Genomic DNA, 72,089 nt, shown 5'->3' on the forward strand with positions numbered 1-72,089 from the left:
CCTACACGAAGGAATCATGTCTCCTGATTAGCAAGGCCAGACTGTTGCTTGGGAAGTTTCCCTGTGACCTCTGCAATAGATTAATTGTTTGCCATAAGGAAGTCTCTTAACCTTGTGGTATTTCCTTTTATACTCCTCGAGTAGAGGATAATAACGCTGGATAAGAAAAATGATCTGTTAGCCACAAGTAGGAAGCATCCTTTCAATGTCTTTGTATATATAGGCTTCCTGTTACAATAATAGTACTATTTTGTCCAATTAAAATAATTCAGGAATGTTTTAAAACACTGTTTTCTGGATAATAAGACAATTTGTCAAGGTGTTACCATTTTGTCCAAATGTTTCATTTCATCTGATGAGAAATTTGTGATAGAAAGTATTTTAACTAGTCTTACCATGTTTAAAGTATTTTTTAAAAAATAATAAAATATGACTTTACCCAGGGCAAGAGATTGATAGTACCCATATGACATTTTACAAATAGAAAATAAATATGAAGTCCATAGCAATAGTTTTGATATCAGAGATATAAATAATGAAGAACATTTTTTGAGATTTCATCTATTTGGCCTTATAAGAAATACTGACCAGGAATCAGTGCCAAAAACCAGACAGGAAAGAACCAAAGGAAGGAAGCCATGCAATCTATTGGCATGGTGTTTAAAAATACTGGTTACAATGTCTTTAGAGAAAAGACATAGAGAACTATATAATTTACAAATAGAAAACTGTTGCTATGTGACTGACAAAATGAAAGATACTGCACAGAAGTGGCACTTAGAAGCCAAAGGAAAGCTGTAAGTGAGTGGCAGATTAGGAAAACATCAAACAGTAAAACAGTTACCAGAATAACCATTGCATTTGTATGCAATGACAATTTTTTTAATTCAAATTTGATGTTAAAATCCATCAAATTGTAAAGCATTAGGAACTCTTATTTATCAGAAAGGTTAGCGTATTTAAAATTAATTTTTGAGGTATAACAGCTTTATGCCACTTTTAATAAAGTATTATAAAAGACAACACACTATCCTCTTGGAATAAACTGATGATCAGATTAAATAAACTTTTATCCATTCATATTCATTTTTCTTTTGCGTACTCCAAATGTATCAAGCTCAGCATAAGTAGCTTTATATTCTATATTTTTACTGATGTTTTCCTCATTGTTTACACTTACAATGTTACTCTGAGTTGAAGCTTTGATGATACAGTTTTAATCACTACCCTTATATTTGAAGAACTATTTTCAAGCTATTCACCCTTTGTGAAGTAAAGAAACAATTGTGACAATAAAAACATGCAAAATTAGCAAATGGTAGCAGGCAATAATATAAAAATGGAATGGAAAACTGTTAGTGGAAATGAACTTACACTATTAAATAAATGCATTTTGACACAAAATGACCCATGCAGTTCTTGTAGCACAAGTGCAAAGTTTAAGAGCATAAGAATTATTAATACAACATGTATGAATTTTAAGGACATTAAGCTAAGTGAAATAAGTCAGTTGCAAAAAGACAAATACTGTATGAGTCTATTTATGTAAAGTAACTAGAGTAGTCAAATTCAGAGACAAAAGTAGAATGGTGGTTATCAGGGGCTGGAGCAAGAAGAGAGTGAGAATTTAGTGTTTAAAGGGTACCAAGTCAGTTTTTCAAGATGAAAAGGACTTCTGGAGTTGGACGGTGGTGATGGATGTACAAAAATGTGCATGTCATTAATACCACTGAACTGTATACTTAAAAATGGAAAGATAGCAAATTTTGTTGTATGTATTTTACAGTTAAGAATTTTAAAAGAATTATTAATAACAGGAGATTTCTTTGAAAGTTTTAATTGCTATAATTGAAAACAATTGCTTCATCTCCTGTTCCTCTGAGATTGCCGAGGAACACAAAACACTCTGCAGACCACCTGGCCAGACAGTGGTGGGCCATGGACCACATTGAGAGATTCGCTTATGAGAGGAAACCTTGTGTTGCCAATTCACTGCCTGCTCCTTCTCTCCAGGTGAGGAGAAGCTCAGATGTTGAAAAGGCAGAGGATTTGATCAAAAGGTCTATTTTCTCTGTGGAGTACCTTTTTTCCTCTTGGGATGAGTTCACCCTTTTAGAAGAGAGTCCATATGGAAACACCAGTTTGGATCCTCTCCAGCCTGAAAATATAGAAATGAAAGGAACTTAATAAGGCATACAGCTGCACTTGTTCAACTCTAAGCTGTAAAACCGAGAAGCAAAAAGAGGCACTACGGCTCGCTCATGCTGTAATATAGCTCACTACGTACAGGAATGGAGATTTGGGGCTAAAGCCCTAGTTAGAGTTAGTGATGCAGAGTCATCCTCTTTATGTTTCTCCCTTAGACAGATAACTCAATACATCAGGAGCCACATGACGTAATCCTGGCCATATCTAGACAAGCATCTTCTAAATAAATTTTTTTTGCTTATATATATGGGAATATTTTGATTATCCATGAGAAGATTTTTATTATCGGGCAGTAATTACTCGATAAGGAAAAAAGCACAAATGTGCTTTAGTGGTATATAAAGGCCTCTTACCATTTAGCTCGGTGTACATAGAATTTATTTTATAAAAGAAAACCTGAAGAAGAATAATTGGCCTCCAAAACTTCAAAATTCATTTGTGATTCATGATAATCTTACCTCCTTAAGAAAAAATATGATAACTACTATATTATTAGCAGAGTATAAAGCCCCTTTTATTAAATATAAATCAGAAAGAAAATATCTAATATAACTATTCTTGTAGTGCAATTGGTTAACAAATTTTTTAAAAATGCACATTCTCATAATGAATATTATCAAGAAAATGCAAATAATTGGAAAATACGTTCATAAACTAAATTCAAAATTTTAGCACTTTAAAAGTAAATGAAAGAACCTCCCCTCCTCTAACGTAGCCATCTTAAAGCTATTTCAGTCAGAAACATTGATTGAGTATCCACTAGTGCAGAGCACTGCATACATTCTTTTGAGTTCAATCAAAATAGAATATACAGTTCTTGCCTTTAAAGACCTTTCCTTCTTATAAGTCTCCATTAACACAGAAGCATTGAAAAGTATTCAGAATCCACAGATATTGCTCTAAGGTTTACACAATCAATAGGCAGGGAACTTTAAAGAATGGGGTGGCAAGGGATAATGGATTCAGGAAGTACTAGTTTTGATCTCATCAAAGTATCACATCCCATCAATTTTCCAAGCTCCATAACATACAATAGTGCAATATCTGCAGATGAACAGAGTCAAGGAGAGCTATGAATACAAACAGCCAGCAAAGAAAGAACTATCAGATGCTCTCATTGGCCTGTTTATTTATTGTTCCTGCCCTTGGGAGGCCAGGAGGAGCTACCTGGATGGCCTCTGAGGCTAGAAGAGGAAAATTCAGAGGGATCAGAGACATTACTTGAGGTGCTTTGACAAGAGACAGACAGCCTGCCTGCTTCTACACTCCCAGTCTGAGGAAAGGGGAAGCTCTGTGGGTCTGTGATGACTTCCCCACTTTAGTGATTGCCCTATCTTAGAAACACCAACACACAGACCTGAGCCCCAGCAAGCAGAGAAAGAAAAATAACAATCCACCCAAGGAAAATCAGTCTGGACAAACAGAACTCATGCTTGGCCAACAGAGCAGTTTGAGGAAAGACTTGACAATTTGACTAAAGAATTAATAAGAACCCTTCAAGAAATTCAAGTACAGTACTTAGGAGACTTTGTGGAGATCAGTAGTTTAATACATATATCAAAGGATATATTGGGGGAGAGGGCAAGCTAGCCAACTAGAGACATTGCCTGCTGGAGCATCCCAAAGGGAAGGGAGGGTTTCAGATAAAGGAAAGGGGGGAATGGGCACAGCTTGGCTGTAGTTCAGAGGAAGAAGAGCTGGAGCCTGCTGGGGACCTCATGAAGGGAAATTGGAAAGCAGAAAAGGAAAAGGAAAAAAAGATATCAGCGAGGATCTGACCCAGAGAGGCTTGGAGCACAGTGAAGGGGAGAATTCCCAGCAAAGGAGAAGAAGTGCCCTGCAATCCTATTAACGCAGAGCTGAGAGAAGAGGAAGCAGATGAGAAGAAACCAGCAAAAAAGAACCCAGGCAACAAGAAAAAAAACAAAATAGCTTGATACCCCCAAGGGATCACAGTGGAGCTACAATAGTGATCTTCATCCACAAGGAAATTGCTGAAATGACGGAAATGAAATTCAGAATATGGATGGCAAATAAGATGAATGGAATTGAAGAGAAAGTTGAAAACCAACAAAAAGAAGCCAAAAAAAAAATATTTTAGGAAACTAATGAAAAAGTCACTAAAGAGCTAGACAACATAACAAAGGATATACTAGATCTTAAAGAAATGAAAGAGTCATTTAGAGAACTTCAAAACATAGCAAAAAGCATCAGCAAAAGATTAAACCAAGAAGAAAGAATCTCACAGCTTGAAGACAAGGTTATTGAGCTAACTCAAGTCATTTAAAAAGGCAGAGAAGAGAACAGAAAAGGCAGAGCAATCACTTAGAGAGACGTATGACTATGTGAAGTGAACTAACATATGAATTATAGGCAGCCCTAAGGGAGTAGAAGAAAGAGCTAAAAGCATGGAAAATCTATTTGAGGGAATTATTAAGAAAAATTTCCTGGTATTGCCAGAGGTCCGTATATTTAGATACAAGATGGCCATCAAACTCTGAGAAGATTCATACCAAAGAGGACATCTCTAAGATACATAGTCATCAACTTGGCCAAAGTCATCCAAAGGAAAAGAAGTCTTTCTATAAAAAATATACCTGTATTCAAATGTTTATTGTAGCACAATTCACAATTGCAATGATGTGGAATCAACCCCAAGTCCCCATCAATTCATGAGTGAATTAATAAAATGTGGTATATGTATACCATGGAGTACTACTCAGCCGTAAGAAAGGATGAATTGTCTTTTGCAACAATTTTGATGGAACTGGAGACATTCTCCTACATGAATTATCTCAAGAATGGAAAACCAGATACCACATGTACTCATTATTAAATTGGAACTAATCTATGAACACATATGTGCACAGAGGGAAGTAGCAGTCAATGGAAATCAAACATGGGGGAGGTGGGAGGAGGGGAGGGATACAAACCTACCTAATGGTATACTATTTGGGTGATGGCCACACCTATAGCCATGATTCAAGAATTACAAAAGCAATCCATGTAACCAAAAACTTATACATCCCCTTAATATTTTGAAATAAATTTAAAAAATAAAATAAAATAAAATAAAATGTTTGGAGGTTCCCTCATTGCTAATTTAATTCTTTGGCCTGTTTGCTCACAACTATTGGATAGAACTAGTCACAGGGTGCCCGCTGACTGCTAGGAGCTGTAAAGGAGAACTTCCCACGTGCTCAAGAAAAAGAATTGGCTGATTCCTTGGATTCTCCTCCAAAGTTTGTTTTGAGGATTTGAGGCTTTGTTTGTGGTTTGTTTTGTTCAAATATAAGTAATTCATAGTGATGGTGGCAGAGGAAGCTAAAGAAATAAATGTAATCAATGAAGAAATTTCTACAAAGGGAATTTAGTTACCTGCTAAGGTGGTTGAAAAAGAAAGGCAATGGAAGTTTTCACAATGGCAGCTCTAGAACTGGATGCTATTTACAGTAACAAAGTATGGAATTAGGTTATAAAAACAATGTGTAAGAATTGCAAAGGAGGGGCAAAAGACAGCTAATAAAGATAAAGGAAGCAGATGAGGCTGCTATCAAAGTGAAGCAGCAAACTGTATGACATTTCAAAATGGTACAGTGGAGAAGAAAGAGCTGAAGATGATTTGATTGCTCAGACTGACATTAAGCAACCGTGCCTGCTGCTGAGTCCTCATGTTTCTGGCAAACTCCAAGGACACTATGTACTATACTTTGGCATATCCTATTTTAAGATTTAGCTTGAAGTCAGGCAGTTAGCTACAGCACTGAATTCTGAATAAGACATTAGCTTGTTTTTACTTGAAGTATTGAGATCTTCCTAAAGTTCTTTTTTCTCTAAAAATACCCCAGTTACAAAACCATGACAAGAGAGCTCACATTTGTCTTTGAATTAGCTTTAACAAATGCCATATTTTTATTTTCCAGAAGTATCTTCAGGAACTTCACTTTATACCCTGTTATGCATCCAACACGGGTGGCCAGGATTTATCCAGTGAACTAACTATGTCTATAAACAGCAAAAGCCAAGAGCAGATTTCCCAGGAAAACTAGACTCCAGTGATAGATATCACCTCATTGCCTATAAAGTTAGATACATAATATAATCCAAAACTTTAAAATACATATATACCTTGTCACCCATTATTAATTTATGTTCCTTATAATGGGTGGCTGGTTCTCCTACCATAATTATTTTAAATTGTGTTTAATATATTGTCAGATGACATAAAATTTATCCCATAAAATTTATTAAACATTTACATAAATATGCTATTACAGTCACACTCTAGAAAAAGAGATAGTTCATTACATTCACTTGAAAATTAAATTTGAGAATTCATCATAACTCATTGTCATGGACAAATATATGTAAATGGTGACATTTTAATATGACCATTTAAAAAATTTTTTAATTGATAAATAATTACCCAAAGTACATTTTCTGAAAAGTAATATTTTAAGCAAAGGACCAAAAGCTAATTTTAGTTATTGAAATAAATAATTTTTATAGACCTCTTGGGTTCTCTACTACAACCATTACCTGTTCCCCCAACAGAAAAGATGGTTAGCAATTTATAGAAAATAAAATCTTACAAAATGAGAAAAATCCAAGTCACTAATTATCCCAACAGTGTTGCATTTTGAAAAATATGTAATTTTTAAGCATATACTTTACTAATAACTAAAATTATCTTCCATATGTTTTACCAATAAAGCAAAGCTTTAAGCGTAACAATAAAGAAGTAGACACATGCTTGCTATTTCTAGCACAACATCCACATGATAAGGAATTTACAGTGATGAAAGCATTAAAGTGAAAACTAAGAATTTAATTTTTTAAGTTACCTATTTTTAAAAAAGTAGGAACAATACAATGAAAATATTGTTCCTAAGATGTAACTACTGACATTGTTAAGAAAAAAAATGGTACTTATCCATTATAATTTGGGAAGACATAAAACATAAAACATCCTCCATATAGATTCTTCTTCTCCTCACCCCAACACCTTAAATTGTAGGATTTCTAAATTCCATTCTGTCCTGGTCCTGTACTACAAATGCACTCCTCACACTCCCAGGAAGATCAAATCCACTTCTGTGATTTTAGTTACCATCTGTGTACCAAAGACTTCAAAATTTACAGTTCTTGGCTGGGTGCGGTGGCTCATGCCTTTAATCTTAGCACTCTCAGTGACCGAGGCGTGAGGACCACTTGAGCTCAGGAGTTCAAGATCAGCATGGGCAAGAGTTAGACCCCGTCTCTACTAAAAATAGAAAAATTAGCCAGGTGTCATGGTGTGTGCCTGTAGTCCCAGCTACTTGGGAGGCTGAGGCAGGAGGATCACTTGAGCCCAGGAGTTTGAGGTTGCAGTGAGTTATGATGATGTCAGTGCACTCTATCCAGGGCGACACAGTGAGACTCTGTCCAAACAACAACAACAACAAAACAAAAACCTTACAGCTCTTGATTCTGAGTTTCAAGCCTGAATGGCCCTCTGCCTTCAGTATCTCTCCATCTCTTTGCCCCACAGGTGACTCAAACTCAATTGTTTCAAAGTAGCTCATCATATATATATATATACACACACACATATATATGTGTATAATTACAAGTATTTAAAATATGCCAATAAAATAATGAAAGAATATAACATAAAAAATTATTGATTGTGCATCAGCTTAAGTCTTCTAGAAAACTGATGCTAAGAGCGAGTTAGGTGTGTAAGAGGTTGGTGGGGAAGGGGTGTGGGTATAACATCTATGGAAGAGAAAAGAGCAGAAGCAAGTCCGAGCAGGGAAAGCCTCAGATCACAGTGCACATCTGATACCTGTGAAAATAAGGAGAACACAGACTGACAAAGAAAGCCTGAGATGACTGTGTAGATCCGACAAGTCTCTGCCAATCCAAAGATTGCTTATTAGGGGAGTCCCATTTGGAGCAGGACCTAGAAGCACTGTGGTGCTCACTCAGTGGCTTGGAACAGCACAGGAAAAACAGGGCCTTGGCTTAAACATTGCAGCAGGTCATGAAGGTGCCACAGCTGGAGGCTGCCAGCCAACTGAACTTGAAAACTGAATGGCAAGTTTTTTCTGGAAGGGAAATTGTAACCTCTGGGTGGAATAATGGATTCATACAACTTCTGGTATTTTGTGTTTCTTAGCATGAGCATGTCCTGTTTTCCTTGTTTCAAAAAAGTAAACTTTTGATTTTTAAAAAACTAGCCTTGAGGTTCTCATCAGCCCAGATACAAAAATAGAACTGCAAATGTACAATTCTTGCTTATTTACTTGCATTTATATAACATTAGGATCTGCCACATTCTATTTTAAGCACTTTGAATTAACTTATTTCAAGGTTTTTTTGTTGTTGTTGATTCTAACTTCCTATGACTTGTCTTGCGCTTTGCTTTACCCTGTCACTGAAATTCTCCCTTTGTTATAGATGCACATGATTAAGATCAGAAAAATTCTGAAGTGACCTTAGAGGACACCTACCCTACAGACCCTCAAGGGGAGTTTCATGGAACCTCGAGAATTCAACATTGTCTCAGTGGTCAATGAAGGGTGAGGAGGAGGAGCCCCAGTGGGTGGGCTCCATCCTGTACATCCCACTCTCTCTTTTATCTGTTTATTAATTAGGGTTCTGTGCACAAAATTATCCTTTAAACAAGCATCTCTGGTGTTTAAAATGTTGAAATCACTGTAAATCCTTGAAATCCAATCATAACATGTGGTTGGCTACCACCAACATTGGGCAAATCACTACCTAACGAGGCCACTACATCTTTGGACCACTCTAGGGTGGAGAGTTCTGCCTATAATGGTTTGATAGTCATAGACTTAAACATTAGTCTCTCCATCCCTAGATTGTAGCAAAGGAAATACTTTAGTTGCTTTATGCCCACTAATATTGGGCAAAGGAAGAAGGAAAAATATTGAAAGGACAGGAGTATAATATAGGTTATGGAATGTCATATACCCTGATTTATATCCCTAGAGAACTCGTGTTGACATCAGTATTTATCAGACTGACACCAAATATACCCCCAGTAAATATTTGTTGTGAGAACTAATGAAAGAATGCCTCCTTTCCACTATCTTCAACTAGTTGGAAATTTTTCATACATCATTTAGCCTAACTTGTTGTTTTCCTGTCACATGCACATAAGAAGAGAGTGTTGAAAATATCTCATATAGTCATGAATATAACTATGAGTTTGCATGTTCTTAGCGAAAATATGCTGCCTCCTACTGATGATGTTTAAGTGATCAGAATGTAACTTCTTTAATAATTCTTTCTGAAATATTTACATTCTATATCTACTGGTGGATAATGTTAATATAAGATCATATTTTCTTCTGTTGTACTGAGAATTTGGAGATTGTCAATGGCCAGGTTTCTGACTTCTCTCTGGTTCCCCATGCTGCTTTAGGACACTGAAAATGTATTGCAACAGGCCATCAGACTCATCTATCTATCAATATATTTTTATGGCTTAAAACAATGTCACTGGCTTATGATTTAAGTGGCTTGGCTATTTGGGTAGGTCTCATCTGGCACAGCTTGCCTCTATTCCACATGGCATTGGCCAGGCTCACTCATGTGTTCCTGGTCAGTTGGCAGGTTGGGTAGGCGAGATTGGACCTGGAGAGTCTCACTCACATGTCTGGCACTGGGCTGAAGCTGTCAGTCAGGTTGCTATGGCCTCTCCTGCAGGCTGGCTTGGCTTCTTTGCATGATGGCTACATTCGAAGAAGACAAGCATAGACATTGCAAGGCCTCTTGAGGCCTGGGTTCAGAAGTACAGTGCCATTCATGCTGCCATCTGATGGTTAAAGCAAGTCACAAGGCCAGCTCAGATTCAAGGGGTTGGAAAATGAACTCCTCTTCTTGATGGGAATTGCAAATAATTTGTGGTCATGTTTAATCTATGACAGTGGGCATAGATCTTTCTTGTTCCTCTTTTTCTCTTTCCCTTTTTTTCATTCCTTTTAGATAATGAAATGGATGAGTTTTTCGTTGTTTGTTTGTTTGTTTTGATTTCCTTGACTTGTCTTTCCTTTTGAAGTTCATGTTAGAACAAAGCTTTCTTGATTAAAGCATGTCCTCTGCGATTAACGTGTGTGGCCCTGGACTGATAATTTCAGAGACTCATTCAGAACACCAAATGCCTTTTACAGAGTGAACATAAACCCCGGTATTCCTGAGACAGTCCCAATTTATGTCTGCAGTCCAAGATGCTGTCCAGTTTAACCTTTGTTTCATTTTCTTTCACTCTCAGATGTGGTGGGTTTTGAACAACAAATACTTGTTACAACCTATCTTGAGCTTTTATAACCTTATGGGTAGTTTTGTTCTTACTTTTTCAGGGCAAACATAATTTTCTTGGATAATATATGTTGACAAAATACGAATTAAGTAGATCAGTTATCTTAATATCTATTCTAAGTATTTATTCCAGACAATGGATCTATTACTTTCTTAACCTTCTAGCTTTTAACAAATTAAAATGAACTCTTCTGAATCTCTCCGAAAGAAAAACACAGATTATATGAGACATTCTTATGCTATTTATATGGTTTTAAGAAACAGTTGTGTAGCCATCCTTGAGTAAAAGTCCATTTTTTTCATATATTATGCATGTTCTTTAATAGATAAGCCTCAAGTTGATTGATTGATTTTGTTTTGGAGAGCCACCGTTCCCTCTTAAAGACCTTCCCACTGAGATTTTATGCCATAAAATGATATTTATATTTTCTCTAAATCTTCTCAAAACAATTGAGGAATGCTGATCCCTAATTATTTTTCCACGGGTATCAATGACCTTAAGATGATATTTTTGCATTTTTACCCTATTTCCAATTCCACATATTTCTCTGGTTGTCAAAATCTATTCCAAGTAAAAGTTCCTTTTCTTAATTTCACTACCTTCTGTAAATTACCATGAAGGAAAGTAAAATTAATATGTTATGCTCTGCTTTAAGTTAATGAGTCTTTCACTTAATGTCTGGATAGCATCAAATCAGATTCAAGGTCCAGAGTATGTAAGGTAATGCTTGCACTTAAGTAATATATATAATATTAAAATATATAAATTATTCCCTTGCATTTAAAAAATGCATAAATTATTTGATACCTCCCTCACAATGGAGTACTCAATAGTTATGGTTTCATCTGGACATTTGTTTCTTTTCTCACTTACGTCATGTTAATTCTTTTACGCTTTAGTGTACTCTCATAACTTATGAGTAGTGAATTAAAATGATTGCTTTATATATTTGTCCAATTTACTCAGGATCTTATGTGTCAAAAACTATGAAAGCTATGAGATTTTACCTTACTCGTCAACTAGCAATTTAGACCGTCACAATTTCTTGGATGCTGGTATAAGACATAATACTCTGGGCCAGAATTGAAGGATAGTTTATTATTCACAGAGGTAAAAGTAAGTAGAGTTCAGCATTTTTGCACTGGTTTTCTGTCCACCAATTCCCATAAGACATTATACAGTGAGTCAGAGAACACCTGCACACACAGAGGGTTGCTTTACAGGAGAGAATCCCTGAGTCTAGGAAACCCAAATCTGTTATAATTGGCAGTGAGAGGATTTGCCCTTTGCTCTGGAAGAGACGATATCTCCATCTTCAAAGGCTATTTCACTGTACACATATTCTTGAAAAGATATTTTCCTTTGTCCAGAACAAAGGGCTACCGGCGCCTCACTCACAACACAAGGAGAAAGCAAAAGACCAATGGAAAATTGTCTCCCACATTATGTCTAAACAGGGTTCCAAGGTGCCACTCTAATAGAACTTTCTAGTCAGCACGCATTTCCCAGAAAATGCTGGAAAGGACACTTTAATTATCTAAATAAATTAGAACCTATGTTATGGTGGCAATTCAGGGGACTTGCTAGAATAAAATAATTATGTAATGAATAATAATTATTCTTGGTGCAGATGTAACAGAAGCTTTGACTGTTTTTCAGTCTAGAGCAAACAAAGTTAGGAATCACTAGGTAATTTAGTTCTTCACCGTCCTGTCTTTCAATCGATCCCATTGCATTAATAGTTTATATTTGAGATGGGACAGGTAGAGTGGGAAAATGGTTACTCCAAAGATGAGGAAGGTATTTTGTAATGCATTTTAATTTAGTTCTGAAATCAGATGTTCAGGAGAAGCAGAGTATAAAATGGGACTTCAGATTCAAAATAGTCTTCACTGAAGCACTAAATCTTGTATGTGATGAATTTCTTTCTTTATTTTTCTTTTCTTTTTTCTTTTTTTTTTTTTTTTGAGACAGAGTCTCATTCTGTTGCCCAGGGCCAGAGTGCTGTGACATCAGCCTAGCTCACAGCAACCTCAAACTCCTGGGCTCAGGCTATCCTCCTGCCTCAGCCTCCCAAGTAGCTGGGACTACAAATGCTCACCACCACATCCAGCTAATTTTTTCTATTTTTAGTAGAGATGGGGTCCCACTCTTGCTCAGGCTGCTCTCAAACTCCTGAGCTCAAGCAATCCTCCCACCTCAGCCTCCCAGAGTGCTAGGATTACAGGAGGCATAAGCCACAGCGCCTAGCCTGAAGCACTAAATCTTTAGGAGAATTTTGTTTGATAGCCTTTTGCAGGACCAAGCAATTTTGAGATTTGATTTTTTATTGTCTCAAGAGTTGGGCAGTAGGAGACACAGCCTAGGGACCTCTGCCAAAGGTGAGGAATTCCTGGCACTCTGTCCCGCATATTATCTGGGACCTCAGTGGGTTATAACCTCATAGTGTGAATGGATGAAAAGTGCTTCTCTTCCTCTCCTTATAGAAAACATTAAAAAATAAATACATTGTCAATTAGAAAAGGGGAGTAAATTTTCCTCTGAGAATTCACAATCCAAGCCAGGTTTCAGAGGGCTTCCAGCCCAAATTTATCTTACCTTGTTGGTTAGAAACAAACCAAAACAAAACCCTAATCCTATAATTTAGTTAGAGTGACCAACTCACAGTGTTCCCAGACACCAAAGCAAATGAAAATCCTCTCTGGAGAAACCCACCTTCAAGTCAGACCACCAATTTCTCACAAATGTCCAAGAAATATGAGTGCGTTCTCAGTAAAAATTCATAAAACAGACTACTGTGAGCTAGAGCTAAAAGAAACAACAGAAATAGACTCAGTTGGACCACAAATATTGGAAATACTAGGCACAAAATATGCAATAGATGTATTTAACAGATTTGAACAAATCAAGGAAGTCACAATCCATGGATGTCTGATAAACCTTAAGAAAGCAAAATTTTATAACTTGGCACATCCTAGTGAAATTGCAGAATGTCTAAGTCAAAAAGGCCTAACTAGCCAAAGATAAGAGGCATGTTACCTTCAAAAAACCTGACAATAATGCTGAAAGTTGATTTTTATATAGCAACAGTAGAAGGAGGAAGATACAGAGTGATGTTTTTAGTGGGCTGAGAGAAATTTACTATCAACCTAAAATCATATGCTTAGCAAAATATCTTTCCAGAATGAGGACAAAATAAATATATTTTTAGACAAAAGAAAAGAATGGTCCAAGTATTTGACCAGCAGATCCTCACTAAAAGAATTCTAAAAGATATACTTTCATTAAAAGAAAGTGATCACAGATGAAGGCTTTCAGAAGCCAGCAGTTGTGAAGAGGACATGATAAATATGTGAGTACATATATATTTTTAAAAACCTAATAAGGTCTTGGGGAGAGGGGTACAAAATAGAACTAAAATACATAACAAAAATATCATATAGCCAGCTGGGGAGGACTGAGTTGAAGTGTTCAGATTCCCATGTTGTTCAATCCAGAGCAGGGTAAAAGTATTGATTAAATTTAGATTTCGAATAAACCCAAAGAGAGCAGAGAGAAGATATAATAATAAGAAAACAGAAGTTAATGAGATAGAAAATAAACCTATAATAAAGAGGAGGACCAATAAAACCAAATGTTAGCTGTTTGAAAGGAGTAATAAAATTTGCACATCTGTAGCAAGACTGAACTAGAGAAAACAAAGAAACCCAGTAAATATTAGTAACAAAAAAAGTAGCTTAAGTACACATACTGCAAAAAAATAGCAATATTATAGAAACAATGTAATCATATTTGAAAAGTAATTGACAAACACCTATAAAATTTTCCAAAACTGATTCAAGAAATAAAAAAGCCTCTGTAATTATTTAATGATTAAATAAGTTAAATTTTTAGGTAATTCCACTCACACAAAGAACACACCAGGCCCAGATAATTACACTGGTAAATTCTACCAGCCATTCAAACAATAAATAATTCCAGTCTTACACAAACTACTCCTGCATACAGAAAATAAGGGATTTCTACCCAATTCGTCAATAAAAAAGATAGAAAAATACAAACTTTGTTATTATTAAATTGATTCATACAATGTGTAAAAAAGATAGAACACATGACATTATGTTCATTCCAGAAATGAAAGATTAGAAATAATCAGTTCACTATATTAACAGATTAAAATAGAATAATTAAATGATCGTTTTGATAGATACAAATTACATGAAAATTCAATTTTAGCAGCCCAAGAATAACTTAACAATTGATATCTACAACACAAAAAAGCTCTGCAGTAAACATTATATTTAACTATGGAACATTGAAAAATATGTCCAAGAAAAAAATCAAAATGTCCAACTTTTTAATTTGGTTTGACATTATACTAAATATCCTAGCCAGAAAAGCAAAGCAAAAAAGTTAAAATTTATAACATTTGGAAAAGAAAAAAACAAAGTTATTCTTATTGAAAATCATATGGCTATAAACATAGAAAACAAAAGAATCTACAGATAAATTATTAGACTTAGAAAGAAGGTGGATTAATGTTTTTTTCTTCTTAAAAACATATTAAAAATCAGTTGCATTCCTACACAATAGTAATAAATATTTAGAAATATAATTTAATAAGGGCCATAATTTACAATAGGATTAAAAACTATAATGGGGAGATGTTGGTCAAAGGGTAAAAGTTTCAGTTAGGATGAACAAGTCCTGGAGATCTATTGTACAGCATAGTGACTGTAGTTAATAATAATGTATACTTGAAAACTGCTAAGGTAGTAGATCTTAAATATTCTTACCACAAAAAAATGTTAAGTATATGAAGTGATGGATATGTTAATTACCTTGATTTAATTATTTTCCAGTGTACTTATACATCAAAACATCACATTGCACACCATAACTATATATAATTTTTATCAATTATACCTTAATAAAGCTGAGGAAAAATCATTATAAAGTATATTGTAATAAACCTATCAAAAGATTTCTAAGAAAAGCTTTTAGAAAGACATTATGAAAGACCTGAAGACATATAACCATATTCATGAATTGGAAGACACAAAATAAAAAACATGTCCATTATTACCCAATTAATCTGCAGAGTCAACACAATTGTAATAAAAGTCCCAATAGGTAATTTTTGTGCAACTTGCTAAGTCTATTCTAAAATATATTTGGAATAGAAAAGTGCCAAGAATCTTTACCACTTTTACAAAGTGAAAAAAAATAGATGAAAAGACTTGCTTTACCAGGTATCAAGACTTATTATAAAGTTGTAATACTTTATAAAGTCACAGTAATATTGGTGAAGAGATAGATATTTTGACCAATAGAGCAGATTAGAGCACCTAAAAAAGTCTATAGGGACACAAAGCTACATGAACTAACTAATTCACACATGAGAGGAGGGGCATTAAAGATTAGTGAGGAAATAAACAGTGGGCTGCAATATTGGGTATCCATATGAAAATTTAGAAAAATAAACATTAGCTCCAATTGGGCTAATGACTTAAAGGGTCTTATCAAAATTATAAAACTGTGAAAAGAAATAGGTTAGTACCTTTATAACTATTAGGTAGGAAACTCACTCTTAAATAGGACAAAAAAGTACAAACAATGAAAGAAAAAAATAGCTAATTACTATTACTTTAAAAGTGAGAATTTTTTCATCTAATCACCAAGAAAAGACGAAAAAAGACAAGCTGCAGACTGGGAGAAGAAATTTATAGCATATAAGTAAGAAAATATTCTATTAGAATACATAAAGAACATCCACAAATCAGTAAGAAAATGGCAAATAACTCCATATAAAAAGGGGCAAAAGTCTTCAACACTTCTCAGAAAGAGACATCCAAATGACCTTTTAGCATATGAAAAGGCGCCCTAACTGGATAAGGAAAATATAAACTCTAACTGTAGAAATAAGGTTTCATGGTCACCACACTGGTAAGAGTTATGAAGTTTGACAGTTTCAAACTATCCCTTGCCAGGAGGCGTGTGTCTATTAGAGTAGGCTAACTGCATAACAAACAAACCCAACAATAATGTAATGGTTCAGGAACTACAGAAATGCTTTTCCTGTTTACATAAAAACCAAAAAAGATATCCCAATTTTCAGGTGTTAGGGACCCAGTCTCCTTCCATCACGTACCTCTGTCCTTTTCAAAATGCGGCTGAAGTGGTTTCCTGTTAGCCAGAAATAAGAAGGAAGAAGTTTAAGGAGATTACACCCGGAAGGATTGTGTAGGCCAAGTTTAGGAGGCACAATCTCTGCTGACTAAATTCCATTGCAAAACACGTAGCCTCCTCTAACCAAAAGGGAGACTGCCAGATGCGGTTTATCTGTGTGCACCAGAAGAAGAGGAAATAGGTAGTTAATCTCCGTCACATTGTGAGAATCATTAGAACTACTTTCACAAAAGGATTTCGCATGATCTAGTAAAGCTGGGTTTGTACACAGCCTATTACTCCCTCTTGCATTTATGTGCACCAGCAGACATGGATGAGAATGTTATATATTTATAAAATTATAGTATATTATATGTTATAATGGACAATAACCTAAATGTCCATCAACTTTATATGGATAAATAAATTATAGTATGGCCTTAAAATTGAACGTTATACAGAAGTAAAAAATAATAAATCACAGCTATTTTCAACACATGGATGAATCTCAGAAGACACACATACACATAAAACCCAAGCAAAAGCATGATTCTATTTTGAAACTTTTATCTTTATTTTTTAAGGTGGATAAAAGTAAATTTTATTTTTTAATTTTTTTTAATTGACAGATAACATCCATTTTATAAAGTGATCAATATTAAAAACAAAATGTGGTTCAGGGATACAAATATATATGGAAAAACCATGAAGATAAACACAGGTGTAGAACAGGATGGGATGAGGAGGAAAGCAAACCATCTCTCATAGGTAAGGAAAAATAGTATTGTTTTCCTTAAACAGGGTGCTGGGTATATGGATGTATATACACCATTATTCTTTAATCTTTGTATTTTACATATACTTTATAAGTGTTGTTTTACAGCTACTCAATATTTAAGTTATAAAAGTAGTATTTAATTAAAAAGTTATGGATCTTAAAAACTACCTTTATTAAAAGATCACACAAATAAAGTGTCTACGTTTGTCAATCTATGGAATTGGGCCCTTTCGGACTGTCTTCAGTGAGTATTTTGTACTCTCACAGGCATCTCTGTTCTGAAGGTTAATAACAACTGTTAATTTAGCCATCGTATTTTAATTTAATGCAATTACTCTTACACAAGTCAGCATCAGAGTTACCTTGCTATTAGAACTGTGTCCTTGTTTGACCATGAACTTGACGTTGATTAAAATCATCTCCTTATCACAGTAAGGCAACAGCATGTCTCTTATTTCCCTCTCATTTCATATTGCTTTACTTTAGTAGTAACCAGATTTTTCTCCAGAAAATTGTTTTTACATTTCCACTAAACATTTTTCTTGTTTCCCCTCATTATAATAATTATATTGGCAAAACTATAACTATTATCTCCAGTACAGAATTTTAACAAACAAAATCAATTTGAATTTAATATATTTTGATGTCTTTGCACTTTAACTATAAAATTTAATATGATGTCTAGTATTTAACAGCATGTTACTATATTATTTCTGCCACTAAATGGCATCATTCCTTCCATACAATCTCTCATTTGTCATGGTGAAATACTTTTCCTCCAATTAATTATTAATACAATTTTAGCATGAAGAGAGTCTGCTTTATACCACACGATTTTGTAACAACTGCAGTCTCATGAAAATAATCTTTTCAGAAAACTAAAAATATTTTAGAGCATAGTAAATTATGCAGTCTTCCTAATTGCAGACACTGTTTAGAAAACATCGTACTAAAGAAAATTATAAACTAGGTGACAATGATTTTCTGGAACAGAAAAGATATCCCTCATGTTTTAACTGCCCTTATTCTTAGTTTAGATATTTAAAATAACAGATATTTGAGAATTCAATTTAGAACTCTTCCTTTACTTCAATAAATAAAAAGGGAGAGGGAATTCTGCTAGTATTTTTTAGGTTATTTGTGTTTATGAGAACCTTAAATTGCAAATAAATAAATAAATAAAATTGCTACCTTAAGATGCCTCTAAGAGGACATTATGTTACCTGAGGGGAAGGAGGCAGAGACATGCAAGAAAGGATAGATAGATGCTTAGATAGATAGAAAGATAGATTTTATTTCGATTATAGAGTATTACCAGTCTGTAAAGGAATCTAGTGGTCCAGAGGACTTGTTTCACTGTAGGAAGTTCCACAATAAAGTCAGTGTCAATCGCTCACCCCAAAATGCCAGGTCTACACCCAACAGCATTGAGCTGAAAGATGAGGAGAGACATTCAAATGCAGAGCAACAAAAGAGACCCAGTTAGCTCTGTGTCAATATCCCATTAACATCCAGGGACAGCCCTGGGGGAGCTACAAAGTTGCTTTGATCAAGGATCCCTTGCACAGCCATGCCAGACTAATCCTGAAAATACTTATTTATGTCTTTTAGTTGCAAGGTCAAATCAGTTTTCTAAGAGCACTCCTTAACTGGACACACCCTAGCACTACCAGATGACCAAGTTAGCCTCAAAACCCCAGGGCAGCCCGGAGTCCCTCAGCTGGGTATAGAATATAACCATACTGATTTTGAGGGAGAAAAAATCAAGGCTGGCGCCTCACTGCCTGGGGCTGCCATGTGGAACACTGAGCTTGAATTCCACTTAGACCCACTATCTCATCTCCTAGGGAAAACTGTGAAGAGTGATCCCGTGCTGGGGGATTTCCTCTGCAGGACACTCACCACATTCCTGAGTGCCTCATGCTCTCCCAGGCTGCTGTAATTCCTAGCATGACCTCAGGAAAACACAGGGCGTTTCTGCCCCAAAAGTAGGATGTCTTAGGAGAAGCTTGGATCAGAATTTAGTAGCTTGTGACATTTTCTGAGCAATGTAAATGCTCTAAAGGTTTCAAGAAGCCAGAAAAGACTATGACTAATGCCCCTTCAAAGAGTTGTTTTTTTCTCCAACACTGGCCTACAAAAGAACTCCCTGTATCTGCTGTGGGCAGTAACTTTTTCGGATCAATCTTGAGAAAAGACAAAAAAAAAGGCCAACTTGCCGTCAGATGCAACTTCGTGCTTTCAAGGTAATCTAGTCCTGTATGTCACCTTTATTGAACAAATAAAGAAGACCATCATCTTGCCTTTCCTCATACACACTCCTGAACAAGGGACAGAAGATTTTAGTAGGTATTTGGAGAAAGAACATGCAGACTAGTTACACTTAAAAAGCCTTGGGTACCTGCATCCTTGTCCTATGTGATGCATGAACTTTTAACTCTTCCAAAGTTCATTTTCACCTCTCTTATGCCTCAGGGCATAGAACATATTTTCAGCAAAGGGATATTTGCATGATTCTTTGGACATGTGTCATTGTCCTCACTGCACATAGAAAATAATTTAAATGCTTCAGAAAGTTATGGCCCACGGCACTGACTCCCTGCTTATCGTATTCACCTGCCTATAAGAGAACAGCACGGGCTGGTCTCATTAATTCATAATTTTAATAAATGCAAACTACAATAAAGTGTTTTGAGTCTTGTAAGTTTGGCCCTTTAGGTTGATTATCCATTTATATGTTATTTTGTAAACTACATGCATTTTGTGGAAGTAATGCTATTATATGTACATAACCTTCATTCATCAGTGAGATGTCACATGGCCAAGTACTTAATTTGTATGGCCCAAGAGATGCTAAAGGTTTAAGTAGCGAGAAATGGAAAAATAAAATGAAATTCGGCCCTGATTTGACCAAACTGACATTGGATGGCAATATTTCAGTACAGTTGCTAGATATATGTCAATTCCCTGCCCCGTCTGGATGCATTGGTAAAGGTCATTTACATTTACTTACACATCTATGCGGTGTCTCCTGTGGTTCTGTGATACTCTTATATGAATTGTAAGCTCTATTTATAGCATTCCTTAATTGCACATTTTACTCTGCTCATTTTCTTTTTCTTTTTTTTTTTTTTTTTTTGCACATTTACCATTAAATTTATAGGGTTCTTGTTCTTGTTCACTTTTTTCCTCCTAGATTAAAAAAAAAATGGTTGAATTTGCATTACGGTTGGTTTCCTGTGAAGAAATCTGCCTGAATAGAATATTTTGTAAAAAGTTACGTGCAAGAATCTTTACGTTCATTATAGTTGACTTGATGGGATATTAGCAATATGGCAATCCAAAGATTTGGGTGAATATATTTGATTATGTTATACCCCGTATAAAATATTTAAGATATTGTCTATATTATTGATGATAACTAAGACTCATTCTAATTTCTCTGGCTTTATTTCAAGAGAAACAGAATTGTTAGATGCTATGTATGATCATTGACCCACTTGAACTTAAAGCTTGACTACAAAGATATTGAATAGTCTTAAAATGATTAACTTCTTTTTGCAGAGCTTTAATTTCTTTGTTTTTAATGTTATTGGCTAAGCACATCACAAGGAATATTTCTTATTAAAATATATATTAATGATAATAGTAATACTGTAGAAAATATTAAAAGCAGATTAAATGGGTGGCAAAAAAAAGCAATTTTAAGTAATACATTTGTCTACCACTCTGTGCTTTGGGGTGTGCATCTAAAGAAATACACATATAAATCTCATTAGTGTTAATAGCTTAGATACCTGAATTCCTTGGCATGTCTGAATATTTGTCAGATTGTAACAAAATCACGTACCTATTCACTTTGCAAAGGTGCACTTGGAAGATAAAATGGCAATAACTTATTTTATCTGTAAGGTTTGAGGTTAAGCAATATTAATGGTTGGTTAATGGCTTAATGAGTAGGCTACAAACCATTTAAGCATGCAATGAACCTTAGCTTTCCAATGACTTTCCTAATGAAAGATCTATATGACTGCATGTCTCGTGTCACAATAGAGATAGTAGGGAAGGTACCTAATCAATTGTGATGGTAAATCAATTGATCTGTAACCCTGTTTTCATACAGTGAGAAAGATATGGAGAGAGCATTTTACTAGCCTTATTTCTAGCTGAAGATCAATAAATAAAAGAGACAGCTCACTATTTGAAAATGTTCCCTTTTACTGTGCTTTGAAAGCCAAGGCAGGCAGATTGATGTCCTATTTCATAGATGTGTCGGTTTCCTTTGTCACTTCTCAAAGATTTAAAGTTCTTCAAAATTAAATATATGATAGGGAATATCTGTGAGTCTAGATTTTATTGTAGTGACTAAGATTCAGATTGAAGATAAAGCTGTGGCATGATAAAAAATTTGCTATTTGGTTTTATAATATTCATGGATGTCATTTTTAAATTGTCTATCAAAGAAAAGGTTCTATTGTTCTTATTAGTTGACTTTCCTTTTAAAAAATATAGAGAATAGGAAACGCATAATAATACTAGTGCTGTCAACATTTTAAAATATAATAGCTTGGGATATTGTTAAAAAATGAAATGACAAGACATAGACTTGGAGGAAATATTTGCAAAACACATATCTGGTAAAGAATTTGTATCCAAAGTATACAAACAACTCTGAAAACTCAACAATAAAAAGAACCCCAAACAACCCAATTTAAAAATAGGCAAAATATCTGAACAAATAATTCACCAAGAAAGATTTATGGATTAGCAAATAAGTATATGAAAATACATTTGACATCATTAGCCATTAGGAAAATTCAAATTAAAACCCCAGTGAGATACTACTATCCACTTCCTGGAAAGGGTAAAATAAAAGAAACTAACAAAACCAAGTGCTGGTAAGTATGTGAAGCAATTGAAACTCTCATACTTTGCTGGTAGAATCTCAATTGTACAGTTCCTTGGAAAATAGTTTGTCAGGTCCTTATAAAGTTAAACATCACACAACCCAGCAATCCTACTCTTATGTATTTATCCAAGAGAAATGCAATCTTATATTGAAACAAGAACCTGTATATAAGTGTTTGCAATGGCTTTGTTGATATTAATAATTGCTCCCAAAATGGTGACAATATAAATAACCTTTAATTGGTAAACGAATAAACAGACTTGAAAATATCAACATAATGGAATAAAATAATAAAGAGTTAAAAACTACTGATACAGAAAATATCTAGGATAAGTCTCAGATGCATTATGCTAAATGAAAGAGGCCAGGCTCAAAAGGCAACATAGCATATGACTTCATTTATATGATATTCTTGAAAAGACAAAACAAAGGGGACAGAACACAGGTTGGTACTTAGCAGGAGGTGGGAGTTCAGCAGAGAAGCTAACTGTTAAGGGGCATGAGGGAAGTTTTGGGAATACAGAATTGTTCTATATCTTAATTGTGGTAGTATTTATACAACTATGTGTATTTGTCAAATTTCACAGAATTTTAAACTTTAAAAAGTAAATTGTATCAAATTATACTTCAATAAACCTGAATTGCAGTAACATAGAATTAACATAATAACTTATAAAGAAGTGCATTCTTTCAAAAACTAAATATATTAACTATTTAACTCTTTAATTGTAGATGAGATAGTTAACTTCCATTTGGTCTAGAGCACGGGTTGGTAAACCATGGCCTGTGAGCCAAATCTGGCCCACCACGTAGTTTTGTAAACAAAGTTTTATTGGAATATAGTCAAACTTAAAGCTGCCTTCATTCTACAATGACAGAGATGAGTATCTGTGGCTGAGATCATATGGCCCACCATACCTCATATATTTATTTTCTGCCCCTTTGAAGAAGGTTGCTGATTTCTGCTCTAGGGCTAAATGCTGCACTCATTAAAACCCTTGATCTTCTTATACAATTTAGTATTTTCTTAAAGGTACCCACAATTTAAATATATGAAAGAACATTCATTAAGCATCTACCAAGTGCCAAGATTATAAATATGAAATAATCATTTTTAGCATCACAGAACTTAAAATTTAATTCATAAAATCAGGAATTTTTCTTAAAAAGTGAAGGTTCTATATTGAAACTAAATTTAAAGGAAGAATTATTATTTTGTTGAATATTTTATTTTTCCTTTCCATTTTCACTGTTTTTATTCGAGCCTTTTTATGGCCTCTATGCTGATCAATCATTTTATCTTCACACTAATGCCAGCAACCGAGAGCTAATTATGCCTCTCCTCAATAAAGTTCAACAATAAAGTTCAATTTTTGCCTTTAAATTGTTTCCAAACCCCTTAGCATGTACATAAAGCCCTTCATGATCTGGTTGCAACTTACTTCCATACTAATCTCCTACACTTATTTTCTATATTCCATGTTTCTGCCAGTCTAGGCTATTCCCGGGCCTTAAACATGCAACATTTTCTCCATTTATACATTTTCTTCTTCACCCTTAAAGATCTTTTTCTAGCTTTTCTGCCTCTGAAATGCTAATTCAACAATCTATTACATGATCTAATTACTTTTGGGCAGTACACAACACTAAAAGCATTAACATATTTCACTGGATTATCTTCAAGATACTTTTACCTGGAAGCCATATTAATATGCATCTCTAAAATTCTTAAACCCTGTGGTTTTTCAGTTTTTAAATTTTTTCAGGTTGTTTCATTTTTAATAGGTACTACACCTCATGCTCCCATCCCTATTCTTCCCAGTTCTCTCACCTCCAAAAGAACTGATTTTTATTAGTTCCAGAATGTTTTTATGCATATGCTAATATGATATATTCTTATCTCTCCTTGTTTTCACATACCAAAATGAGCATGCTACCTGTTTGACCTTGCTTTTTCATTTAAAAATGTATCCTTGTATTTCTCCCATTCTGTATACAGATACCCCTACTTCTTCTTTACAGCTGCATAATATTCCAATTTGTGAATGTTATATAACCTATACAATCAGTTTTCTGGCTCATTTCCAACCATTTGTTATTATATGCAATATCACAGAGATTAACCTTGTAATAGTGTCATTTGAGTTGTGCATTGTATCTGTAGACTAGCTTCCCAGAAGCAGGATATCTGGGTTAAAGATTAAGTACATCTGTAATTTGAATAGCTATTGCCTACTTCCCTCCGTAAGGGTCGTACCATCCTACACTCTTTCTAGAAATGTCTAATAGTGTCTGTTTCCTCATGGTCTCAAGAGCAGATTAACAACTTTTAAAAAAAATATTTTTTTGCCAATCTGATAGGTGAGAAAAAGTATCTATTTTCATTTTGCAAATCTTTTATTCTGAGTGAGGTTTCTATTTATATTTTTAATACCAGTTGTATTTCTTTTTCTATGAGCTGTCTGTGTATGTCTCTTGCCCATTTTTTCTATTTGGTTATTGGTCTATTTCATCACAATTCCTGGTGGCTCTTTATATATTATAAAGATTAACCCATTTATGTATTATGTGTTGCATATACGTATCCCTAATTTGACATTTGTTTTTTAACTTTGCAAATGGAGCTTTTGTTGTTTTGTTTTGTTTTTGTCTTGGGAATATATACTTATACATATATTTTAATTTTACATAGCAAAAGTTGCCAATCTTTTCTTTTATGGCTTCTTTAGTTTGGAACATAGTTAAAAAGCTTATTTCCTAGTCCAAGGTTATAAAAGAATAAACCCATATTTTCTTCTAATACTTCTATGGTTTCCCCAGTTATATTTAAATCTTTTACTTATTTATCTTGTTGTACACTGTCCTTTTTATTTAAGGATCTAATTTTATCTTTTTTCCAAATAGTTACCATTTGCTCCAATGACATGTATTACAAGAGCTCATCTTTACTCCATTGATCTGAGTTGTGACCTTTATTATAACCTAATTTCTCACATATATTTGGGTCTGTTTCTATAATTTCTTCGTTGGTCTTCATTGTTTCTTCATTGGTCTGTTTGTCTATTATACAGCCTAGTTGCATTTGAATCTCATGTTTCTCTTAATTAAAAGAAGAAATGCTAACTGATATGGAGAACATGACTTGCATTTAAAATTAACAAGTATGACAATTTTTTTCACTTGTCTCCAACTCTTCCTAAAGTTTAGACTATTTTCTAGTTTGTAGTCTGGCATACATATCATTATAGATCACATTGCAATACAGAAACATTCTTTGGAGCTTTGAGCTCTGTATCACCTTCAGGAATCTGTAGGCAGGTGTAGGGTTTCTCTAGAGCAGGCTAGTGTATAACCTCAAGCTTCTGAAGTCAGACTGTGGGTCTATAGTCCCATGCTGACAGTGCAATAGAATCAACAATATATTTCATGTCCTCTTATGTGTACTAAAAGGCTGGAAACATAATCTCTCCTCAGACCACTGATGATATGGAACAAATTGCACAAAATACTATCAATGCAACATAACACAACTAGCCATACCTCTCACATTCCCAGCAAGCCCAGGCTGGTTAATGAATATAAACCTCCAGGTGAAGGATAGCCTACTAACCGCCTGAACGTGGGCTCATGTTGACAGAAAAATGTGTTAGTCAATTTAATGATTTAATGTACATGCTTGGAGGCTGTTCCTGGCACTGTTTGTTTGACTGACATACTGCTCAAATCGGATCACTTTTACGATACTGGTATTTAGCATCACAATGTGAGTCTGATTTCAATAGAAATCATTTGATGCAAAGAACTCGTAGATAATATTTGCAGAAAGTGGAGAAGTATAGGTGTTTGAATAAAAAAATATGCTTTTTCACTATTTGTTCTATTAATGACAATCATGGTTGCTTTCTTAAAACAGACCTTAGAGAAGATGCCTGATAATAATAATGGTAGCCACCATTTGTTTATCTCTGTCATGTGCCAGGCACACCTGCACTCATGAATATTAATTGAATACTGACAAAATGGTTCTGCATTGTGTAGAAACCTTAAAATTATGGAAGTCTGAATTTCTTCATTTTTGTTTAAACTTCTTTTACTCGCCAGGAAGAATTATAGATTATCAACTTTGTGTTAAACATGTTGCCTTCTAGTTTTTTATGTTGAGCGCTTACTGAATCATCTTCAGTCTAAACAATTGGGGGTCTTAAAAGTTTTCTGACTTCAAATATTTTAAGAATTAGAAGGGTTTATCTTTGTTGAGTATAAATTCTAATGTCACAGTATTATAATTTGCCGCAAAGCTACAAATCAGTGTCATAATCTCTGACCCTTTTTATTTGAAACATCCAATTCTGCAAGCATTGAATAGCTATAAGACAGTGACTCATGCATTTGACAGTAAGAGTAAGAGATAATCCCCTTTCTCCTTTAGAAGTTTACAATCTAATGCTTTCATTATAATGTTTTTCTTGCTCCTTACTCTTTATGCTACATGATAAAGATATGAGTCTTCCTCCATCTAGGAAATTGTGTACTGTCACAATCGAAAAAGATATGCTTTTCTTAAGTGTTGACTGCTAAAAGTGCCAGAAACAATGTTGGATTGGTTCTCAAAAATAACTTTTATATGTATTTAATCAAAATTTAAGAAGCTTATTTATAGATAAATCACTGTTTTTAGGACGAGAAATATGGCTCAAGCTAAATATAATATAAGGACATTGGAATCTTAACTTGTGTTTCTACAGCCCCGTCCTGTTGTGAACAAAAGATAACATGAGTAACAGTAGATAATTGTTGTAATCTGTAAAGTATGTCCTCTGTAAAGCAGAGGTAGAAAATCCTTCAGCATTTCAGGACTGCACTTCTCAAACTCCTTATGATACCTGTTGTTCCTGAAAGTGTCCAAGAACAACACTCTTGGGAGCACTCTAGGGAGAGCTAACTTGGAAATAAGTAGCTAAGATCTGATTCCTAAATCATGAGCTCTAAAGTAGTGGCTACCTAATTTTTTAAAAGATGGCCAAAATGCTTTATACACATCCAATGTCAAAATGAAATCTTATCCCTTGCTTTTGAGATCATGTGGAGGTGTCATTGTCCCCATTTTGCAGATGCAAAAACAAGCTCAGAAAGGGTAAGAAATATACCTAGTGTCCCACAGCTGGGTAGCATGGGAAGTTAGAATTAAAAGTAAAGCATTAGGTAATGGGAAAGGGGGCAAGGGAACAATCAAGAAAAAATAGAATTAAATATTAAGTGGAAATTTGTCATCTTGATAACCAATGATGTAGCAAAACCTCCAGAAATACTTCCTAATATTTAAATATGTAGGGAAGTGGAGATTTTCCATTCTGTAATTCTTCCTAAATTTAATCTTTATTTATAGCTCTTATTAATATGATAGCAATATGGAAAATTAATGTTTGAAACTTTCTTCTTTTTTCTTTATTTTAGAAACGGAACAGTATTGAGCATTCAGGTGACTTGTACTAAAGATAAAAGAATGAAAGGATGGAAGCCATGGAAATTTCCTCATGTCTTATCAGTAAGAATTATATTGCATCACCAATTATAGCAGATTTACAAACAAGAGAATAATAAAACTAATTTTTAATGATTTATCATCTAATATAATTGACCTACTTTACAGGTGGGGAATCTAAGGCTCAGAGAATAAAGTTACTTGACTAAGGGCACATAGGTAATTAATGACAGACCTAGAGTTTTATCCAGTATATAATGATTACAATGTCTGATTTGTTTTTCTTAACATTTTCTAAAATCCTCTCATTGGGCCACTCCTCTTAGCAGCTGCTAACTTGCAGATGATATATTTCATAATTAAATTAACTAAATTAAAATTTTCGCCTTGACAGGAAGGTCCTACAAAAAAGAAAATATTCTAATTAGCACTGTCTGTGCAACCAGTGAAAGTATGAAAGTGAACAAGGTAAAAAATGGCATAATGACTATTCGAAGAAATAAACAGACCAAAGCTGCTCTTTTGCTACCTTCCAGGTCAATGTGGTTCTTTTCTCTTCTGAACCTAGAAGTTATTCAACAGTCATCATCATTTTTTGTAACATTTTTGTTCATTTGGTTCAGATCCACAAATGCTTATTGAAGACACGATGTGTTTCAAGTTAGATACACAAAGATAAACAAGACACAGTATCTACTTTAGCACTGATATTTTTCAGGCAGGGATCCCTGATTTTTCCCCCTCTAATCATGTCAAATTAGTAAAGAGAAAATCCCCAGATCTACTGGGAAGGAGTATTTGAAAAGGTTAGGTCCTAAAAGCATGGAACCAAATTCTGGCTCTGCTACTTTCTCATTGTATTTCCTTCATAAAATTTCTTAATTTTGGTGAAATTTTTACCTAGGGTGGCTATATTTTATGATTTCTCAGTCCTGGCTTATACTTGTTATCTTAGATTAATTAATAAGAGCTTCCCTTTTCTCTCTCAAAAGTTTCTCATTTTTGTGTAATAAATGAAGACACCACATCTCACTTCATCTTTAAAACTGGGATTGATCATGCCAACTTCAGAATGGTTGTAAGAATTAAATAATCATACACGTATGTGTATAAAAAAACTTGTCAAAATGTATATAAACTGTATTTAAAAATACTAATTCCAATAAATGAATATAAGATTAATGAGGAAAGGAGATTTCATTGGTATTTTAAGATATAATTTTCTCAGCATAGGCCTAAGCTCATTCCAGGATCCTAGATTTATTTTTCATAGCATGAATGTATGGTAAGTGTTTTTTTCCAGTATCTCTATGTGGCAGAAATAAATTCCCTGTCCAGATAAATATATCTCAAGTATCCAATGGCATTGATTTATTTTGTATTTATTTTGAAGTTATATGAGTTATAAAGAAATATAACAATGCCATATTATTTCTTTGCAAACCAAGGGGCTTTGTGATCATTTATTCCTTCTTCCCACCATATGGTGGGTGGCATGTAATATTCTCTCTGAATCACATGTGAAAAAGCACAGGCCTTCTCCAGCTGCAGAGCCCTAGAGGATTAGTCCAGTAGAATAACAGGTTGTGAAAATATCTCCACAAGATAATGCAACTTGAAAAGGAAGACCCAAGATGACCCTTTAAATGACCAATATTAGAGCTCAAAGCTCTTGGAGATCTAGGGGCTTTTCACTTCAATATTTAGCTAAATAGGTTAAGGTTATGGAATAGACTAAACAAACTCAGTACTGATATTGTTTGTAGAATATGGAAAAACAAGTTCCAAGTTAGTAAGCATGCCTCTCAAGTGACAGCCTTAAAAAGGCTCACTTAGATAAAAGGCAAAATGGACTCCTCATCTTCTGACCTGTGTAGCAATAACCTAGGTTTATGGCTTACGTACCACCTCGGGAAGTGGTAACAACAGCCATTATTTTCTGTAGAAGGCATGCCTGTAACCGTGTCATCCTCTGATAAATCATACCAATTGCATCTTATTATACCACCAGTGGTTCAATTAACTCACATCACCACTCAATTTATCAAATTAAAAAAGGAAGGGTTTTGTGTATTCTAATAATTGTTTCATTAACATAAAACTAGTTAAGAACCAGGAAGCTTCAGATCTGAATTCATATTGTCTTTATGTAGTTTTGTTTTGATTTTGTTCTGATGGTTGTACACTGACATGACTCTTGTGTTCTATTAGTTGTCATTATTATTCTTTCATTAACATACATATGACTATTGAACGTGGCAGGCTTTCACAGAAGACAAACACAATAGGAACAAAATGGTAACCATAATTTTGAAGGTCTGCACATGTTGTTAAGCATTATAAAGTCTTCAAAATAAGTACTGCAGTATGAGGTGTGGTCCTAATGAAAGAGCTATGTTAGCCTAATATAGTCAAAGAGATTTAAGATTAGAGATAAAAGAATTTCAGAGTAAATTTTAAATGATTCTTAAAACTTTTTATCTAACCGGAACAGCCAATTCTGTTGTTTTGTTTTGCATAAATAAATCAAGTGGAAGAAATATTTAAGAAGCATTTATCCAATAAAAATTAATTTTGGAAATTTTAAGTCAGATGGTTAGAGAAAGTCAGCCACACTTCAATCATTTCATAGTGGCCTCTTCCAGGTAAGGTTGAACTACTGCACGTTTAAATTAGTTCACTGATCACTATACACTAATAATAATTAATGTTGCCCAGCACACATCAATTTACACAATCCTTTCATGTTATTTTATCTCTACAGCAAGCACTTAAGTTAAATATTATCATTCCCACTTTGTAGTAGTAGGAACCAAAATTCAGGGGGGGTTGCCCACCCCAATCGAGTTGCCAAAGTATGTGGTCACACTAAGACCAAGGTGTAGATGGTCTAGTTAAAAGACACTGGTCTTGGAATCAGAAAACCAACTTCACTGTTTATTCATTAGAGGTCTTAATTCACTTAAAATCTTGGATTGCCATGTTTCTCATCTCTAACATGAGGATTCTACCACCCAACATAATGATGGTCTTAAATGAAATGTGTGAATAAAAGCACTTGGTACATTGCATATACACCTAATAAATATCCTTTATTTCTCCTTGTGTAATGTCTTACTGCCTACCTTATTTACCTAACTAGTATTAAACAGACTTGGACATTCAGTCATGTTTCTAGTAATGCTCACAGCTATCTTCTATGCTGGTCTCTTTCCCTTTCATTGCTAATAGCAGAAGTTTATATTTATGTTCATGGAGGTCATTGGGAATGATACTTTTGACCATCTCCACTTGGATAACCATTAACTCAAGATTCCTCATGCAGAATTCATCTCCTTCTCACCCTGTTGGTTGTTATATAGACTTCATCTCTAATCAGGCCCATCTTGATATGACTGCAGTTTTAAAACAACTTCCATATATTTCTGTTTAATTGTCATAACAACTTTGTAAATGCAGGTATTTCTGGTCTCAGTTTGAACTAATTTTATCACTATTGTCTCAGTCTTAGAGACTCAGAGCATTCATGCTATTTTCAACTCTCCTCCCTGCCTGATTATCTACATCCAGTTAGATGCAAAGTCTTGTCCTGCCAATTTCGGCTTTGAATTGTTTTTCACATCCTTCTCTTCCCTTCTATTTCCACTTTCCTACTTTGTTTCAGGCCATTTGGTTACACAGCTGGACTATTGTAAAAACTTTTCCATTTGCCATCTTGCCTGTAATTACTCCCCATATCAACCACATTATGTTTATTTCTAAATTAATCTTTTTAAGTTGTACTTTAATCATGTCATTTGTATGCGTAAGGCCTATGAGTATCTTCTCATTGCTTCCGACACTAAGCCTAAACTCTTTGGCATGGCACTAAAGGTCTGTCCTCACTTTTGTAAGTTTTTTCTCATGGTGGGTCCATATAAAGTAGGCATGCTGTTATTTCTAAGACACATCTACGGTTGTGTAACTCTGGAATTTCATTGTTGCCATATTTCCTCTTAAAACTGCTGCTTCTACCACACTTTCTAAAACCAACCATTTCTTCAAAGTCTTTTTTATTTTATTTTATTTTTTCAGAGACAGTGTCTCACTCTGTCACCCAGGCTGGAGTGCAGTGGTGCAATCATAGCTCACTGCATCCTTGAACACCTGGGCTCAAATAAAGTGATCCACATGCCTCAGCCTCCCAAAATGCTGAGATTACTAGTGTGAGCCACAGTGCTTGGCCTGTTCTTCAGTCTTATACAGATTCCATGTCTTCCTTGAAGTCTTAGCTAGTTCACGTGCTTGACTTCTTGTCCGTTAAACTGATCTATATAATTTTTCCTGTTGACTATGCATACTTCTGGAGGCATGTTTTTTATCTCTCTATCCAGGGTCTTAAAGTAGACTTTCCGGAATCCTATCTTTGGCTCCTCATAGAGTTGGCTGCCTCTTGACTTTGCTGAGCTATCTTTACCCACTAGGTTCTGTGCTGGGAAAAGAAAAAAAGTTTATTGAATTTTTTATTCTGTCCAGATTCTGAATAATGATAACAGAACCTGAACTAACATCCTGGTCCACTGATTATTTACTGTTTAGTTGAAAATCTTTCCTTGCTAGTAACAGAAAATACTTAGGTTCACAAAACACTTCTGCTTTCTGACATATCTGGAAATATTTGTTTTATTTATTTTATAATTATCGAACGCAAAAGAGGAAAACTCTTACCCTTTATTAAGATCCTACACTGGAATTATACAGTTGGTAGGGGAGTTAGTTATAATCTAATCCAAATCTTAATAGAATATGTTACTCTTCTAAACATGAGCCTTCTATGATTCAGAAACACAGCTATTGAATATGGAAATACAAACTACATAAACTAGATTATATTTCAGCAAAGTAAAAACTGATATTATATTTTTTTCATTCTTCTGTGTTTTCTTGATTTTTTTCTCCCTCTTATCTACTTCCTTCACTCCTCAATATAAACTAAAAAAATCTGAGAACTATGAGTTTTACTAATCTCAAACTCCCATACTACCTACCACATAGAATGTATCCAAAAAAACATGCTAATTAAATTACAACAACATACCTAGCTAGACAAATGGAGAACAGATGCTGAATATGCATTTTCAACTTAATTTAAAATAGGGTACAACTCCTTTACAAAAGAGGAAAAAGCAAATTTTACTTCTTTAATGTGCACTCCAATTATAAGAAATAATAATCAACATCAAGGTCTGCTACTAGTCTCTTAGTTTGTGCCAGAAATTAGTCCAACACTCAGCACTGTCTAATTGATTTAATAATGATATAATAGATGGTTTGACTGCAGTGCTGGTATTCACAAGTAAAAGAAAGAACAGTCAATGTAATTATCTAGTCAATTTGAGAAAAGACTAATAATTTTATGTCACTTAGCTCTCATCTCTATCTTGAGCCATGAAAGAACCCTGGTTAATTGTGACCAGAGTGGTGGATAATGCCCAGGAAGGCCCATCAGACGAATCCCAGTGCTTCCATACGCAATGACTTACCCCTTCAAGGGTCACTGCCAGATCAAATACTTGGTGGCAGCATTTCCAGTAGCTTTATCAAGATCATTTTAAAAATAATTTTAAGCCTGTATGATAGAAAGTATTCTGACAAGTTGCTACAGCTTTGCTGTTACTCTGAATGTGCCATTTTCTTCACATCTCTCAAGTGGGAAATCACCAGAGATCTAACCAGTGATTTAGTGCTCGTCTGTGCTGGAGAGAGGCTTCAATGGTTCGTTAATGTAGGCTGATTCCCTCTCCTGCTGCCTTTGATTCTGGTTTTAATATAGGTTTCCTATCTGTGTGACTGTCACGGGCATAACCCACGCACAGAGCTGGCAGCTGAGATACTAGAAAGTTATTTTTCAATCATGTATAGGCAGCCTCATTATTTAGACCCAAAATTATAATAATAATGAATGTAACCGATTCATATCACCCAAGTGACTGTCCTGAGTGTACTGTTTATAAGTGGTTGTCAGCCTGCAAAGCTCTCTCCTGTTACATACAGAATTAAAAGTGATTTTGTCTTGAGATCCCTCTTATAAATTTACACTAAAATTCTTTTTCCAGGAGAGCTAACAATTATTTTGTTTGACCAATAGAGAATTGCAATACCTTTTGTTTTGTTGTTACTGAATGACTCATGCTGCTAAAAAACTAGCGAGGAAACAAAATAAGAAGGCCAAAGCAAGGATACCTAGATTTTATTTATCAAAAACATGTGATGGTGTGCAGACCTCTTTAGTAGTCTCCCAAAGAAGCAGTGACTCAGTTATGGAATAATGCAAGAAATAATGAAAAGGAACAGTGTCAAAAAGGGTGCTTTCAAAATCCATTTTTATCTGCTCAATGGCAAAGTACTGCTTGGAATTTTGCATTGTTTTTTAACAGACGGGATGAAAGGTCTCTTTTTGGAGTAGCTCAGTGAGGTGGGGAAGCAGAAAAGTTGGGAAAGAATGCCAATGCCCCTAGCCTAGGTCTGCACAAGCATGGCTCCCACTAGGCTCAACACCCATGAGATTTGCATTAGATCTCTGCGCTGTAAGGTGGTTCACATCAAAGAACACAGGCAGGAAAAGATGGAGCACTAATTAGATAAAAAGAGAAGGGCAAGATATGTACCATGTTGTCCTGGTTTGGATCCTGAAACAGAGGACATTAGTAGAAAGCCTGGTAAAATCTGCAGAAAGTCTGTGATTTAATTAATAGCAGTTTGCCAAAGTTAATTTCTTAGTTTTGACTAATGTACCATGTTAAGTAACATGTTGACATGAGAGGAAGCTGAAGGTAGGGTTGGTAAGAACTCTCGTACTATCTTTGCAGCTATTTTCTAAATCTGAAATTATTCCAAAATACAAAGGTTACAAAAAGAGAGGGAATGAGAACAGTAATTCTTGATTCCTCTTCAGCTATTGGGCTGTTGTTAGAGGAGAAATGGAAGATCCAAGATGAAATTATCACTCAATAACATAACCCATAAGCATGGACAGAAATTATAATACCAATAATTTATATAACTGAAAAAGTTAAAGACAATTGACTATCATGAAGCTAGATTCACATAATCATTCATACCAGAGTTTCATTTTTTTCCTTAAGTTCTGTATTTACAGAAGTCTAATCTATCATTCCACATTTGTCTGGAAAAGATAAGCACTATGTTCTAGAGCATATCTAATTAAATTAATTAAGAGTCCATGGTGTATACTAGCCCTTATTCAGATCATACATAGATTCAGTGCTTATTTATCTATAAATTATGGAAAACATAAAATTAACTTTATATGCAACCTTTAAATAGAGGTGTAATGTTTATGATGTTGGAATTCAACAAAAAGAATGAAATTTTTTGTTCAATAAAAAAACTTTGAGGGGAATATTGAAATTTTTCTGTCATCCAGTTCTACTTTATCATTACTTGCTGTGGGATCTTTGTTGGTTTCATAACTCCTCTATGTTTCCTTTACTAAAAAATAGAGTTTCTGACAGCACCTGGGTCCTAGGTTTGATGAAAAGATGAACCGAGGTAGTGTAGGTGCATTCCTGACATAGTAAGCATTCAGTCACTTTTTATAAGGCTTTCAATGTCACTTGGAATCCCAGGGCTGTTGTCACAAAGGCTCTCCTACCTGTAAACGTAGAGAGTATATACATGGGCACTGGTCTCTACTTCAGGCTCAGAAGTACTCTCTGTGCCTTCTAAGTAGTGCCAAATTGCTGACTGATAAAATTGGCTGCATGAAACGAGTCAATACAAGTGGGTTGATGTTAGATGAGCCCAAATTAGAACTGAACAAAATTTAGGGTGCATTTTGAATACTGAGTTCTTTATCTTTTCTTCATAATATTTATTTCAATCTTGAAGTGCTTTGTAAAGCTAATGACTGCTGACAGTGCACTAAATAACTTGCCAGTGTAAACCTGAGCCAAAAACTGAACAAATAATCTGCCCACTTTCTGTTGCTTGGTTTGAGCCAATTTGCCATAACAGAGCATTTAGAGGTTGCAGGTAATATATTCCCTCAAAATAAGGAAGATGCCAGTATTCTGCTCCGGACATTAAACAACAGGTGTTTGGCTTTCTGGGTGGGTGGACATACTGTCTGGGAGGCCACCACCTCCTGAACTAGAACCTTAAGAGGCATCTCTTACCTCTGGTGACAGCATCACAAAGTCTTTTACGAGCTAGCGGCAGACACCGTGAGGTCACTCCCTAAAGTGCCACTTCCTTGTGGAATGAAAAACTGTGTGCCAGGACTAGCTCAGAGCACCTGTGGGCAGGCGAAGCATAGTATTGGGGGAATCTGTGGAGGCTCTTGCCTTTAGAGCAATCCCTCCCTATCTTGTTTTTGTACCTGGAGTTCACAGCCTCAACACCCTGTTCTGCTTAATCAATTCTGCCATCTAGTGGATACTTTCTATCCTACTGCTTTTCTTTTCCGGTTTTCCCTGTCCGATATAATTGAGGAGCAGATAATTATGCTCAAAGCCTGGGGTGCCCGGTGGTGGTGGGTGGGGAGGAGGGGGAGGGAAATTGTAACCCTCCCATAAGAAAAGTAATCACTGGATGAAAAAAAAAGGAGAGATTCCTGGGGCCTCACCTCCAGAAAACCAAGCAGGTAGGCGTCGTGCTGGGCTATGTGGCTTCAGATCAGCAGTGAGAGCAGCAGGCTCAGAGACCACCTGTTAAGCAAAAATCCAAAAATCTTCAAAGACCTTCCAATGCCAAAAATCTGAGATGAAAATCCCTCTGGGTTTCAACCATCTTTGAAGGCAGCCCCTTGTTAGCCCTGCCCCCTCCTTCCACTGAGAGCTGATTGTGCCCCTCCTCTGGGCTCCAAAAAGAACGATTAAAAAAAGAAGAAAAAAGAAAGGTTATTTGTACTCCTGCGGACATACAGGGAGGATAGACGATTGCTTCTAGCTCAAAACTCTTTCCTTCCAAATATAATTTACTTACCTTATTTACAAACTCTGGTATTAATGAATTATATTATGTTTTAATTATCAAATGAAGACAATGTAGTAATAAAAATATCATCTTATAACTGAGACTACCAGATACTTTATATTTCTGTCAGAGAGTAGGGTATAGAAGTCTTTGGAATGTAGCATTGAGTTAAGAAAATCATTATTTCCATGATTACTGAAGCATTTCCAGAATTCTCTTTAAAAACACAAACAGTGAACGGTTTATTTAAAGATAAAAATAAAATTTCATTAGAAACCAATATATTAGGGCTGCCCACAACATTTTAAATAAATCTAGAATTTAATGGGAAATGTGTATATTTGTGTTACTCCTGACCTGAGAGCAACTTGAAACTTCCCCCCAAAATCAGAACATTGACTGGTGCAAAACAGAAACCTTCACAACATTTTTCTTATTGTAAAATAAATACCAGCTATTGGTGAAACATTTTATAAACTAGAAAAAGTATAAATTAAAAATAATAATCTAGAAAATAATCATTATAATTCCCACTAGCTTGATTTAAATATTGTTGACTATATTTTCTACTGTTATTGAGGTAGCTCTTGTTTGTGTTCCTGCTGACTTTCCCTTATGGTTATTATTTCCTTATGTAATTTATAATTTTTAGTGTGAGCTCATCTTAAGCTGGTATTTATTACTGTTACTGTTTTATAAGGTGGTTTCCCCATGAGGGAGTCTTGTGTACTGTACGGTATGGAACACTGCCTATATTTACTTTCACAGAATGCCCTAGAGACTTTTCTGGTTTAGGACCAGATATTCCATTAGCTTCTCTGCTCAGGAATCATATACAACATGGATGTAAAAATATGAACTCCACACTTGAGGTGCTTATTTCTCCTGGGAGAGTTATTTATCCATCTAGAGACAAGCTTTCTTAACTTTTCCCAGAACTGTTCTTTAAGAAAGAGGCAACCCTTTCAGGCTCCTGACTTTATTATACTCCATGCCTCATGGAAGCCTGAAGCTCACTCTATCTTTCCCTCTTGGACCTATACTTGATTGTCAATATCCCCAGGACCAGAGCCCTAATTCATATGCTTGCTCTCTGTCTATAGCTAACCTTCTTGACTGTGCAACTAGGAATTTTCCCTCTAACTCATCTTTGTATTTTTACTAAAACAATATTGTTATATTTTACACAACATTTCATGAGTTTTAGTGGAAACGTGGCTCACATTAGGTCAGTCTCCCATATTGCAAGTATTCACCTGTCTTATAGGCACATAGTACTTCTTGTTTTCACACAAAATTACTTCTTAAATTAGAGGAAAAAAATAAATCCTGTCATTCAACCCCTTCGAAGCTTCTAGGGTTAGACTCTAAGTCCTGCTCCATCTGTCTTTTTGCTTAGAGATATACAGCACTGCCATCTGTTTCTAACATGTTTGATATTATGGTGTTGTGGCCCTTGCTTTTTAATGTTAACATTAAGAACCATTATGGTGTGAAAGTACCAAAATGTATATTTTGTTATTTATAACAGACTTAATAACATTTTTATACAGCTAAGCATTCACCACACAGTTGTAGATTATTATATTACTATCCATGGACTCAATATTTTAGATCTAGAAACTAGCTTAGGAACCATCTTATTGTAACCAACATTTATAAATGAGGAAACTAGGCCCTGAGAGTTCAAGAATAACGTCTTAAGGTCTCTGCGATACTTCTACCAAAATGGCACAAGGGCGCTGAATCTACTGTTCAGAATTAACATTCTAGTGGGAAGTAAGTTTCCATGTAATCTCCTCATTAAACCTTTCAATAAATTTTAAAGCAATTATCTGGGGGTGTGGACAATTGCCCATGTAACGTATAACAATTTTTGTTTTCATTTTGTAGTATGTAAGAGTCCACTCATGTTGTAGTTAATTCAAGCAATTCCATAATTTGCTTTTTAAAATTTCAACATAATTAAGGGAATCATGACTAACAGTCTTTATAAACTAATACAAGCCATTTTGCATCAAAATGTGTGTTTTAGCAACATTTTACTAGATTATTAAAGCTCTGCGTATATGAATGTATGAATCACATACATTTTTCCTCTCATTTTGTTTGTAGTTTTACTTTTGTGTCACTTATGTTTCTTTTGCTTTTTTTTATCTTTTGTTTGTTCTGATGTGCATTTTATGGGAAAATGGAATCTTATGAAGATGGCTTGACAAGTAAGAGCAGTACATTTTGCTAGAAATATTACTTTAACCCCTGTTGCCCTGCCTCGAGGAGATCATGGATCTCAGTGAGAGAGGTTTTTGTTCATAAGGATCTCAGGATAACATTTAATCTTTTCCCCCAAGTTATGTGGTCCTTTTAATCCTGGGAACTTGAAGATAATGTGTTTAAAACTTTTTATTACTAACTTTTTCTCTATGAACAGATGTAATAACTCGATATACATTTACCTAATATGTCAGAAATACAGATGTAATGTTAGCAACAAGGTTTAAATAATTGACTCTTAATTCTCAGTATCTGAAAAGAATACACAAACAATGATTTTCCCATGGGCCAATGCTAATGCTGGGTTAGAATGACAATCTAAAATTCATTTGGTATTTAGATTAGGGCTGATATTAGTTCCCCCCACAAACACATAACCCCCTGGCAGGCATTTAAATTTACACTCATTCAAGAGGTGATATTTAGGATGTGGTGTTTTCAAAAACTGGCACAAACATTAGATAACTAATATGTGAAAAGACACATTGATATTAAAATGCTACAGGAGGTCTGGCTCTCTGAGCTTTGGTTTTAGAAAGTCGCACATGCCAGATGTTTCAGAGAAAAGCATAAAATCCACATTATGTGCCTAATTGTACTGTATTACATCACAGGGATGAAGAGTTTTTTCTTTCCCCTGACCGCAGCTGGTGATAACAATATGCCCTGGAGCATGAAAGCATCAGGCACCCTGAATATAAGGCAGCTCCTCTTAGTGTGTTTCTTCTGGAAGGAGGGGAAACAATGTAGCTTCAAAAATCTCCATGTAAACAAACAAGAGCAAACACTCTCAATGTAACAAAGTCTATGGGTAGGGACTAAAGTACTCAAGGAACTAGACTAGAACACTCCTGTTGGGAATGAATTAGAGAAAGACTCATCTATCAGTAAAGTCTGTACTGGTGCAGATCCGGATACTGGATGAACTATGTTTATAAGAGGATGTGACTGGGCCTCCATAAAGTCCCTGGCATTAAGGAGGATTCCCTAGTTAAAATACGTCCCAGAATTGAGCAGGTCCCAATAGGCTTCTTTTCTCTCATTATGTCAGAAGCTGGTCATACAAAGGAAAGAACGAAGGAGTGAAAACTGTTAAAATGTAATAGTTATGTTTTGCCCTTCTAAACGTACGTTCGCCATTGGCCTCTCAGTCTCGCAGCCTTCTTCCTTCATACCTAGAAATATAGCATTTCTTCATCAGCAAAGAACACTACCTAAGCACCCGATCTATTGTACCTTATTGTACCTTATACGTAATTTTGGGATGTAAAAAGTTTGGAGTTATTCTCTTCACCTTTTTCTTTTCTTTTTTTTTTTTTTAACATTTCAATTTTTTTTCTTTAAAAGGAGTGAGTTGTGTACAGGGAGGTTAAATCCTTTATAGACAAGGAAAAAAATGCGCTAGGACCAAATTATTCATCATCATCTTCTTCGTCATCTTCCTCCTCCCCTTCACCGTCTTCATCTTCCTCGTCTTCCTCCTCTTTCTTCTTTTTCTTGCTTTTTTCAGCCTCGATGACTCCATTTTTGCTGCATCAGGCTTTCCTGTAGCTCAGTATGCAGCAATGTCCTTCTCATACTTTTCCTTCAGCTTTGCAGCCACCTTTTCATAAGGCTGCTTGTCACCTGCAGCAGTGTTACTCCACATCTCTCCCAGTTTCTTTGCAATATCGCCCACGGAGAGGCCAGGATGTTCTCCTTTGATTTTAAGGTGATACTCAGAACAGAACAAGAAAAAAGCTGAAGGAGACCTCTTGGGTGCATTGGGATCCTTGAACTTCTTTTTTGTTTCCCTTTTAGGACGGATATAGGTTTTCATTTCTCTTTCATAACGGCCCTTGTCCGCCTTTGCCATATCTTCAAACTTTTCTTTCTGTTTGGAGACATGGTCTTCCACCTCTCTGAGCCCTTCTTAGAAAACTCTGAGAAGTTGACTGAACAGCCGGGTGCTGCTTCTCAGTGCTCCTCCCGGCAAGCTTGCACAGAGAATGAGGGTGATGACATTTTGCCTTTCGGCTTCTTAGGATCTATCTCCTTTGCCCATGTTTAGTTATTTTTCCTCAGCGAGGCACAGAGTCGCCCAGGGCCCTTCCAGCTCTCACGTGTCCCAGCCCTGTCTCTACGGAGCTCACTGCACTGCAATGGCTCTGAGAGCGGGAGCCAGACGCGGCCTCCTCGCTCTCTCTGCTCTGTAACCTTTTTCTTTCTTTCAACACCCATCATACAAGGAAGTCCACTAGCCAAGTCAAACCTTCAGAGCAAACTACATTCCATATAATATCTTCAAATTTTGTGTAGGATAACACCTGTCTCCAAAAAGGAATTGGATTACTATTATTAAAACAGATTTATTAAACTTAAATCTTTCCTTTAAAAAGTATTTTTTTCATGCCAAATCATTATCACACAAAATTACTCTTAAGTAAATACCCAACTCTTAGAAATTCAAAATTGCCAATTGCTACTCATCAAATAGTAGAAGGAATATGTGTTACTTTTTAGTGTGAAGTTAGAGTGAACATCACCGAGTGATGATTTTTAGTATTTTTTTAATAAAATAATTTTGATAAAAAGAAATTTACCAGACTTTGCAGGTCTATGTATGCCATTACACAGTAAGGGAGCCAGCGTGGTAGACAGAAGTCCTATTGGTCTTCCTGAGGTACATCTTTTAACCTGTCTTTCGTGGTCTTACGACTCTTTCCCAACCTCCTATTCTTGTTCTAAGTTCTGTTTCATTCTCTTGCATCAGAATCTCCAATTTTAATTTCATTATTTTAAATTTTAAAACTTATTATCCATGCAATCTGTAGTGTATGTAAACTATATTGTAAACTAACTTTTTTGGCAATTTAAAACACGATGTTTTATAGGAGGGAAACAATAGTTTTGTGTAATGCTGCCATCTAATGGTGTCCACGATACTTGACCTCTTCCATACTTACTTAAATATCCTATTTAGTGGAAGAACAAGATATGAATTAAGACATAATTCTCAGATTTAATAGTTTTAGGGAAAAAAATTATATAATCCAAAGGATAAACACATTTGGAAACAGTCTTAGTGTTTTAAGTTGTTGGTATGTTTAAATGGTGGATTGACTCTTTTATAACTGATTTTAATATCAATCCAATTAACTCAGGCCACTTACTTGCGTGGCTTGTACTCTAATCATTTCTCTCTGAGCCAGAGCCAAAGGCTTTCAATAATTGTCAACTTACCCATTACTTTTATAATTCACAAGTGGCATGCAAATTTATTTTTTCGTTTGTATATATTTCCTGAGGTTTACACTGGATCTGGCTACAACCACTAGATATTTCCTCTTAAAGAACAAATGTGTATTTCCTTCAGTTTTTCTGTAATTTGTATGAAGACATGATCTTATGGAGGGAAAATGGACTGGCTCAATTCTAGTCCTGTAGCTGCTACAAGCATTCTGTACTACCTTGGCTGAGATGTTTACTTCTCTGAACTTCAGTTATCCTATTCTTGATTGAAAGGATAGATTGAAAAGATAGCTGATTTCTAAGTTTCTGTATAGTTTCACAGGTATGTCATTTTAATGGCATATACAATGAAGATGTTTGTGGGTTCATAATTTAATTCCATGTCATGGGCTAAAAGTTTTTACAGTCATACTCTGTTTTCAAAACCATTTGATACAGCTAGAGGTGGAAAATAGTGACTATTGATCAGGTAAATGAATTCTACCTCACTATTGAGAATGCTACTATCCCTATGTTGCTAATATAGTCTATCATATTAACTGAAAAAATAAGCAATTGTAAATGATTTTTTAATCAAGAAGAGATTGTACACAGAATAAAATAAGCTTAATATGATTTAAATAGTATTTAATATTATGTATCTGATGTATGTGTGGGCATGCTGTATTCATATCATATGCATGGAGGAAGAAGAAAGCATCCTAATTATTCTTACATATTATATTTTAGGTCTAGCAGAGCTTTGTTGTAAGTCACCATTGATGTGAAATAGCAGGGAGAAGAAGAAAATAGTATACAATCAAGACAAAGCAAATCAAAGACAAGAATACAATAATAACAAGCCAAAATCACACAGACACTCATTAAACCTGATGGAGAGAGATAACTGCCCGATTTACAACAAATTGCTAAACTTGGAATAACAGTGACAATATTCACTTTAATTTTACTCAAACTACTAATTAAAAGACTTCTGTTAAGAAATGAATTTAATACTTCTGTGTTCACCTTATAAGGGTCACGATTTCACTAGTCTGAAAAGCATAAAACTGTCTCTTAAGGCAATTTACATGTCTTCAATTAATCCTTCTCCTTACAAGAAGGCAAAAAGGAGAAATGTGACTGCACATAGCTTCAGAATTTTTCACCCAAGGAGAATCCAGGAGGTTTTGGTAAAAAGAAAAAAAAAAAAGAGCCTAGTGACTGTGATGATAATAGAAAATAGCTGGGAAAGTTTGAGTTCAAAATCAGGAACAAGTTCACATACTCTCATGTTTTTTCTCTCTTCCTCCCTGCCTCTCTCCTTTCCTTTCTATTTTTTTCCTTTTCTTTTCTTCTTTTTTTTTTTCTTTTGACACATTAAGGAAAAAAATAAAGAAAAGTTCCTAAGGAAAATGTAAAATGAGAAAGGCCTATTCATTCAGTCTTCTCTGCCAGGAGGTAGCTAATGATCAGCTGGGAAGAAACAATCAATCATTCCACAGTTCTGTATGCATCATAAACTCTCTTGTATTTATAGTGAAATAAAAATGTTTACTGCTCATCTGGATGCATTTCCCAGAAAAGGAGAAACCAGCGTCTAACTGAGAGCGCTAGGAATATTATCTGATACTACAGAGGAAAGAGCAATTTGTTTTGCAAACGCGCAAGTAATAAAATACTTGAGTAAGTTCTGAAGAGAGAAAGGAGAGCCAGAGGAAAGAGGCAGGGACCAGGAATCATTAAGAAAATTTAGGTTATAAACCAGAGCCTCATCTGCACACCAGAGGAAGAAAGAGTCCCAGAATGGGAAGATTAACGTATCTCAGAATTTGGCAGTCATTAAAAGCACAATTTTGCGTTCTTTGGGTGTTTGTATGTCCTATTGTGCTTTTCTGACCTAGCTTAGTCTAGTTACTCAGAACACAGCAGTATAGCTTTGCAGTAACATTGCCCCATGGCTTAATTTCCCAATTAAACTTAAACAAATTTCTCAAATGCTCATAAAACCCTTGGTGGCAAGATCATTGCACCTGAATATTTAATTATTTGAATGTCAGTCTGAGACATAGATAATTGGCAGCTAATAGAAAATGCCTAAGACCCAAAAACAAAAGATTCTTTTATGGCTGACCAGGGAATAAGTGAATAGATTTACTAAAGTAGAGATAAATTTTTGTTTTTATCCTAAACAAGAGGAAAGATATAATACTAAGCAAACTGGAAAAAAAAATATTTTAAAAACAACAAATAAGAAAGAAGAAAAAGATCATTGAAATATAATTGTATTCTAGATGATGAACTTTGGCTGCAGTTAAATGATAGAATTAATTTTAAGAGACAGTCTGTGTATGTCTCTAGACTAAGTGCTCATCTAACAGAAAACGTCAGGGTTAGTCTGACAGAAAATATTCTTCTCTTCTTTGGCTATAACGTTTCAACCTATGTAAATGCAAAGCTAAGTAAAATAAATATATGTATCAGACAACATTTTATACAATAAAATTAATCTAGTGACCCTCATAAATCAACTTAATTATATACCTAGCAAAATAGCTTGAGATTTGGCTGGAAGAGCATAAACCAAAGGTGGTGATAAAAGAGTTATGGAGCTCAGGAGAGGTCCCAGTGGGAAGCCCTGGGAATTAGTCTTGGGCTCAGTCTTACTTTACATCTTAATTACTGATTTCAAAGAAAGGCTAAACTGCACATTAATTAATTTGCACATGGTACTAAACTGGCAAACACTGGGAATTGCAGATTAAAAATCCAAAGGGATTTTAAGAGGTTTAGAGACAAAAATCAGTGAAATCTAATCCTTTAAGTAATAATAACAATGATGATGATGGTGATAAAATAAAAATTCTGATTAAATTCTTTTGTGGAGGCATCATATAGAGAGAGGTGAAAGAAAACATTCTTCTTCAAAACACTGAGTCAAGAAATCTAAAGTGCAGAAGCAAGCTCAAAATAGAGCAAACACGGAAACAGATACAGTGGAAAGGACAGGAACAAAAGATTATAAAAATACAAGTATATTTCTTGATCAAAAATCAGCTTGGACCACTTCTTTTCATGAGGCTGAGAAATATGATCAGTAACCCATTGCCACTATGTGTTTGTTTCCTTGTATCATGTGACTTCTCAAGTAGCAACCTCTACTTATCCTTCATATTGAACTTCCTCTTGGAACCTAGATATTCTTTCATTAGGGCTTCTAACCTATGCTATGTCTCTGAGAAAACAGAAGACAACGATTGACATCCCTGTTTGCCTTCCATCTTTTCTGAAACACTAACAGGAGTGGGAGTGAGATGAGGTAGTACAAAAAGAATATACCCGGGCCAGGTCGTGGTGGCTCACGCCTGTAATCCTAGCCCTCTGGGAGGCCGAGGCGGGTGGATTGTTTGAGCTCAGGAGTTCGAGACCAGCCTGAGCAAGAGCGAGACCCTGTCTCTACTAAAAAAATAGAAAGAAATTAGCTGGACAACTAAAAATATATAGAAAAAATTAGCCGGGCATGGTGGTGCATGCCTGTACCCCCAGCTACTCGGGAGGCTGAGGCAGGAGGATTGCTTGAGCCCAGGAGTTTGAGGTTGCTGTGAGCTAGGCTGACGCCATGGCACTCTAGCCCGGGGAACAGAGAGACTCTGTCTCAAAAAAAAAAAAAAGAATATACCCCAAAATATCTGCAAGAGCAAAGTAATCACTGGGAAAAGTTATCAATGTACAAACATTTTTAAAAAAATCTAAAAGCCAGAGAGAATAGAAATGAATCTTTAAATGAAACAATGAATAAATTCAGCCCCAAATAAGCTACCAGGAGTGAGAAATATCTGTCTAATAGGACCTCCCAAGACACTCTGGGTCTAGACTTAGCAGATGACCAAGCATAGGAAAGAAGTGAATGAAACAGGGGAGTCAATAAAAGATATTTTATGGACCACTGCACCGGTCTATGTGCCCATCCCACCACCCTAACGCCAGCACTGAGCCCAGCCAGTTGGCATTCCCTCCAGGCAAAGCTTTTGTGTTATTTCCCCAAGCACTCAAAGTCCTCCACATCTTGGAATTTGGAGAGCTAGAGGCAGACAACTAGATTCTCTGCCCATTTGTCCTAAAGGTAAACTTCCTAGCCCTAGGGTTACCAGAGTAGACTTGTTCAGGTGGAGAAAAACAAAAAAATTGTGATCACTATCCCCTCCACCCACGGCAAGGAAGGGTAGAACTGTGCTGATTTGCAGAGTTGAGCAGGAATCACAACCATCCCCCATACAGAGGTGCCAACTGTAATTCCCTGGAAGGATAAAATGCAAGGTACTCCTTTCTTCCATGAGAGCCCCAAATGCATAACCAAATGCATAACTGGGCAAATGAGGAAAACCAGAAGTAGGAAAGGGAATAACAACAACGACATAGAGCCTGAATAAAATAAAGATATTCAGAAGGACTCTCATATTTTTAGAGCAATCAAGACACATTAAGTGCATTAAAAAAAACAAGAAAAAAGGAAAAAAAAAAGGTTATAATGAATATGACCAATGCAAGTTAAAAACACAGGCAATTAAAAACCTCAAAGAAACAAGGAAAAAGCCCTGGTCATGAAATTCATTGTCTAGATAAAAAGCAAATTAAATATGACATGAACTTAATAATTGATGAAGTATTTAAAAGGAGAATTGAGTTGACTTTAACTCTAAAAACCATTTTTTCAGGATGACCAAGAAGTGAAGGCAATGGGCCTCTAGAGAGAAAACTGGTTTGAACGAAGTTGAAAAGTTGAACTTGGCTCAGAATTGAATAATATGGGTGTGGTCAAACCAGCATAGGTATTAGATATTAGTTATTGATTTTCACTTTTTATCATCAAAGTATTGTCAAAACATGAAAGCCTTGGTTGGGGTTTCTGGAGAGCAAATTTTAATAATCTTGACAAGATCAAAGTAAAAATGTAGCTATGAATTGAACTTTTAGGAGGAAGAGAACTTGTGGAGAGAAGGACTGGAACACTCACTTTCTCATCTCACAAAGAGGGAGTAGAGAAGTGTTGTCAGAAGTTGATTTAAAAAAATAGGAAGAAGTTAAGAATGTTACTAAAAGTTAAAAACATAATTTAAAAAACCCTAAAATAATGATATAAAAACATTAAATCAAGGGAAATTGGAGTAGTATGAGATAAACCCTCCTATTTAGAATTATAAAGTCAAGAGACATATTAGAAATTTTATTAGTCAAAAATTAGAGGCACAAGCATATCATTTAGAGTTATGAAGGTAATTATCACCTCAAACTAAAAGAGACAGTTAAAGAAAGGAGCTTACCTTTGAGGAGTAGAACAGAGGGTAGAGATACATTCTTTTGCTGCATTTGATGTAACCCTGCTGTAGTTTGAATATCTGTGTCCCCCTAAAAATTCATATGTTGAAATTTAACCCCCACAGTGACTGATATTAAGATGTAGGACTTTTTGGAGGTGACTATATCCTAAGGGTTTCACCCTCATGAATGGGATTAGTCCTCTTATATAAGAGACTTGAGGAGGCCATTTTTCCCTTCTGCCATATGAGGACATAGACAGAAGGTGCCATCTACAGGAATGGGGCTCTCACCAGACAAGAAATCGACTGGCACCTTGATCTTGGACTTTCCAGCCTCCAGAACTGTAAGAAATAAATTTTTGTTGTTTATAAATTACCTAGTCTAAGGTATTTTGTCATAGCAGTCTGAACAGACTAAGAGAAACCCATAAGCATGTATTACTCTAATAAAAATAATGTTCCACATATTTCATTATGACACTTCATTTGTTTTAACTTAAAGAATATGAAATCAAATAACAGACTAGAAGAAAATAAACACTTTTTAACAGATAACACTTTTTGAATAGGTGAATAATTGGTTCAGGCAAAATTTGAGAAATCATATCTGCAGACATCATAGAAAGATTGCCATAAATAAAATAATATTTACATGTGTACCTGTGTGTATGTATTAATGATCCCTCTGCCTGGTCTCTCTGCCTGAATCTCCTTTATGCAATACCTAAGTGATTTCACTAACAGCTCAATATTCTACAAACATCAAGGATGTCTTTCTGTGTATAAATACAAATTTCTTAATAGGGACTGCATTAGTCATAGTTCTCCAGAGAAACAGAACCAACAGGAGATATAAATCTATATTTATATCTATATATATCTACTTATCTATGTGTACACATAAAAGGTCATTTATTATGAGGCATTGGCTTACATGATTATGGAGGGTGAGAAGTTGCACAAACTGTAATATGCAAAACTCAAGAACCAGGAAAGCCAATGGTATAATTCAGTTTGAGTCTGAAGTCCTGAAAACCAGAGGAGTCAATGGTGTAAATTCTAGCCCAAGGTCAGGAGAAGATGAGATGAGATGACCCAGCTCAAGTAGTGAGGCAGAACAAAAAGGGATGAATTCTTCCTTTCTCCACCTTTTGTTCTATTCAGGCCCTTAATGGATTGGATGAGGCCCATACACATTGGAGATGGAAATCTACTTTACTGGGTTTACCTATTAAATTTTTTTTTTTTATAGAGAAGACCCAAAGCCATATTTATTTTTTTTTTATTTCAGCTTATAATGGGGGTACAAAAGCTCAGGTTATATATATTGCCCATGCCCCCCCATCCCCCCGAGTCTGAGCTTCAAGGGTGTCCATTCCCAGATAGTGCACATTGCACTCATCATGTAGGTATACACCTATTCAATTATTAATCTCATCCAGAAGCACACTCGCAGATACATCCAGAAATAACACTTAATCTGGGCATTCCATTGCCCAGTCAAGTTGACACATAAAATTATCCATCACAGAGACCTTCATAATTTGGTGGCAATTATCCATTCCTCCTTCATCTCACAAAGTTGAATAACATATAAGTTCTCTGTTCCAGCCAAACTAAATTATTCACTCTTCTTAGAGATGTTGTGTAAATATCATGTATCTCTGATACTCTATTCATCTGAAATACCCTGTTGCAGTCAATACAAACCCTGACCAGCCACCAAGTTTATGATGAAGCCACACCTATTCCAGGGAGCCTTGCCTGACTACTCTATCCAGTAGGATGGGAATCTGCAGTGTAATCCTATCTTTCACCTTCTTCACTGGTTCTTCTCTCCCCTTCCTCCCCTATCTCCCCTCTACGTTCTCCCCAACAAACATTTACTGATCACCTCTAATGTGTGAAAGGCTAATTTGACAACTAGTCAGGCACTATTTGTAAAGTCTCCTATATTGCTATTCGGTTTACCTCATCTCTTTGATTGGTCTTCCTAGCATGTGTAATTTCTGTGATGATAAGGACTACATTCCACACTTTTTTATATATCTCACAATGCTTAGAATAATGCTTTCAACAAAGTACACTCAATAATTTTTTTTCCATATACAAAAATGAATTCGAGATGGATTAAAGTCTTAAATGTATAGCATGAAACCATAAAAATTCTAGAGGAAGACATAGGAAAAACTTTTCTAGACATAGACCTAGGCAAAGAATTTATGACTAAGACCCTAAAGGCAAGCACAGCAACAACAAAAACAAATAAATGGTACTTAATTAAATCAAAAAGCTTCTGCATAACAAAGGAAATAATCAACAAACAGGTAACCTACAGAATAGGAGAAAATAGTCACAGACTATACATCAAAAAAAAAAAAAAAAAAAAGAGACTGATATCCAGAATCTACAAAAAACTCAAGCAAATCAGCAAGAGAAAAAACAAACAACCCCATCAAAAAGCGAGCAAGAGACATGAACAGAATTTCTTCAAAATAAGACAGACAAATAACCAACAAACATATGTAAAAATATTCAACATCACTAATCATCAGGGAAATGCAAATTAAAACCAATGGATACCATCTTACCCCTGTCAGAATGGCCACTATTAAAAGTCAAAAAACAACAGATGCTGGCATGGATACAGATAAAAAGGAACGCTTATACACTGTTGGTGGGACTGCAAACTAGTACAACCTCTATGGAAAACAGTATGGAGCATCCTCAAAGAGGCAAAAGTAGACCTATCATTCAAACCAGCAATCCCACTACTGGGTATTTACCTAAAGAAATAACTTTATCAAAAAGACCTGCACTCAAATGTTTATCACAGCACAATTCACAATTGCAATACTATGGAATCAACCTAAGTGCCCATCAATTCTGGAGTGGATAAAGAAAAGGTGGTGTATAAGTATATACCATGGAGTATTACTCAGCCATAAAAAGGGATGAAATAATGTCATTCGTAGCAACTTGGGTAGAACTGGAGAGCATTATCCTAAGTGAAGTATCTCAGGAATGGAAAAACAAGCATCACATGCTCTCACTATTAAGCAGGAGTTAAATGATGGGCATAAAGAGGCACAAATGACATTGAAAACTAAGAAGGGGAAGGGTGGGAGGGGAGTGAGAGATAAAAACTTACCTATTGGGTACAACGAACACTGTCGTGATGATGGGCACACTGAAAGCCCTGACTTCAGTATTATAGAATGTATCCATGTAACAAAAACATTTGTACTCCCTTAATATTTTGAAATAAAAAGAAAAAAAAAGCACCAGTAAAAAAATAAATAAATAAAAAATAAAATACCAGATTAAAAAAAATTCTTTTTGATTAAATGGATAATTGCATACTTCCCCATTTAACTTTTTAAATTAAATGATGTCCAACTTGATGTAATTAACCTTAAATAATTGTGACATTTGGTTTATGAAACAGTGTAGAGAAGAAATAAAAATTGAGGAAATTTGGAGTCTGGGTTGATTCCTGGTTCATCACCTCCTAGCCATGTGACCTGAGACAAGTTACTTAATCTACCTTTGCCACAGTTTTGCCATTTATAAAATGTGGCTAATAAAATACATCTAAAATACTTCCCAGAGCAGTTGTAAGGATCAGTTGAGACATGCAAAATGCTCAGGATTGTGCTAATTATGGTGCAAGTGTTCTGAAGACATCAGCTACTTTGTTACTTTTGGGACACATGAACTTCAAAATCTCAACTGCTTAACTCCTAACAGGTATTTTTCACTCACACACAGTCTGTTCTAGGTCAGTTGGGGGAGATGCACACAGGGTGCCTTGCTCAATGCAGGCACCCAGGTATCTAGGCTGATGGACGCTTCAGTGCCTGGAACATCTGCAGTGCCCACAGTAGCAGAGGAGACAGGTGGGGATCGTGGGCCGGGCTCCTCTGTGTGTGGACCCATACATGACACATCGCTGCTGCCCAATGGCAAGGACAGCACAGGAGACTGGAAAGGGTGGGAAAGAAAATTAAGTGATTGGTGAATCTCCTGTATCTGCTATGGATAATGATGGGATCTCTAGAGAGAATGGTAGCAGGCAGAGACACAGTCTAGCAGTTTAAAAGATCACAAAGTCATTTCTGGAGTCAAATTTCAGAGCTATAAATTTTCGAAGCTATGCTGTTAAATTCAATGTTTTCACTTAAGATGCATTATTGGTCTGACTTCTGAAAAGTAGTATCTCCAAGAATTCTACAATTACTTTTCATGTTGTGAATTTATGTCTCAAAATTTTTCAGAGATTAGAGAGGGAAGGAATCTTGTTTTTAGAATTAAAAAGTTGACCTTTGGCCATCGTTTTCAGGAAGAACACCAGGAAGTTTTATGTATTAAAGCTGCACTTCTTATTTGAAGCCAGCAGGGGGAGTTGTAAGAATTCTTAAGCTTCCCCACTAAAATGCTAAAAAAGAATCTAAAAGGGCATGGAGAAAGTTACAGATTTAAATTAATCACTTCCCTAAAACCATCAGGGTTTTCTGCAGAGGGACATTGATTATTTTGGAATACTTTTGTATATAACATCCATTAGAATAACAAAGACACTTTTAAAAAAATCTTTGTTGTGTAAAGATGCCCACAAGATGTTATCTAGTTTTGTTCTATTTTTTCCTAAATAAAATGTGTGAATATAGACTGACTCACTTTTGGGGGGATGAGCTCCTGTTTATTTCTGAGATAGAAATACAGAAACACGTCACCTTTGAGCCTATAAATTCCCTGACTCCATTAAAGAGCTCGAGCCCCTTCCCTGTATCCGCCTGGTCTTTAAACTTTCTTAGGCTTTCCAAGCAATAGCTCCTGATGTCCTGTAGGGGACTGACCAACTGCTGTTCTGCTGACTATTCATCAATGCCCGTTCTCTGACATATTGTACCATATAATAAACTTCCTGACTCTTAACTCAGGAGTTTAATGGATGGGATGGTTTGGGTTTTTGTTTTGTTTGGTTGGTTGGTTGGTTGGTCTCTCTAGCTCATAAGAAAAGGTACCAGAATTATATGTAAATTTTACTTTTTCTTTTTATAGCTAAATTTGGAAGTGTGTATGATATGAAGAAAGGGAACTAGAGTAAAGAGAAGCTAATAAAATCTGCATCTAAACTAAGAATAATTTTACTATGTTTTGCTTTAATTTTTCTTTTTTTTTTTTTTTGGTTTGTCATTTTGTGCAATCAATCCAAATAATAATTCATATTAGAAAATCATCTTTTTCTTTGATTCTTCTATGATATAGCACTTAATTAACACTTTGGTATTTTGATCCAAATGCTTTCTGAAGCCTTCGTCTGATTTTGCCTGTATAGCCATGGTTATGTACCCTATCTAGAACATGACATATTGCTCATCTTTTGCCCTCAGTGGATGGTGGGATTACCTAATTCATTGCATTAACATATAGGGAAATATCTTTATGCTAACGTTGTAAAATGTTATGCTCCATTATGCAGAGTTTTAAAAAGTTACTTTTAAAAAAGTTAGGCTGACTGAGTAACTCTAAACTCTATCATGTATAATTTTGGTGAAAATATTATCAAAATGATTTTAGTTACTAACCATGTTTAGTCTGAGATTATCATTTTGACTGGAATTTTCCACAACTTTCTTTCTTTATTTTTAGAGATGAGGTCTTTCCAGTTCGAGTTGTTGGACTTGAACTCCTGGGTTTAAGTGACTCTCCCTCTTCAGCATCCCAAATAGCTGGGACTACAGGGATGCCACCACATCCAGCTCCTACTTTCTTTAAAAAAGGTTGCTTTAAATACTTGCTACTGGGAATGAAGTCTTATAACACCCATATTAACTTTTAAAAGAAGGAATTAAATTAGAGTCTCTTTAAAGTTTACATAGTCCTCTATCAGATGTAAACAGCTTCACCAATGTGGGAACACCTGTTCGTGCAGCTGGGCCTGGCTTGTCAGGCTTCACTGTAAGACTATTGCTATGGTGTCAGGAGTATCTGTTCTCCCTTCTTACCACCTTCCTCCTTGCCAACTCTTATTCCCCAGCCCCCCAGCCCCAAGACACATTTGTGCACAAATCTGCATTCAACTTTGCACACACCATTCTTTGGCATCCTCTCTTGCTAATATATCCATATTAAAGAGAAGAAGAAGGAGGAAGAGGAGGAGAACGGTAGTAGTAGTGGTGGAAAAGGAGGAAGAAGAGGAGAGAAAGAGGAGGGAGGAGAGGAGGAGGCAGAGAGTAGAAGGGAGAGAGGAAAGAAAGGGAGAGAGAAGAGCAGAGGAGGCAGGAATCTTCATCTGTAACCACCCATATCAGTGGTGTTGAGGCATCTTTGGTATTCTCTGATTTGGTCTGGTTCCTTCGATGCTGGTGGCCTCTGCTGAAGTGCTGTCTCAATATAGATTGTGTCTGCGGTTTTTCTGAGATGGCACACTGCTCACTGCTTCCTGCTCTTCTCAGAGAGCTGCACCCTTCCTTTTGCCCTTCCCTCCTGTTAAGCACCATTTTTGTTGTGTGATGGCCACTTGGTGAACTTTGAATCTCCTCTGAACTCAATTCTCCTTCATATGGAGCCACAGGAACCACTGAGGTCTTCCAAGTGCTGTGGAGAACAGGGCTGGGCATCCTCTCCTTCCCTGACCCACTACCCATGCCAGCATGGTCTGCACCAACAAGCTTCAAACCTCCCAAAGTCTCCAGAAGAACAGCAGTTGCCAGTGCTTTGCTTGCAAACATTTAGGGCTCCTGATGATGTGGAACCCCTGCACCATAGTCTATTTCACTCAACCATGGCAAGCGGATCGGCCTATATATATGTGCACTGCCCTGGTTCCTGACACAGAGCTCCTAAACCCTTATAACCTCCTAAGTTATAGTGGTGCTAGAATCATCTTTTGTTCTAATATTTGGTCTTTGGCCCCAGTTCCTGACACAAAGATCCTAAATTCCTTGGAATTTCCTGGGTGATAGAAACATATTTTGTTCTAATGAGGTGACTCTTGGTAGGCTCCTGGGTTGGGGCTGGTCACCAGAAAGATTAAGTCATGATTAGAAGCTTGGAACTTGCAACTCCCTATCCCCATCCTCCAGGAAGGGGAAAGGAGCTAGAGATTGAATTAATAAATCATGCCTACATGATAAAGCTCCCATAAAAATCCCTAAAGTGTGGGGTTGGAGAGTATCCAGCTTGGCGAACACATCAACATGCTGTGAGGGTGGTGCACCCCAACTTCACAAGAAAGAGGTTCCTGCACTCAGGATCCTCTGGACCTCAACCTATGCACCTCTTCTTCTGGCTGTTAATTTATCGTCATTATCACATCCTTTATAATAAACTGGCAAACAGAAGTAAATGCTTCCCTGAGTTCTGTGAGCCATCATGGCAAACTATCAAACATGAAGAGGAAGTCTTGGAAATTATCAATTTGTAGCCAAGTTGGACAAAATTCTGGGTAACTTGGGGACCCCTTCTTGCAATTGGCATCTGAAGAGGGGGTAGTCTTGTGGAACTGAGCCCTTAGCCTGTGGGGTCTGCACGAATTCCAGGTACATAGTATCAGAATTAAATTGAATTGGAGGATACCCAGGTGGTGTCTGGGAAGTTGGAGAATTGGTTGGTGGGGGAAAAAGATCCCACATGTCTGGTGTCAGAAGTGTTGTAAGAGTAGAGAAAAACAGTTCATTTTTTCCATTTTTAGTTGGTGTCAGAAGTAGGATTTCCTAAAACAGTCCTGACTCCCAGAAACACGTGGTTTAAGAAGAAAAGAATGGACAGGTGGGGGATGAATAACATTTGATTCCTGGGTGGCCACGTGCTCACCCATGGTGTGGGACAGCAGCTGCTCTGTGCTCAGTTACTAAAGGTGAAAGTTACCAGCGCAATTTAGAGATGGATCCAACTCCCCAAAAATTGTCTCACGGGATGCATAAGAAAATACAAACTAATAAGAAAAATGTAAACTATTCAACCCCTTGGTAACTGTTATCTATAATAGCTAAAATGAAGTTAAAAGAGAATGCTGGGTCAGATCTTAATCTTAGACCAAGCTTATCTTTCACTGGGCCTGAGCTTTGTCCATTAGTCTCAAGCTGTCCCCCAAGGGAAAAATTATATAGGAACAACAGAAAATGCCTTGAAGACCTCTGGTCTCCAAGAAGGTAGTCAATGTGGGAGAAAGGGAAAAACCAAGAAACTATAAAAACCAGGGGGCATAGTGTTAAGGAGTTGTTTCATTTTGTGAATTGGTATCATCAGCTTCCCAAAGAACTTTTACTAAAATGGATTGTGAGAGTGATTAACTCAGGGCTGTGTTTTTGGCTTTGGATGCTGCAGAGTAGAAAAGCATTTTTGGTTTGATACAGGATCCACAGCTCACTATGGAACAATCACAGATGGCTATACATGATCCAGACACACAGGAGACTATTCCTGAGTGAACAGCCAGCCTGTGGACTAGAAGAAATCCACTGTAAAGTGTGTTTATTCTGAGAAGGTGGACTGCCCAATTCCCCTGTAAGCGTCAGATGAAGTAGCTGATATTCTTTGCATGCAAGCCATGAGGCATTGGCATTATGATTGACTGGGATATTCACCTATTGAATATACCCATTACCAAGGTTATGGTAAATGCTGTGATTACGGGGGCCCTTTTCCATGGCCACCCCATATAACCTATTCCTTCAAAATAAAACAACAGTCTGCTATGATCTGAATGTTATGTGCTCCCCAAATTTATATTGAAATTCGAACCACCAAGGTGATGGCATTAGGATGTGGGGCCTTTGGGAAGTGACTGGATCAGAGACAGAGTTGTCATGGATGGGATTAGTACCTTTATAAAAAAATCCTGATAGAGAGCTCATTTGTCCCTTCTACCATGTGAGGACACAGCAAGAAGATGCCACCTATACACCAAAAAGCAGTCCCTCACCAGATACCAAATCTGCCTTGATCTTGGACTTTCCAGCCTCCAGAACTGTGAGAAATAAATTTCTTTTGTTTATAAGCTGCCCAGTTTGTGGTATTTTGTTATAGCAGCCTGAGACATGGTCATGGTCCAAGAAGCCTTATCAGATTTACTGCCTCAATGTCCCTCTGTGGGTCTTACTGTACCAAGGACATAAAGGTAATTAAAATGAAAATGGGGAGAGATAGAAGGGAGACTCAAGGAACTCAGCAGGGTGAAAATCTCAAGATGGTTATTGGAAAATAGGATGATTATGGTGGGCATTGTTGGTGTGGATGTAGCCCTATCAAAGGCTGATGGACCAATGAGATGGCTTGTTGGTGCCCCAATATTAAAAGGCCCCAAATAAGTTCACTCCATTTACCCCAGTTTGGAGAAATTTAAAAAGCTGAAAGCCAAAGATTATAATGAGAAAGCCACCTTGAATTATGTGGGGTGATGGTTAGGCAAATTAATCAAAATAAAGATGAAGGAGATGCCAGAGATTTCCCAACCCCCTGCTGGGTGCCTGAAGCCATATGCTCATGTGGGGATTAAATGGCCAGAAAGAGGAGAAAAGACTTTTTTGGGATTCCTCAACAGGAGTGTAATGCACTATGATTCCAAAACCTGTTGGTGTAGTCTTAAGGGGGCCAAGGTTATATTGGGAGAATATGACGATGCAACAGTTGAAGGGATTTAGGTGAAAGTTTGGATGGAAATTGGAATTTTTAGACAAACTTTATGTGAGATGGTCTCCCTCACCTGAATGTATTGTTGGAATGGATATTGTGTTTGACTGTGAGTTTCTTCCTCTACCTAATAATGTAAAACAGAAGGCACGTAGGTCTGCCCTCAGGCTAGTCTTAATTGGACAAGCTAAATGGGAACCACTAGAACTGCCTGAGCCTACACAGGTGATTAATTTAAAACAATATAGGATACCTTGTAGGCAAAAAGAGATTGCCACTTTAATTAATGACATACTAGAAGCTGGAGTGCTAGTCCAACAAATTCTCTGTACAATAGTCCTGTATGGCCTGTGAAAAAGGCAAATGACTCATGGACACTAATGGTAGACTATGAGGGTTTAAATAATGTTATACCTCCCACAGCCTCAGCAGTCCTGGACATGGTTTCAAACATGCAAAAAATACAACCAGCTAATGGAGACTGGTACTCAATGCTTGATCTTGCAAATGGTTTCTTCTCTATCTCAGTTTTGGAAAAGAGCCAACTGTAGTTCACTGGCGCATGGGAAGGATCCCAATTTACATTTACTCAACTGCTACTGAGTTATCTAAACTTACCAGTTTATGGGCACAATGTGTTGGAAAGGATTTGGAGTTGATACAGGGCTCTAGTGTAGTAATACACTATATTGATGACATTACAGTAATATGGAAAACTGAAGAGTAAGCAAAGACTGATTTGAATGCAATGGAGACTCACATGACCAACTGAAGCTGGTTAATAAATCCAGCACATGTCCAGATACCCACCTAAATGGTAAAATTCTTAGGAATAACCTGGACGAGAGCCACGTGGGATATTCCACAAGCAACTAAAAACAAACTGCTTTTGCTGCCCAACCCTAGGACCAAACAAGAAGCCTGGCATTTGGTTGGTGTATTTGGATTTTGGAGAACAAATACTTCACATTTGGGAATTTATTGCCAGATCCTATGCATACAACTGCCCAAAAGCAATATTTGAAAGAGGACCTGAAAAAAAAACAGGCCATATCTAAATCACAAAATGTGGGAACTCCCTCAATGCCTTTGGGCCCTTATAATCCCCACTCAGATATGATTTTGAAAGTATTTGCCACTCACCTCATGCAGACTGGAGCTTATGGCAAAATCCTGTGAGTGCCTCCCAGTGGTGACCATTGGGATTTTGGATCAGAACATTTCCAGGTGCTGGGGCCCTGTACACACCATTTGAGCAACGATTAACTAGCTTGGTTTTGGATATTAATTGAGGCTGCCTCAATGATTGAAGAACATAAAATAATCCTAAAACCCAAGATACCCATAATGTGTTGGGTGATGTCAGAGAAACCCTCTAATAAGGAAGGCAGTGCCTAGAAAAGTTTCATAATAAAATGAAAATGGTTCATACAGGAGCATGCTACTGGGAGGAAGCAAGGAGGCAGCCACCATATCCATAAGCAGGTAGCCTCTTCCCCTCTGAGACTGACTTTGGAACCATCTGAGAAGCTGCCACAACCTTTTGCCATGTGGACAGTGCCCTATGACTAGCTCTTGATTGGCCAACAAAGAGCTACTTGGTTTACATGGCAATTCTAAGATAAATGGATGATATCCTGTTTGGAAATCCACCACATCAAGGCCATCAGATGGAAAGACTTTGATTGAAGAAAGTAAGAATAAATCAGCTTAATGGGCTTAATTGCATGCTGTTTTTCTAACAGCGATGGAAGAATTGAACACTGGTAAAGGTCCCTATGTTTGGGCTTTTACAGACTAAGACAGAAGGTAACAGCCTGGCCATATGGTTAGGTAGACAGGCAATAGAAAACTGGACTATCAAGGGCATATTCATATTGGGAATGGCCTTATGGAAATCATTCTGGGAACTTAAAGGGTACATTAAAGTAGGACATGTCGATGTCCATCAGAAGAGCCCCCTTCCAGGTTCAGAAAGTGATTGGAACAATCAAGTGTACCAATTGGTGCTCTCCTTTGAAGTGGCCACCTGAGTCCATGAAATAAGTGGACACAGGGGAACTATAGCCATGTAAAGATGAGCTGAACCTATACACATTCCTCTTGCACTCTCTGAGCACAAAATGCCAATATGAACTGTTCTGTATGTCAACAAGGGAGGCAGAGACTGCAGATTTCCTGGAGGAAGGCTCTGCACACAGCTGGCAAGTGGATTACATTGGACCAATGACAATAGCCCCAGTAGGCTATGAATGAGTCTTAGCAGAAATAGATACTCTGGATTGGGCTTTGCATATCTAGTGGTAGATGCAAATGTTCCAAATACTATTAAAGGACTAGAACAGAAGCTACTATACCAATTTGGGCTGCTGAATTACATTTCTTCAGACCAAGGGATGCACTTTACAGTTGATCGTGTCCAACAATGGGCGAAGAGATACCACATCAAATGGGCATGCCATGCTACAAATCATCTTCAGAGTAATGGTTCAATAGGGAATTGGAATGGACAGTTGAAACATTTTCTGTCTAGAATGGGAAGAGGTAAAGGCATGAAGGGCTGGTTTACATGCCTCCATGAGTGTGTGCTCACACTCAACATGGAAGGTACTAAGGGAGGGTCTCCACTGCATAGATTTCTCTGCTTTTCTGGGGGATCCGGTGAAGAAAGAGTAGGGGAGGATGCTAGTGCAACTATACAGTTCTTCCCCACATCATCTCAACTCTCTTTTTTCCTACATAATGCAGTGGTCCCAGGATCAGTGATAGAACTGTGGGTACCAGAAGGAGGGGTGATTCCTAAGCAAGAAGCTGCAACTATACACTTAAACCTTTGTGTCAGAATTCCTAGGGGCTTGATAGGGTGGATTGTGCCTTTACCCATCTGGCAAAGTGGGGTTAACAATGAATGCTACTGTGTTGTCGAATGGTCAGGTATCTCACTAGTTCTATACCTGGGTAACTCTACCCTTCATGAGTGGGACTGAACTAATTGGGAACACACTTTCTAGAGTAGTATTGCCTAATTCTTCTCAGGCCAGTCATTTTCCACACAACGAAATGGTAATACATAGGTTTCTTTTGTCCTAAGGAAGCTTTAACTCAATCTCCCAATACCTTTGATCATCAATATTAGTATTGTCATAAAACTTACTTACATGATGTAGTTGAATCTTACCAGCAATGTCAATATTACACCATAGTGCAGTATGATCATGATACAATTCAGTTTCATTATGGAACAAATCAGTAAGAATTATAGAGGTATTTACTTTGCCTTTCCAACAGAAGCTATAATTGAGGACAAAGACAATCACTCCATCTTATTTCACAGGCTTATACTAAGACTGGTTTTCATTGTGTGTTACTATATAGCAGGGCTCACCTCTCTCCTATGGGAAAGTCACAAGTGCTGTTTAGCAAACTATTCTGGGCCCTAGAGCAGGCATAGTACGTGAGTGTAAATCACAAGTGCCCCCAGAGAAATTCTACAAGTTTGGAGAGCCGTTAAAATTCATCAGGAAGTCCTGGAAAATGTCAGCCCTTTCCAGAGGACTTTTTGTTCATTTCTGTTGGCTCTGTTGGTGTGGCCTTTTCTCCTCAGGACTTGCCCTTGACACTTCCTGGGATAAGTTTCTGATCCTCTCGGCTTTAGCTTGCTTTCTGCTTTCTAAGCTGGTGGTGGTGGGTACAAACCTTAATGAGAACACTGAGAATGTTGTTGATTCACCTGTTCTCTCCAATTCTGCTACTGGAATGTGAGAGCAAAGATAGGAGCATTGCACTCAGCTCCTTGCCAAAGCGTGATTTTGCCTCGACCAACACATTTTGTACTTGTGGACATGTGGTTGCTCTTATTTTCTTGTTTGGTTGTTAGGTAAACTTTAAATTACTTTTATTTATTTATATGATATTTGATTCACTTTCTTACCTTGAGTGGGAGAACTTCTGTGCTGCAGATTTATTCTTCCCTTTTCCCCTGAAATGTATAATATTTTAATATAACTTTATCTTTATGGCATAAGAAATATATGTTCATGAATAAATACACACACACACATACATATACTACATGTAGGAAAGAGAAAAAAAATCCATAATTCTACCATGAAGTGATAAGCATTGTTAACATTGAGATAGTATTTTTGTATGACAATATAGAGAGAATTGTTAGTATATATTAAATAATTATATTTTAATAAACTTTATATATTTGTATATATTATTTTGCCAAATTAATAGTTTTGGTTTGCTACTATTTTCTTCCTTTAAAGTGCTTTTAAAATAAAATTTCATGTCAATAAATATTATTTTAAATTGATCCAAGCATCCCTTTTTGTGACTCTAATATAATTCTTTTAACCAGTATTACATTGTAGGGTACTTAGGTTTTTTTCCAATTTGTCCTATTATAAACAATGTTGAGATGGACATGATTCATACATCATATTTTGTGGTATTGGTTTTATTTCCTTCAGACAAAATTCAAGAAGTAAGATCAAAGGATTATTTGAGAAGAAATCTACATTCATACTGAGGCTGCAAACAGCATTATCTTTCTCCCATTATAGTTGACCTAGAGGATTTAGCCACTCCTAGAACAAATACTATTATTACTAATATCTATGATTTCTATAACCACTAATTTTTTGAGCTAAAAAGACTGTATTCAAATACTGGAGCATGTGTATAGTTATAGCATCTAATAAATTTCCAAATGGATATATATGTTTTTTATATATACAAATATATATAATGTGTATAAAAAATATATATATCAATTGCTTTGTATCCCAAGCCCTCTTTACCAAAATCCTGAATTTTGGCCATATTCCTCAACAACTATTTCCGGGTGTATATTAGATCTTTACATATGTTAATTTGCTTCACTGTAGTAACCTTTTTATAATCTATATGTATCCTATGTAATATCATGTTGCATAACTTAAATAAACAACAAAATTTATTTTTTTTAATTTTTAAAAGCTTAATTTAATATGGCGTCCTTTAAGAAGACAGAGAAAATGTATCTCATTTAGTTAAGAAAAATATTGGCTTTCTAAAATCCATAATTTGTACATAGCACTACTGATGATAGTCTTAGCGCTTGTTGAATATTTGCTATTTACCATTGATATGCCACTCACACAGCAATGAATGATAAAATGAAATCATCAGGATTGAATCTTTTAGTAAGTCCAGAAAGATACTGTTGACAAAAATGTTAAATGCAATCATCTCCTACCTCTTATTTAGAGTAAAATCACTTGTTTAGAAGAAATCCATACACTTTTTATCAAAATTCATACATTGTTTTATTGAAATAACCTTAATCTCTGGTTTATAATAAATAGTTGCTAAGAGTCTAAAAAAAAAAGAATTACACAGCTCGACTAACACGTTTTGCTGGATCAGAAGACATCAAGTTTAGTCTTATGATTAGCAATTTAAATTTAGAATCATAAAAATTCTAAGGCTGCATTTACGTGACCAAAACTTGCTGTGTCATACTGAGACTAACCTAATGAAGGACAATGTGTGCTGTGCCAGTTACCCATCAAAAAATAGCAAGCTCATGACTTGTTTCTTGTTTTGCTCTTAACCATCAAAATACTTCTCTTTCTCCCCAGCACTGTCAGCTACCAGACAGGGGCCGGGAAGGGAAAGAGAGAAACTCATAAACTCACAAATTTGCCCTGACGCAGCCATCTGCAGGGTCATCCCACGTACACTAACATCTGCTGGGACTTGGGTGGGGCTGCTCTGAAGGGAAGTTGGGGGAGACAACGGAGGGGGTTGTTGCTCAATCTTTACTTTCTTTGGCTGCTGGTGCTGATCCATCCTCCATAAAGCACCAGCAATGGAACAAGCCTCTGTTGACAAAGATATTGTCATGTTGACCCCATCCTGGGAATCTGCAATGGCATGCCCGATTCACCCCATTTCAGGCTGGACTGAGTCATTACTAGTAGCAGTCCTAGGGCCACTTCCGTGCAGTCCAGGTGCCTAACAGAAAGAAACAGCTCATGTCCTCTACTTCCTAGGGACAGGGAGTTCCGTTCCCAAACCACAATGGAGCTGGACAGCATCCCAAATTTCCGTCCCTTAAATAAAGAACCACTTATGACCCTGACTAAAGGTTGGTTGTTTTTTTCCTTCACATTGGGAATCAATCTTTTTCCACTGTGTATGACTCTGAGGTCTTATCCTACAGTTTTCGCTTATTCCAAAGTCCCAATCCCATACAAGAATGCTCCATAAAGTGGCTTTTGAAGAACATCTTCAGTGAAATCATGAGATGCGCAGATGCATCGGTGATTCTCCTGAGAATGTCATGTGCACTGATGCATCTTTATGTTCCCGTCACCTCAGATAAAACCAAGCTTGCTGAATGAACTAAGCAGAGAATCAAGAGACCAAGCAGTTAAGTTTTCTTCCAAGAAGAGAGAGAAGTGCTTACTCAGGAATACCTGCCTTTTCCAAGCTATGATCTTCCTCTGTTATCCAGGAGAACACCTTACTTCAACTCTGGCAGATGTGGGAAGTTGGGTAGGCTTTGTTCAATTAATCTGTGAATTCATATTTGATTGAGTTCAGCCAGCCCTGTGCTCAGTAACTTAGGAAAGTCACAAACACACAAATGGTCGTGTGCATACACACATTTCTGTTGTCATCAAGTTATTTGAATAATGCTAAACAAATTTTGGAGGTAGTGTTTGGTGTTTGAGATGCTTTTTCTTAAAATAGAGACTCTGCAGCAAATGCAACTTTTGCTTTGGGGTCCTTGGATAAATTTTAAAAAGATAAGTCATCATATTAAATAGAGTTAAAACAAAGGTACAGGTAGAATCCCATGAGATCACTAAGTAGGAGAGACTTGCGGAGCATATAGAGATGTTGCAGACAGAGCAAACAAGCAGCTGTCTGTATGTGTGGCCCAAATCAGAGGACAAATGGACAGATAGTCCAAGATAGAGGAGCTGACTTGCGTAGAGCTGCTTCTCATGTGCGCAATCCTTGGAGCTCCTCATTGTGAGTAACAGCTGGGTCGTATGAACTGCTATAACAAACAGACCCAAGATGTGCACTGTGGTTATGCAATAGCAGTTTATTTCTTGCAACCTGACACAGCTAACCAGCTAGGTAAACAGTTTGGAGGGGTGGCCAGGCTGATAGCAGCTCTGCCGTCTTCAACATCTGGCTGTAACATCTTCATCCCAGCTGGCTGGGAGCTTGAAGGAGGACACGTGGGAGGTTCTTAATGAGTCAGGCCTGAAATGACACATGTCACTCCTCTCAAATTTTATTGGCCAACACTCAGTCCCAGAAAGAATTAGGAAATAGGGTTCAGCTGAGGGCCCAGAAAGAAAAGGACATATGTTTTGGTGAGCAGGCTCCGTCTCTAGTGTATTCTCTAATTATACAAGGTTTGATGAAGATTCTCCCACACAATGCTGACTAATACAGAAAGGAGATGGTAATAGTAACACTGAGTGTTCACAATGTACTAGGTATTGTTCTGTGTGCTATACATATGTAAAATTAATTCAGTCCTCACCGATTGATACATATATAATGTAATTATTTCTACATCCATGCAGATGAAGCAACAAAGACCCAGAAAAATTAAGCAATTTTTTTTCAAGGTGGCATAGGTAGCAAGTGGCAGAGTTAGGAATCCAGTTAGACTCACTCTGGAGCCTGTACCTATAGGCAAAGGTAGATCAGTGGATAGGTGGATATATCCTCCCCTCAGAACACTTGCAATCTAATTGGGAATATAAAATCAACATGCATGGAAACATAACATGCCATATATATTAATAGCCAGGTCTTGTATACTGTGCTGTGGAAATCACACTAGCAGAAGTTAAGGAAGCGAATGTAACCTGGGGATCTGTGTAGACAATGATGACTCCAGGACCCAGTGTTGAAAGGAGGGGCGAGAGGATGTAGAACAGGAGATCTGTGATGAGGGCCCCATATTTAGAGGAAACTCTGTGGTGTGAGGAGGAAGGATGGATTGGCCACCACAGGGAGGGGGTGGGGAGGACACAGGCCTAATTGCAGAGGCCAGCATGGGATGGATAGATGTGAGCTCAGGGTTACAACCAATAGCCTGATACGGAGTCTGTGACTTGCTCTAGACTCTCCCTATTCTGTCAACAATGGGAAGAATTCCCAGGGCCACAACTGAATGTTATGGCCTTAGCAACTTGCTTAAGGAGTTTTGGTTTTGGGGGGATTTTGTTTGCTTGTTTGTTTTTTAATTTTATTGTTATATATATTCAGGAGAAACAACATAATGTTTGGAGATATATATATATATATATATACACATATATAAATAAATGATTACCATAGTAAAACAAATTAATCTCTTCATCACCTCACATAGTTACCTTTAGGGGAAGAACACCTAAAATCTGTTCCCTTAGCAAATTTTCAGGATTTTGTTTCTGTTTTGGTTTGGTTTCTGATTCTTGTTTTTTTAACCACCAACATGGTTTACACAATATGCAGTTTTTTTTAAACGTATTAGTAAAAAATTTATTTTATTGTTAAAGATCATTAACTAAGAGTCACAAAATAAATTGTTCTCAGGATTAGTCCTAGCATAAAGTTTCTCTTTCTCTGTCCTGATGATCTTATATGCTCACTTTTATTTCATAGAAGTTAACATAATCCATAGCAGTGCCCTTTTTGCTAAATATATGAGAAAGCTGAGATTAAATTCCCTTTAAGTTTTACCCTACATCCCCCTCCCCCCCCAAAAAGTTTAGTTTTTCTAATGCAAGACCTTTCTCCCATTTCCCTCTGCCTACATTATTGGTTTTTATACTTATTTTAATGGGCTGACTCTATGTGTGCTCTTTATAGACTCATTTCAACTATTTCCAGCAGAAGCTGGTTAATATAGTGGGGAATGAATAATTGAGACTTGAGATTTGAAGGTCCTTAAGAATTTGTCCAAACAATGTCCCGTAAATCTTATAGAAAGTTGAATGAGAGATCTTGGCAATCTGGTCTCTAACTTTAAGACCCCTATATCTCTGCCTGTCTCCCCACCCTCTGTGCATTCTAAACACAGGGACAGCCAAAGGAGGCATTAGGGATTTAAATAACTCAAAAGAGAAACATGTAAATGAATCAATGGAAGTGGAAAATTTTCCTCTTTGTGCTAGTAATTTTCCTGTTTGTTCCCATTCATAACAGATGTCTACTTTCTGTCTGACAGTTTCTTAATTACACTTGTTAATACAAGTCTAGATTCATATGCAACTGTAAGAAATAACACAGAAAGATCCCTTGTATGCTTTAGCCAGTTTCTCCCAATAATAACAAATGGTAAAACTATAGTGTAATATCACAACCAGGATATTAACATTGATATAGTCAAATACAGGACATTTCCATCATCACAAAGACCCCTCATTGTATTATTCAGCATTCTTCAGAAAAATATAATCAATATGTTATAGATAGACAGATATTAGTAGATGATAAATAAAGAGATGGCTAGGAGAAGATTTATTATGGAAATTGGCTCATACTATTATGGAGATCGAGAAGTCTCACAAAATGCCATCTGCAAGCTGGAGACCTAGGAAAGCTGGAGACACAATTCAGTTTGATGACAAAGGCCTGAGCATCAAGGGAGCTGATAGTGTAAGTCCCAGGGTATGAAGGCCAGAGAACCAGGAGTTCTGATGTCTCAAGGCAAGAGAAGATGGATGTCCCCAGCTCAAGGAGAGAAAGAGAATTCACCCTTCCACCAGCTTTTTGTTCTATCAGGGCCCTAAACAAATTGGATGGTGCCCTCCCACATTGGTGAAAGTGGATCTTCTTTACTCAGCCTACTGTTTCAAATGCTAATATCTTCTGGAAACATCCTCACAGATACACCCCAAAATAATGTTTTCTCCGCTATCCAGGCATCCCTTAACCGAGGAAAGTTGACACAAAACATTACCATCACTCTCCTGTTGCCCTTTTATAGCCACACCAGCTTCCCTGCGCCCCTCCCTGTGCACTCCTTAACCCCCAGCAACCTCCGGCTGCTCTCCATTTCTGTGCTTGTGTCACTTCAGTAATGTTTTAAATGGAGTCATGGAGTATATAACCTGTTGGGAGTGGCTTCTTCATTTCTAAGTCTGGAATACATGAGGCAAAAAGAAAACCCTGGGAATTCACCACTGTGTCATTCCTGGGGTCATGGGATCCCTAGCTGGTACCTATACCTTTTAAAGTCTTCTTATATTTGTTTTATATAAAATGTCAAGGGTTTTTAGTTGTATTTACTGGAAGGAATAGGAAAATCATGTCTACTTTGATTTCCTGGAAGGTTCTTGTCATACTTTTAAACATGGATTAGTATCTTCTATAAAATCAGTAGAGGCTTAATATATTACCATTTTCATCTACTTCACTAATCTGTGCCCTATCAAGGTATAATAAAGATAATAAGTATATGCTTTTTAACATCATGACATACCATATGCTTCCAAAGTCCCTCAAAACCCCAACTATCTAACCAACCCACTGGTGCTCTATTTGGGATAGTTAATTTATTATGAAGGAAACTCTCTTTTGCAGTAAAAATGTGCTAGTTCGGTGGATTCAAAACATGGTGGGTTTATTTACTTGCAAGATTCCTTTCACAAGAACACCAAATGTGAAGAATGCACCCTATTATGTCACTTACTAATGAGTTTCTCTTTTAGGCAACCCTCTGTAATTAGATAATAGCTACGGGCTGTCAAACTAAAATTAACTTAATAAAAGATATTTACTTTAAACTTTGTTTCCTCTACCTCAATTTAAAACTATATTTAAAGTTAAGGCCGGGCGCGGTGGCTCACGCCTGTAATCCTAGCACTCTGGGAGGCCGAGGTGGGCGGATCGTTTGAGCTCAGGAGTTCGAGACCAGCCTGAGCAAGAGCGAGACCCCATCTCTACTAAAAATAGAAAGAAATTATATGGACAGCTAAAAATATATATAGAAAAAATTAGCCGGGCATGGTGGCGCATGCCTGTAGTCCCAGCTACTCGGGAGGCTGAGACAGGAGGATCGCTTGAGCTCAGGAGTTTGAGGTTGCTGTGAGCTAGGCTGACGCCACGGCACTCACTCTAGCCTGGGCAACAGAGTGAGACTCTGTCTCAAAAAAAAAAAAAAAAAAAAAAAAAAAAAAAAAAGTTAAGAGGTACCTTTTTTCAGACAAGCACATTAAGGAGACAATTAAAATGTTTAGAGTACAGTCATTGAAAATTTACAACCACTAAGAAATATACCAGTTTTTAAGATAATACACAATGAAGGATAGAAGAAAAAATGTAAACAGTAATTAAGAATAAAGTCATAGAAGACAACCTCCAAAGTAATGTCTGCATTTAACACTATTCATGAAAAAAAATAAGATGCATACATTTGGGAATGAATTTTATTTACTTGGAAACCACAGTCCTATTTATTCTGAAATCCTATATTTCAACCTTATGTTATTTAAAATTAAAAGAAATTTAGAAATGTAGCTGAATATTCTCCCCCTTCTAAATACCATTTTCCCACTAGTGTCCAATAGACAATATGCAGCTGTGTTAGTATGTTCTGAGAATCTATAAAATACATTTGAATTTCATTCATTAGTGTTACTTTTGATAGTATTCAAAAATAGTTCATATATTAGTAACTAATTAAAATTCAGGTCAGAAATCACTACAGTTAGAGTATACCCTACACAGGTAATTCACTTATCTGTCTCCATTTATTTATTTAACATTTACTTACTGATCTCCTTTTACATGCCAGACACTGTGCCAAATGTTAAAACATCAAATAACTAATGACTCTTATCCCCAAAGCATTCATGTTACAAGATGCAAAGAAAAACGTATATAACATAATCTACAAGGGCAATTTCAATTTCTAGAAATGAAACTTAATACTGCCACATTTGTCTATTGTTCAATTATTTGCTTGAATGAAATAAGCAATTTCAGTGTCTTTATTCTATGTGTCAGTGTAGCCAGAAATTTATAAATAAGGCCAAGTGCTGCTAAGAACAATGTAACCAAAGGTGGCATAAAGTGCCTTAACATGGTGGGATATACCCTTTTAGATGCATGCCACAAAATATGTAAACTTAAGATACATATGATATATACTCTTGACAAACCAATTTTACTTTAAAAATTTGAAAGTAAAAGTTATATAATTGCATTGATAAATAATTTCGGTGTTACATTTGTTTTTAAACCCATAGATTATATTAGAAAAACACATTTCATGCAAATTTAAGATTAAAGAAATAATACAAAAATTCTTCAGTTGTGCAATAGGCAGCTTCTGTCTATTGTACACATTTATGTTTTGGTGGAAAAGTTTAATAGGGCACCTAAAAGTTATTTTCCCCTGTTATAATTAGTCCATTAGAATTGAAACCATCAGAAACATGTCCTGTGATAATATTTAATTTGTAGACCCAAATCTGAGAGACTTTCATATTCTCCCCTATTTCTTCCACCCAATCTTAAGGGGCTAGGGTGCACAAATACAAATTATGCCTACAAGTGCTGAGAGAAGATGATTTGATAAACCAATTATCACCAGGTGCGTTATCAAGCCTGCTCTAGAGTTTTATCAGAAACTTTGTCATGACCAATTAAATAAAATAATGTAGATATGTGTGATCCTCCTTTGTATGATCTGTTTTACTCACTTTCCTTCTGATTTATTCAAAAAGTTCCAGACTGCATTGCTGGACATTTTCCACAGTTATCAAAGTCCATTTCTTTGCAATGTAGGTTTCGCAAGTTTCAGCACTTTAAGTAAGGAGCAAAGTCAGTGCTAAAAGCCCTGCAAATTGTATGTTTAAAGAAATGTCCACGTATGAGCTAAAATGCAAGAAGATGGAATATGGAAGAGAAACATGAAATTATAAATCTTCATATTAATATCACCCTCCAGCTGGTCAGAAAGGGAAAAGAAATGTAGCAGAAACTAAGTACTATAGATCACCAATCAAGACAATGCAAATTAAGGACACTAATAAGTCATTTCTTAAAATGTTGGCCGGGCGTGGTGGCTCACGCCTGTAATCCTAGCACTCTGGGAGGCCGAGGTGGGTGGATTGCTCAAGGTCAGGAGTTCGAGACCAGCCTGAGCGAGACCCCGTCTCTACTAAAAATAGAAAGACATTATATGGACACCTAAAAATCTATATAGAAAAAATTAGCCGGGCATAGTGGCGCATGCCTGTAGTCCCAGCTACTCGGGAGGCTGAGGCAGTAGGATCGCTTGAGCCCAGGAGTTTGAGGTTGCTGTGAGCTAAGCTGACGCCACGGCACTCACTCTAGCCTGGGCAACAAAGTGAGACTCTGTCTCAACAAAAAAAAAAAAAAAAAAAAAAGTATCCATAGCCGAGTTTCAGTGCATAAAACTTTGAAGAATATAACTTCCTTCAAATTACTGATTTTCCAAAGTGCATTATCAAGAGATTATCTAAAGGATGTTTAAGACATAAAAAGAATGTAATATTGTCACATGGTTTTACAAAACTAGAATGATGTCATTATGTTGAAAGTAATGAAAAAATGATCTATAGGGTAATCTTCAATGGGTTAATCAATGTCTATTAAAAATGGGGTAAGGAAACTATATTTAAGTGGTACTTATAGGAAGTATACTACTTATATACAGTATTTTATATATCTACTTACATATATGATATAATATTTCTATAAGCATATATTTAGAAGTTATATGTATATGTAGTACTTACATATATTCATACATTGTGTTAAGAAGAAACATTAAAGATATAAAAAAAAGACCCAAATTGGATTTCCACAGAGAAAAAAATATGTCTAAGGAGAAAACATTTGGAAATTATTTTAGCAATTTCTTGGCCTTAATAGGGAGGTTTTGTTGATTTAAAAGGACATGTCCTTAAAATAATTGAATCAAAGTATATGGTAAGGGCAGATTTTCTTTTTTTGTTCTCTACATTTCTCTTATCACCCTTCTTCTCCCCCCAGTGAAATTGTCTCAAAAGCCCCTTAAAACCTCATTTGGGCAGAGGGAAGGTGAAAGGTCTCTGTGGATTCGCACAGGGGACCTGTGCTACTCAAAGAGGTTCTGTGGCCTCTGTGGTGACGGCGTCACTGGTTTTCTTGATCTCTGCTCATTGTCCTGGCATCTCCTTCCGTTGAAAGCATCTACCCTCACTGCTTCCCTGAACATGTGACATTACAGCTTCCAAGGAAGATGATTTGTGGAAGAGAAGAATGCAAAGCATCAAATTTTTGTTTTCAAAATATTGTCCTAGTCATGGAATAATTTGATTGCAAAGAGTCTCCATACCCAACTCTTTAATTTGGGGATATTACCAGCACAGTGTTTTGTAAACCGACCACGGAGTTGTCTGCCACCTCCTGTGGAGTGCTCTAGAGAAGCCCTTGTTTTGCTCCTGGCTGTATACAAAATGCATCATCAGGAAAAATCCGTTCTTGATTATCAAATAGCTACAGTCACAAGCCTCTGTTAGTTGTAAAGAATGAGATAAAATAAAATTTTGTTTGTTTACTTACCCAAAATACTTTTTTTGCTTGCCAAATAAATTTAATTTTGTTTTAATTGGCTTGAATTCAAGTTCATGCTCTTGGCATTGAAATTTCCTTTGCTAAAAGATGCCACCTCCTCCCAAAGTTCACATGTTACTTTAACAAACAGCAGAAGATAACTCTGGAGGATTCTAACTTAAAATGTGAGATCCCAAGGGACATTGAACTACATTTCA

At 36.3% G+C, this 72,089-nt stretch overlaps 1 pseudogene; it reads right to left on the reverse strand.

The window, feature by feature from the left end:
• Positions 1-40,536: 40,536 nt before the first annotated feature.
• On the reverse strand, positions 40,537-54,389 carry LOC138382451 (high mobility group protein B1-like; annotated as a pseudogene).
• Between the last annotated feature and the right edge of the window lie 17,700 nt (positions 54,390-72,089).

This window comes from Eulemur rufifrons, chromosome 4 (genome assembly GCF_041146395.1).
Source record: "Eulemur rufifrons isolate Redbay chromosome 4, OSU_ERuf_1, whole genome shotgun sequence".
Lineage (NCBI taxonomy): Eukaryota > Metazoa > Chordata > Mammalia > Primates > Lemuridae > Eulemur > Eulemur rufifrons.